The sequence below is a fragment of the Elgaria multicarinata genome, chromosome 20 (assembly GCF_023053635.1).
Source record: "Elgaria multicarinata webbii isolate HBS135686 ecotype San Diego chromosome 20, rElgMul1.1.pri, whole genome shotgun sequence".
Classification (NCBI taxonomy): Eukaryota; Metazoa; Chordata; class Lepidosauria; order Squamata; family Anguidae; genus Elgaria; species Elgaria multicarinata.
The window spans coordinates 4,935,407-4,996,354 of record NC_086190.1 but is presented as its reverse complement, the minus strand read 5'-3'; the positions used below and the strand labels follow the sequence as shown (position 1 = coordinate 4,996,354).

The 60,948-nt window shown below is 48.3% G+C and overlaps 2 protein-coding genes across 2 annotated transcripts; both read right to left on the bottom strand.

The window, feature by feature from the left end:
- Nucleotides 1–23,793: 23,793 nt before the first annotated feature.
- On the bottom strand, nt 23,794–45,396 carry PINK1 (PTEN induced kinase 1). The gene is made up of 8 exons (XM_063145310.1): nt 45,037–45,396; nt 41,996–42,292; nt 41,183–41,286; nt 38,653–38,835; nt 35,654–35,817; nt 30,251–30,378; nt 28,587–28,823; nt 23,794–25,678 (listed from the first exon to the last, which is right to left on the bottom strand). Exons 1-8 carry the CDS (start codon nt 45,379–45,381, stop codon nt 25,424–25,426), a joined length of 1,713 nt encoding a protein of 570 aa, XP_063001380.1. The 5' UTR covers nt 45,382–45,396; the 3' UTR covers nt 23,794–25,423.
- Nucleotides 45,397–50,786: 5,390 nt separating this feature from the next.
- On the bottom strand, nt 50,787–59,189 carry CDA (cytidine deaminase). The gene is made up of 4 exons (XM_063145254.1): nt 58,357–59,189; nt 56,908–57,019; nt 55,900–55,957; nt 50,787–50,965 (listed from the first exon to the last, which is right to left on the bottom strand). Exons 1-4 carry the CDS (start codon nt 58,526–58,528, stop codon nt 50,852–50,854), a joined length of 456 nt encoding a protein of 151 aa, XP_063001324.1. The 5' UTR covers nt 58,529–59,189; the 3' UTR covers nt 50,787–50,851.
- Nucleotides 59,190–60,948: the final 1,759 nt, after the last annotated feature.

The window sequence follows — 60,948 nt, the reverse complement described above, 5'->3', positions numbered from 1 at the left end:
TCTAACGTTCCCCAGAACTGCTGTTTTTAAATGGATGCTGTCGTTTTTTATGTTTCTGATAGTTTTTAAATTTTGTATACTTTTTAAAGATTTACTGTTTTTAACTTTTGGAAACCGCCCAGAGAGCTTCGGCTATGGGGTGTTTTATAAATGTAATAAATGAATAAGGATATAAATAGAGGACTAGAAGCCATGTTTGGTGTTTTGGCAGTCAAGCTGGGTGGGAAGGAGGGCTTTCCCTCGGAGCGCTAGCCAGAGATGCAGGGCGGCCACCCTTCTCAAGGGCCAAGCGCTGACCCCCGGATGCTCGTGCCACCAGCTACATGCCAGCCGCGGAGATCTCTGGTGGCCGAAGCTCAGTGCACGGTATAGCGTGAGACAGACCTGCACAGGCCCGTTTCTCACTTCCCCCCGTCTCTCTCTCAGGCTGAGGAAGCTGCGAGCCTGGTTCCGGCCAGGCAAGGTCCATCCCGCCGTTAGCAAGGCGAGCAGCAACCCCGGGGGCTCTGCAAAGCCTGCATCCCCCGCAAGGCCCTTCTGGTGGCCCTGCTGCTGCTGCTGCTGCCCGAAGAGCGGAGTCCATCCGCTGGGGCCGAAACCTTCGGAGCACGGGGGGGCCGTGGACCCGTGCTCCCTGCGCCGGAGGCTGGAGGCCCTGGCGGTGGACAGGAAGGCCGGAGTGGAGGATTCAGGTGAGGTGACGCCCAGGGCTCAGGGGGAGTGCTGGGGGAAGGAGGCGGCGTGCTGGGAGGCCAAAGGCCTCCGAGGAAGCAGCAGCCTGCCTTGGGAAGATGGGAAGACTCGCGGGTTCCTTCTTCTTCCATCACGTTCACAGGCACTTTGGATTCCTCCACCGACTTCCTCCGGGCCCTCATCCCGCTGAGCAGAGTGGTCCGAAAGGGGGCCCTGGGACTCCCCTCCACCAAGGAGACACTGGCCCAGGCCGTCATGGTGAGTGAGATGCAGGACCCAACGTCCCGTGGGGAGATTGCGGGGGGGGGGGGGAATTTCCCTCCTGGGGCTTGAGAGGACTGGGACCCTCACCTTTCCCCTTTTGACCTCCCCCAGGTGGCGATGCAGTCCCATGAAGGAGAAGCTCTCCCACCCTATATTTTGACCTGCACCATGAATGCAGTCTACAATCTCAGGTAACACGGTGGCTTGTGGGAGTTCCGGAGTTGTAGGTCATTTTTCTTGTCTCTACAGGAACAGAACTGGGCCCAAATAGTATCTCTTTTCCCAATGACTTTAGTTGACGTTGGATGAGGTGCTGAGCCCATCCAACCGGCTGGCTGTCCTGAGGGTGGGCCAGGGAGAGAGAAAGAACCCGGCTGGGGGAGGGTGATTTCCCACAGAGGCTCTGGGACCATCCTGAACAACAGCTCCTCCCTCTCTCACCAGAACTGATTCCTTTTCCTTTTCTCCACCCAGCCAAATCGGACCGGCCTTCAGCGAGGAGGTGGAGAACCAGATCCTGCGGTTGGCTCTCCATGAGGTCCTCAGCCAGCCCAAGGACAGAGCAGCCCCTCAGCATCAGGTAAAACCTGGCCCAATGCATCAGTGCTGGGACAAAGGCCGTTTCCTGGGCCTGGGGTGGCTGATCCTTCCTTGCACGGAAGTTGCGGAGATCGGCTTTCGACTCAGGGGAGTAGATGCCTGTTCTGCAGGGCGGGTGGGACACACGCTCCTCGCCTGCAGCTTCTGTCCACGGACGTGTTTCTGGAAGGAGGGTTCCTTCGAGAAAGGGAGTTGTCGGGCACCCGTGGGGGCCACGCTGCTGACCGCTGCTGTAGCCTGTTCAGCACCATGTCTCCTTGGCGGCTCGGGAGGTCCTCTGGTGTCCCCACCCTGCTGTGATGCTGCCTTTCTTTTCAGCGCCTCTTCAAACCGTACGGCTTTGAGATGGCACAGCTGATGCTGCAGGGGCTGCTGACCGGGGAGCCAACCGTGGGCCACCTCCTCTACATCTTGGAGGTGAGTGGGGATTTCGTTTTTGCTCGCAAGACACGTGAGGAAGCCCAGCCGGAAGGTCTGGAGATCAGAGCGGGCAGATCCTGCAAGCGTTTTGAGCTGTTGCTTCCTTCCCCAGCACATCCACTACTGGGTCCAGTCCGGCGATCTGGTGGAGCGCTGGAGGGCCCTAACGGCAGCCACCAACCTCGTCCACTTTGCCCTGGGCCTCCAAGATTTGGACGTGAGTATCCCCACCTGCTGGCATGGCTGGAGCCCTGGACTGGGACCCTAGGAGATTCCAAAGCAGTGGACTCAGCCTGCTCTTGGAGGGGAAAGCGCCATTGCCTCTTCATCATTGGGAGCGGGGAGAAGGGGAGAACCCAAATCAGGGCCACCGGAGGGGGAGGCAATGCATTCCAGCTCTCCCAGGGGCCTGTCATCCTGGCGGATTTATGGGATGGAGACCCATTCAGGCAAAAGGTCCAACTGAGAGGAAAACCCACCTTGTTTTCTTTCCCTCCAGATCTCTGGAGACCACCCGGTCCTCGGCCACCTCATGGCCGAGGTCAGAGGGCTCCTGCGTGACGAGAGGGAGGAGCTCCGGGAGCAAGCCAAGGCGGCGCTCTGCGCCTATAAAAAGCTCCTCCTTCTCCAGAGGGGTAAGTCAGCTGGGAAGAAGGGCCATGCGGGAGGAGGCTCCTTGCTGATTTCCATGGGGGGAGAAAGGAACGGGGGAACCATGGCCTTCCCTGCTCCATCTAGCGCGGCCCCTGCCTTCACGCTGCTCTCCTTTTTCTTCTTTTCCACCCAGATGACTGAGGTTATGACTGAGGAGACCTGGTCATAGAATGAAAGAGCATTTTCCAGGTCCTCCATTCTACGACCCCCAGGCGAAGAGAGCCAAGACCACCGCCAGGCAAGACAGCAAGACCTGGAGAAGGACCATTTCCAGGTCCTCAATTCTACGACCTCTGTTCCTCAAGAAAACCACCACTGCCAGCAGGCAAGAAAGCCAGGAGATTCCAATGGGTCTTCAGGACAAAGGAAAGCGCAGAAGGGGAACTGGAGCGCTGCAGGGCGACGGGAGTGCCCAAAGGTGTTCTGCAGGAGGATGGCGAAGGCGTCGATGAATCCTCAGCCCCCGTTGTGAAATACAGCACCATCAGAACCCTCCTGAGTCTAGCAGCGTCCAGGCAGATGCCGGCAAGGCGTCTGGACACAAACTCAGCTTTTCCACGTGGAGATGGCACAGAAGAACTGCATTTGGAACAACCTCTGGGGTTCCAAACCCCAAGCTGTGTGAAAACTCAAGAAAGAATTGGATGGACTTGAGTGTTGCACTAGGAGTAAATAAGGTTCCAGAGAGCATTACGAAAGATGAACCAGAAGAAGATGTGGGAAAAGGAGAGGAGTGGCTGAAGGAAGAGGAAGACCCTGTTGGGAGGGACTTCTAAGGATCCGTCCCCCTGGATGAGAGAAATGGGTCCACTGAGGATGGAATTCAGAAGACACAGTAAGAGACATGCCACAGACTGGATCACAATGTTGGATAAACTGAAGCGGACTGGGTTAGCATTGATGGATGAAGAGAACGTGGGATGTCTGAGTGGATCCCTGGGAGAGAGATTGACTTCTCTAATCCGTGGGAAGGAGAGGGAGAAAGCCCCGCCCAGGGAGAGGCCCCAGAACCGGCCATGGCGCTGTTTGAACTGAGCTGGCAAAGGACGTCTTGCCAAGGGCTGCCTTTCCCCTAGGAGCAGGAACTGCCACTGCCACCCCGCGACTCATGGCTGCTCCCAGGAGTTCGAAGCAAGCCTGGAAAGTCTGTTGTTTTCCAGATGGTGGGAGCCGTTGGCCTGGGAATGGCAGGAGGTGAAGCAGATGTTGAGGGCCGTGCAGTGAAGAAGGGGATGGAGGCGGAGAGGTCGAGACGGAGGTGCCGGGAGATCCCAGCACCCGCTGTCAGATGCTCATCTCGACCCAATGAACGCGTGCCAGACCAACGCCTTCCTGCCTTGCAAGGTCGGGACCACCCAATGAACCCTTCACTTGGGAGGAGATTAAGGAAATGCATAGGCTGAAGCCGGCAAGGCGTCTGGACACAAACTCAGCTTTTCCACGTGGAGATGGCACAGAAGAACTGCATTTGGAACAACCTCTGGGGTTTCCTTTTTTTATATATATATAATTTTTTTTTTATTTTAAAACACAAAATAAACATCTTACAAAAACAACAACACAACATACTACATACATTTAACTAAATGTTGAATACATATATATTGAGTAAATATTATCTATTACTTATCCTATCATACAATATACCATTCTTAACATATAAGTGCCCCCCCCCCCCCCCACCTCGGGATCTATTCCTGCTTCCAAAATCTCATGCTTTCTTCCGCTGGCAGTTTCCCACTTCCTTTAGAAAACACAAATATTAGGAACTGTTTCCAAATTCCTTCAAAATCATTTGATTTAGCTATACCTCTTCTCCATTTAATATTACTTGTCAATTTATCATTAATAGCTATATCCCATACTTCTTTGTACCATTCTTCAATAGAATATTCCCCTTGAATCTTCCAGTTCCTAGCTACAATCAATCTTGCTGCAGTCAGCAAATTCGTTATCAGTTCCTTAATTTCCTTTTTACATTTAAAATCATCTTCAAATAGTGACAGCAATGCAACTTTTGGTGTTCGTTCTATCTTCATTTCCACAATTTCTTCAATCTCCAAAAACACCATCTTCCACAATTTTTGAACATAGTTACATTCCCACCACATATGCAAATACGTTCCTTTAACCCCACAACCTCTCCAACAATTTTCTGATTGCTGATTGTTTATCTTATTCAATCTAACCGGAGTTAGGTACCACCTCCATACAATTTTAAAATAATTCTCTTTTATTCTTACTGACATATTTCTCAACGCTCTTTGTTTCCATGATCCCTCCCAACCCTGTTGTCCTATTTGTACCTTCAAATCTGTCTCCCAAACCATTTTACCCGAATTATCCTCCATCCCTTTCTCCACCAATATTCTGTATATTTCACTCATCAACCCTTTTAACACTGTTCTTTTCTCCCTTTCATTATCTTTCTTAACTATTAGTTCCTCAAACTTTGTTAATTCTCTACAATCTCCATTATCTCTTACCCACTTTTTAGTCCACTGTTCTAATTGCCTATAATTTAACCAAGTTAATTTTTTATCCTTCAGAACCTCTTCCATGTCCTCTCTTGTGCTCATTCCTCTTAACCATTCCCTTAATTTCATTTTATTTTTTTCTATTAAAACTTTACTGAATCTACTCTTTAATTCCTCCGGGAAATTCTTCAACATTATTACCGGTGACAAAGGAGAGCTGCTTGGAAGCAGCTCCCCTTTATATTTACTCCAAATTTCCCAGTGAGACCTCAAAAGCGGGTTATTTATACTTTCCACCCATTTTTTTTTCCTTCCATAAAAAATACATTTTCCAAATTAGTCTCTATATTACTAGTAATTTTTTCTTCCATCCAATCTAATTCCCCTAATCCTGTAATTGCCTCCACTATATATCTTAATCTATTAGCTACATAGTATAATTTAATATTCGGGAGACCCAATCCTCCCTTTTTTTGGCTCAAATACCATTTACTTTTATTTACCCTCGCTTTCTTATCACCATTACAATAATTATTTATAATCCTTTGCCGACTTTTTAGCTCTAATTCTGAAATTTTTATTGGTAGCATCCTAAACACAAAATTAATCTTTGCTAAAATCTTCATTTTTATTAATGCTATTCTTCCAAACCAAGATAAATTTAACCTTTTATATTTTTCCAATTTTGTTAAAATCTCTTTTTTAACACATTTAAATTCTCTTTCTCTAAACTCTCTAGCTTCTGCGTAATTTTTATTCCCAAATATCTAATCTGATTCTTAACTCTCATTTCTCTTCCCTTTTCTTCCCAATCCTTCTCTTCCTTTTTAGTATAATTAAACAACATCATTTCTGATTTAGACCAATTTATTCTTAACCCCGTGATATCCTCAAATTCTCTCAGTTGCTGTTTAATTCTCCCCATCTTCTCTATTGGATTTTTTATCGTCAACAACGTGTCATCTGCAAACATTTTCAATTTAATTTCTTTCCTACTACCTATTCCTTCAATCTCCTCATCTTCTCGTATGGCATTCGCCAATCATTCCATTACCATTACAAATAGGACTGGTGAGAGCGGACATCCTTGCCTTGTCCCTCTGGCTAGTCGTATCTTATCTGTCACACCATCATTCACTACCACTACGGCTGTATTTTGAGAGTATAACTGTTCTATTATCGCTTTAAATTTATTTCCAAACCCCATTTTATTTAAAACTATCTTTAAAGCCTGCCAGCTCAAACAATCAAAAGCCTTAAAAATATCCAATGCCAGAATTCCCGCTTTAACCCTAAACTTATTTATCACCTGTATTACATTTAATACTCTTCCCACTCAATTAGACATCTGTCTACCTGCCACAAATCCACATTTGTCCTCCCCTATATATTCCTCTATAAATTGATTCAACCGCCTTGCTAAAATAGTTGAAAAAATCTTAGCATCTTGGTTTATTAATGAAATAGGTCTATATGAATCCGGGACAGTCAAATCTTTATCTGGTTTTGGTATTAAAATTATTAATGAATGTTCCCATGATTCTGGCGTTCTATCCCCTTCCAATATGGAATTATACAAATTCAATAATTTTGGTACTAAAATTCCTTTAAAAACCTTATAATATTCTGGACCTAAACCATCTACCCCCGGTGATTTACCCGGCTTCAAGTTCTCAATTACTTCTTCTACTTCTCCTTGAGTTATTACCTTTTCCATTAACTCTTTATGCTCTATTTTTATTCTCTTCTTTATATACTTTTCTATATAAGCTTCCAACTTTTGTTTTTGAATATCCTTTCCCTTATACAATTCTTGATAAAACTCCTGAAAAATCTTTACTTTATCCTTCATTGTATGACAATACTTCCCTTGTTTATCCTTCAAAATCCCTATCCCATTCCTGGCATTTTCTTTTTGTGTGAGTCTGGCAAGCAATCTAGAATTCCTATTACTGTTTTCAATATACTCCCTTTTCATATATATTAATTTTTTTTGAACCTCCTCTAAATTTAAATTTTCTAATTGTTTTTTCTTTGCTTGTATTTCTATTAATTTATATTTATTTTTAAATTGCCAATAATCTTTCTCCATTTTCTTAATCTCTTCCTCCAATTGTTCCTGCTCTGCTACTTGTTGCCTCCTTAAATTACACATTTCTCTAATACATATCCCTCTTGATACTGCCTTCATGGTATCCCAAACTACTGCCCTTGACGTTCCTCCCTTCTCATTAATTTCCCAAGACTCTGTCAATTCTCTTTGCATTTTTTCTACCACCTTATTATACTTCAAAAGTTTTGTGTTTAGTTTCCACCTAAACGCTTCCTTATAATTCTTTTTAACTGTAAACTCTAAACTTAACAATGCATGGTCTGTTACCTTTATTACCCCCATTTCCATTTTACATACCTTACTTGCAAACTCTTTTGAAACCATTATATAATCTATTCTAGAGTAGGTCTGATGAACTGAGGAGTAGTAAGAAAATCCCGAATTCGATCCATTCAATAAACGCCAACAATCTACATAATCTTTTTCTTTTACTAGTTTATTCAGTATAGTAATATTATTTCTTTTTTCCACATTTGTGGGGTTTGGACACAAACTCAGCTTTTCCACGTGGAGATGGCACAGAAGAACTGCATTTGGAACAACCTCTGGGGTTCCAAACCCCAAGCTGTGTGAAAACTCAAGAAAGAATTGGATGGACTTGAGTGTTGCACTAGGAGTAAATAAGGTTCCAGAGAGCATTACGAAAGATGAACCAGAAGAAGATGTGGGAAAAGGAGAGAAGTGGCTGAAGGAAGAGGAAGACCCTGTTGGGAGGGACTTCTAAGGACCCATCCACCTGGATGAGAGAAATAGGTCCACTGAGGATGGAATTCAGAAGACACAGTAAGAGACATGCCACAGACTGGATCACAATGTTGGATAAACTGAAGCGGACTGGGTTAGCATTGATGGATGAAGAGAACGTGGGATGTCTGAGTGGATCCCTGGGAGAGAGATCGACTTCTCTAATCCGTGGGAAGGAGAGAGAGAAAGCCCCGCCCAGGGAGAGGCCCCAGAACCGGCCATGGCGCTGTTTGAACTGAGCTGGCAAAGGACGTCTTGCAAAGGGTTGCCTTTCCCCTAGGAGCAGGAACTGCCACTGCCACCCCGCGACTCATGGCTGCTCCCAGGAGTTCAAAGCAAGCCTGGAAAGTCTGTTGTTTTCCAGATGGTGGGAGCCGTTGGCCTGGGAATGGCAGGAGGTGAAGCAGATGTTGAGGGCCGTGCAGTGAAGAAGGGGATGGAGGCGGAGAGGTCGAGACGGAGGTGCCGGGAGATCCTGCGACAGCGGATGAGATCCCAGCACCCGCTGTCAGATGCTCATCTCGACCCAATGAACGCGTGCCAGACCAACGCCTTCCTGCCTTGCAAGGTCGGGACCACCCAATGAACCCTTCACTTGGGAGGAGATTAAGGAAATGCATAGGCTGAAGCCGGCCGGTGGAGGGAAGCAGCCCGAAAGGAAAGCGAGGCCCTGTACAAGAGCGAGGCGGCCCTCCTAACTCCTGCACAAGCAAGAAAGCCAGGAGTCCCTCATTTGAAGGAGCCCTCCTCTGTAGCGGCCCCCACCCTCTGGAAAACCCTCCCTCGTGTGGTTCGTGGGGGAGGCGGAAATGTCATCGCTTTTAAACGCCTCCTGAAAACATACCTTTTCACTCTGGATTTTAACTTAGTTGGTTTTATAGTGCCCTTTTAAACTTCAAAGTTTTTAAATGTATCTATACTTGTTGTGTTTTATGGTTTTAATGGTTTTAATCATGCACTGCCTGGAGAGCCTCTGCTGATGGGCAGTATGCAAATGTAATAAATAAAATAAAATAAAACAAACATGGAGCATTAATTTTTTTAAAATAAAAGATAAATTGGTGAAAAACTGGTGCCCTGCTTCAAGTCTCTGCTTGCCCACACCCCCAGCAACAGTTTTCCAGGGTGACCCACAGGCCTCCACGTTTTTTGCACCCTATCGCTTTAAAAGCAAAATTGACGATATGGGGAAACCAAGGCAGGATCTACACTACTGCTTATAGCGGTGTATAAGGGTTATGGTAACTGTTCAGGCCCAGGACCCATTACTTACACCGTTTTAAAAGTGTTCTATCCTGCTTGGTGTAGATTGGCCCCCAGATTGAAGAGTTGGAAGGAAAGCATTTCTGTGGAGGACATGGATGGAGAAGATGTTTTTTACTTTGGATCCATGAATAGGCGACAGTTTTTGTCCTTTTCAGACTTGTGTGTTAAATATAATTTCCCTGCTGCTGCTCAATGGCAGTTCTTGCAATTGCAACACCTGCTGGAATCGAGGTTTGGCCCAGATGCTTTGATCGTTCCGGAGCCTCCAGCACTGTGAGAAACACTTTTAGCAGCTGAACTGACACATCAATGTAGAACCCAAAGTTTAAGACTAGATTGGAATAGAGAATTGGAGTGCTCTATCTTGCCTAACCAATGGACGGTTGCTCTAGCATTTGTATCTGAAGCTTCTATGGATCGCAGGTTACGTCTTATTCAGCAAAAAAAAAAAAAAAAAAAAAATTGTTTCGGGTCCATTGGACTCCACAAGTTGCCCCTTTTTGGGAGGAGTAGGGTGACCATATGAAAAGACTGAGGGGGAGGAGTTCACGATCATAATTCCCCTCCACTCCCCTGGTCTAATTGGTCTTTTTAAAAATGCAGGGTGGGTGAGGACCGACGGGGATTGCAGGAGCAGGGACGGGGAGCCCAAGATGTGGGCCGTGACTGCTCCATCAAAGTGCCATTTCAAGGACCATGGCCAGGATCGTGATTGGAGTGGGGACGGGGGTTCTGCTGCCAGGTCACCGGGAGCCGCACAGAGGACCGAGATGGTGGGGAGGGGAAAACAACCAACACACGGTGGGTTGTGTGCCTGTCCATCTGTCTGGCACATCAACCATGCACTTGGGGCTGTTCGCAAAACCACACCCAATGTGTGGTTCGTTACCCATCTTGGGTCAGCATGCCGCGTGAACGTGCCCCATAACTGCACAATGTTTTTGGGTTGGTAGCATCCAAAAGCATCCACCATTTATAGTGGACTGTCCCATTTCCGATTACAAGGACTTCAGCTTGCAGCAATTTGGGGGTGAGGGAAAAGAGTGAATGATGAATTACAGTAGGCAAAGAGCGAGTTCTTCTGCTATGTTCAAGTGGAAGACATATTTGTACAGGACATCTACCTGAGGATAATCACGCAGAAATTACAGTTATGCCATGAATGTTTCACAACCTATCCCAGACAACTTCTATATTCACTTTGGTCTTCAGCTGGCAGGCCAGAACCTATAAATGGGTTGTTGCATCCTGCCTTTAAGCAGGCCATGCCAATGGTGCCCCCACCATTTAAAGTCGGTTCAGAGCAAAGAGAACCCCCACCCCACCCCCCCAAAAAAATGTGAGAAAGGGAATGAGGAGAACATATGTAGTACATTAAAAGTGGGTCCTAGCTTCAGGTTAAAGGAACGACTTGGCTCTGAAAATGTGGAGTATGACTGTTCTGAAAAACATACACTTATCAAAAAATGAACTTTGTCATAGAACCTCCAAACCAGTGCCAAAGTTTTGTGCCAAAGTTTTGTGCCGTAAACCCCGAGTTTTGTGCCGCCCCAAGAATCTGGGAAACAATATACCCTTAGGTGTAGTCTGGTGGATGAGAAAAAATTCACATTCTCAGATCCACTCCCAACCGGTGCCAAAAATTAGTGCTAGTTTTGTGCCATTTTGTGCCACAAACCCCGAGTTTTGTGTCGCATCCTAAAGTGTGAAAACGACATGCCCTTAGGTGTGGTCTGGTGGATGAGAAAAATTTCTCATTCTCAGATCCACTCCAAACTGGTGCCAAAGTTTTGTGCTAGTTTTGTGCCACAAACCCCGAGTTTGTGCCGCCACCAACAGCTGTGTATTGACACTTCAAGCGGGGGTTCGTACTTCACACACCAAAAAATGAACTTTATTTATTTATTTATTTATTTTATTACATTTATATACCGCCCCACAGCCAAAGCTCTCTGTGCGGTTTACAACAATTTAAAATAGTAAGCATTAAAAGTATACAAAAATTTAAAAAAACATAAAAACAGTATAAAAACAACAGTATAGAACCTCCAAACTGGTCATAGAACCTCCAAACCGGTGCCAAAGTTTGGTGCTAGTTTTGTGCTGTTTTGTGCCAGAAACCCTGAGTTTTGTGCGGCCCCAGGAAGTTGTCCAAAGATGTTCTGTGCATTCTTGCCAGCACTGCAGTGGAGGAAAAAAGGGCAAGCAGAAGGACACATGGCCAACTTCTCTGTGATGTATGGGCTTTCACAGTTTATCAAAGGCAGTGGTGGGGAAGAGAGAGAGAGAGAGAACAGGAAAGAGCCTCAGAAGAGGGGGGAAAGTCAATTTTGGAGCCCTCCAAATTGGTGTCCGTTGTATGGTAGCAACTTCCATAGTTCCATTATGTGCAGTGTGATGAAGTATGTCATGTTATGTGCCCTGAATCTCCCAACAAACAATTTCATGGGATAACCCCACTGGGTTCTAGAATTATGAGAGCGGGAGAGAAAACTTCCTTTCTACTTTCTCCACACATGTATCATTTAGAAGACTTCTGTCACGTCTGCCCTTACTCAGGGCTCCATCACACCAGCTATTTACCGCACACTCCCCCTTCCTGGTATGCAGTTTTGCAGCCCAGTACCCACATGAGGTCTTCCATGCCCTGCACTCATTTTGGCTATTATCCTCTATGATTCATTTCTTTTTGGAGCACAGAAAGTCTGGATTAATCTAGACACAATGACGACATTATTTCCCTGTTAAGTCCCTTGGTTCCCATGCTGAAAGGGCTCTCCGTGAGTATGTAAATGGACTCTCCAGAATATGCCCATACAGTAATGGATGCTAATGAGCTTGCTAATTCACGCCCTTCCTTTGCGTGACCTATGATTGGAACCAGTCACAAGGGGGCTTGTGTGCATACATCCCCCAAAAGTACAAACTGTCCGGACTGGAGTTAAGGCTGTAGGAAGTAACACAGGAGAAATGTAGCCCCTGCTTCCGCAAGAAGATTTGTGGAAGACCACAACACAGTGATGGAGTAAGAACACGGGCTGCCACTGTGACAAGGACACATCTCTGTGCTGAAACTGTTCAACCAAAAGGAAAGAAAATGTGCTTCAATTAAAAAAAAACACATATATTGTAAAGATGGGAAAATACCAACCCAAGTCCATGTGGGTGAGGTGAAGTATACACTTCGACGAGCTGTTCATTTTTGGGGTGGCCCATCTCTCAGTGGGAATGCCATAGGACATTAGGTGGCACACTGCCTTAGGGATGATGGAACATGGGAAGAGTACAAGGATCTTACAAACAAGAAATCATTATCAGACAAAAGCAAAGAAATAATTAGTCACCTCCTGATGACAAAGGCAGAGGTTGCCAAAGCTTTCCTAAAAGCCTGACGTGATGGAGGGGCATGGAGGAGCCCCAGATGGCAACTTATGATACCCATAGTTTAAGACTGGATTGGAATAGAGAATTGGAGTGCTCTGTCTTGCCTAATCAGTGGACGGTTGCCCTAGCATCTGTATCTGAAGCTTCTGTGGATCTCCGGTCACGGCTTATTCAACAAAACAGTTTGTTTCGGGTTTATTGGACTCCACGACACTTTTTCAATGAGGCTTTGTCTAATTTGCACAATCGTTGGAGATTTAATGCATCTAATGCTTCTATAACTCCTATGGGTTGGAAATGCCCCATACTTGCCCCTTTTGGGGAGGAGGTTATAATAAGGATGAACTTTGTACTGAAACACTCTATATTACGGAACAAGGTGCAGGTCCTCCTAAATTACCTACTGGCTTCTCGGAAGCTAACACACGGTCAGCGCAGGTGGATCCTCAGAGCCAAAAGACTAATCCCATTGGAAGGACAAATCCACACCTCCCATCATGCAATGGATCAAGGACCTATGAACTCTCCATTTTTGAAGGGGTGTTAAATAGACGCAACTTGCAAGTGGATAAATACACGGATATCTGGTCTGCTTTTCTTGAAACCTTTGCGTAACTCCCCATCCCCTTTTTGAATGAATGGTACACATGATGGGAAATGTTGATAATCCTCTATACATAATGAATGGGTGTCCGCCTCCCCCCCCCCAATGTTCATGATGTATTTTGTTCTGTTTTGTTGATATTCACACACAAAAGAGGGGGGAATTCCAGAGATGTGGGGCCACTGCAGAGCAGGCCTCCCAGTTCTGCTCAAGTACTCGCACAGGTGAGCCAAGGAGAAGGCCTCCCTTGCTAATCATAACAGGTGAGCGGGTGGATACGGGTGAAGGCAGTCTTTCAAGTAACCTCCCAAGCAGGGCATGGGTACCAGCACTACAGACAACATGTACTATGAAGCAAGTTAATACACGGAAGGAATCTTTTGTCCTTCAGGGAAAAGTATTATTTATTTGGGGTTTTCCAAAGTGCTAGATGGCAGCTTGGAAAGACTGAAAGAAACTGGGAGGCAGGAGTGTGAAGACAGAGCCTTGCTGCAGCTGATACTGTTAAGAAGTTCTGAACCTCAGACCTCTAAGGAAGAGGTTGTCAAATTCATCCCCAAAGAGTCAGGTGAGTCCCAAAAGCCACATGACCACCTGCCCTGCAAGGAAGGCACCCAGCCAGCTCCATGGCTGGTTGGAGGGTTTCACTTGGGGAAGCTCCCTCTGAGCAGACAATATGTCCAGTAGTCCACATCGCCCCAAAACAGGCCTGGCTAAAGAGGCCAGCCAAATATTGTGCACCTTTGTGAAATCATCACACAAACACCCCAAAAAAGAGAGTTGGAGTGTTATTTGTTAGTTATAGAGTTAGTCAGTTTAGTTAAAAAGTTATACAACAGTTTTAGAGTTAGGGGTTGGAAGAAAAGTTGCATCCTTCAAGATGTAAGTATGGCTTTTATATTCTGCTTCTCAGCCTAACCGGACTTTCCCTCCTCTCTCATGGCCAGGCTAAGATCTAGACTTTTACAGTATAAATGTGTGTGTATATATTTATGTATATATCTATATATCTATATCTAGAATTATAAAGGCTTGAGGTCAAAGTGCTGCCCCCCCCCGGGCTCTGTTTCAGAACTCCTGCATCTGACCCAGGGAGGGGCTGGAAGGTTTTTTTTAAAAAAATCCTACCTTAGAGCCCCGGGTACCCACTGTCAGCCAGCCGTCCTTGCGTGCTCAAGCCATATAGCCATATAAATCTTGAAAACTGCTGGTGTCCGCCAAATGTTTTGGACTTCAACTCCCATCAGACCCTGCCAGCACGGCCAATACCCAGGGTTCAGTAGTTATGGGCAACAGGATGGGGAAGGTTATTGAAAACTACAATAATAACGAAGAAAAGCAACAAAAAATAGTATCATTGCTAACCGATGGATAAACTTCCAACTTTCCGAAAGAGTATGAAATGGTCCTTTTTAGCCCAACCAATAGCAGTTCTCTGCTCTCCTGAGCGCTGCAGTCTTCCAATGATGCCTGTGGCCATGTTTTTTGAAACCCAGTTTTGGAAGGTAAAGCGCTGCAGAGCTGCCTGGCTGTCGTGATGGCTCTCTCTCTCGTTTTGTAGACTGGAGGCATTAGATCTCTGGACAGCAGGAGCTGGGCAACGGCAGCGGGAGGGTGCTGTGGGTCCCATGTGCTTCCCTTACTTAGGAGATGGCTGAGGAGTGTCCTGTCTTTCATGGTGGAATCCTCTCTCTGACAGCCTGTAGCCTCCCTGGCTTCCCACATTTCCCACCCAGGGGAAGTGATTCCTCTCCCAGGGCTTTCTAGATCAGGAAATGCAGGCAGGGATAGAAAAAAAAATATCTCCAGATCTTTCGGCTTCAACTCACAGCTTTCTTGACCATTAGCCATGCTGGCAGGGGCTTCTGGTAGCTGACATCCATATAAATAAATAAGGAAATAAATATAGGACTAGAAGCCATGTTTAGTGTTTTGGCAGTCAAGCTGGGTGGGAAGGAGGACTTTCCCTCGGAGCGCTAGCCAGAGATGCAGGGCGGCCACCCTTCTCAAGGGCCAAGCGCTGACCCCCGGATGATCGTGCCACCAGCTACATGCCAGCCGCGGAGATCTCTGGTGGCCTAAGCTCAGTGCACAGTATAGCGTGACACAGACCTGCACAGGCCCGTTTCTCACTTCCCCCCTTCTCTCTCTCAGGCTGAGGAAGCTGCGAGCCTGGTTCCGGCCAGGCAAGGTCCATCCCGCCGTTAGCAAGGCGAGCAGCTCCCCCGGGGGCTCTGCAAAGCCTGCATCCCCCGCAAAGCCCTTCTGGTGGCCCAGCTGCTGCTGCTGCTGCCCGAAGAGCGGGGTCCATCCGCTGGGGCCGAAACCTTCGGAGCACGGGGGGGCCGTGGACCCGTGCTCCCTGCGCCGGAGGCTGGAGGCCCTGGCGGTGGACAGGAAGGCCGGAGTGGAGGATTCAGGTGAGGTGACGCCCAGGGCTCAGGGGGAGTGCTGGGGGAAGGAGGCGGCGTGCTGGGAGGCCAAAGGCCTCCGAGGAAGCAGCAGCCTGCCTTGGGAAGATGGGAAGACTCGCGGGTTCCTTCTTCTTCCATCACGTTCACAGGCACTTTGGATTCCTCCACCGACTTCCTCCGGGCCTTCATCCCGCTGAGCAAAGTGGTCCGAAAGGGGGCCCTGGGACTCCCCTCCACCAAGGAGACACTGGCCCAGGCCGTCGTGGTGAGTGAGATGCAGGACCCACCGTCCCGTGGGGAGATTGCGGGGGGGGGGGGATTTCCCTCCTGGGGCTTGAGAGGACTGGGACCCTCACCTTTCCCCTTTTGACCTCCCCCAGGTGGCGATGCAGTCCCATGAAGGAGAAGCTCTCCCGCCCTATGTTTTGACCTGCACCATGAATGCCATCTATAATCTCAGGTAACACGGTGGCTTGTGGGATCGGCGCCTGCTCACAAAGTGGTCTCCTCAAGCTCAATCAGGCTTTCTTTTGGGAAGGGGGGAGGGGAGATTTTGACCAGAGAGCTTCCGGAGTTGTAGGTCATTTCTTCTTGTCTCAACAGGAACAGAACTGGGCCCAAATAGTATCTCTTTTCCCAATGACTTTAGTTGACGTTGGATGAGGCGCTGAGCCCGTCCACCTGGCTGGCTGTCCTGAGGGTGGGCCAGGGAGAGAGAAAGACCCCGGCTAGGGGAGGGTGATTTCCCACAGAGGCTCTGGGACCATCCTGAACAACAGCTCCTCCCTCTCTCACCAGAACTGATTCCTTTTCCTTTTCTCCACCCAGCCAAATCGGACCGGCCTTCAGCCAGGAGGTGGAGACCCAGATCCTGCGGTTGGCTCTCCACAAGGTCCTCAGCCAGCCCAAGGACGGAGCAGCCCCTCAGCATCAGGTAAAACCTGGCCCAATGCATCAGTGCTGGGACAAAGGCCGTTTCCTGGGCCTGGGGTGGCTGATCCTTCCTTGCACGCAAGTTGCGGAGATCGGCTTTCGACTCAGGGGAGCAGATGCCTGTTCTGCAGGGCGGGTGGGACACACGCTCCTCGCCTGCAGCTTCTGTCCACGGACGTGTTTCTGGAAGGAGGGTTCCTTCGAGAAAGGGAGTTGTCGGGCACCCGTGGGGGCCACACTGCTGACCGCTGCTGTAGCCTGTTCAGCACCATGTCTCCTTGGCGGCTCAGGAGGTCCTTGGGTGTCCCCACCCTGCTGTGATGCTGCCTTTCTTTTCAGCGCCTCTTCAAACCGTACGGCTTTGAGATGGCACAGCTGATGCTGCAGGGGCTGCTGACCGGGGAGCCAACCGTGGGCCACCTCCTCTACATCTTGGAGGTGAGTGGGGATTTCGTTTTTGCTCGCAAGACACGTGAGGAAGCCCAGCCGGAAGGTCTGAAGGTCAGTGCGGGCAGATCCTGCAAGCGTTTTGAGCTGTTGCTTCCTTCCCCAGCACATCCACTACTGGATCCAGTCCGGCGATCTGGTGGAGCGCTGGAGGGCCCTAACTGCAGCCACCAACCTCGTCCACTTTGCCCTGGGCCTCCAAGATTTGGACGTGAGTATCCCCACCTGCTGGCATGGCTGGAGCCCTGGACTGGGACCCTAGGAGATTCCAAAGCAGTGGACTCAGCCTGCTCTTGGAGGGGAAAGCGCCATTGCCTCTTCATCATTGGGAGCGGGGAGAAGGGGAGAACCCAAATCAGGGCCACCGGAGGGGGAGGCAATGCATTCCAGCTCTCCCAGGGGCCTGTCATCCTGGCGGATTTATGGGATGGAGCCCCATTCAGGCAAAAGGTCCAACTGAGAGGAAAACCCACCTTGTTTTCTTTCCCTCCAGATCTCTGGAGACCACCCGGTCCTCGGCTACCTCATGGCCGAGGTCAGAGGGCTCCTGCGTGACGAGAGGGAGGAGCTCCGGGAGCAAGCCAAGGCGGCGCTCTGCGCCTATAAAAAGCTCCTCCTTCTCCAGGGGGGTAAGTCAGCTGGGAAGAAGGGCCATGCGGGAGGAGGCTCCTTGCTGATTTCCATGGGGGAGAAAGGAACGGGGGAACCATGGCCTTCCCTGCTCCATCTAGAGCGGCCCCTGCCTTCATGCTGCTCTCCTTTTTCTTCTTTTCCACCCAGGTGCCGTTACGATTGAGGACCTGTAAGGTTTTGACTGAGGAGACCTGGTCATAGAATGAAAGAGCATTTTCCAGGTCCTCCATTCTACGACCCCCAGGCAAAGAGAGCCAAGACCACCGCCAGGCCGTCCACCCAGGGAGAGGCCCCAGAACCGTCCATGGCGCTGTTTGAACTGAGCTGGCAAAGGACGTCTTGCAAAGGGCTGCCTTTCCCCTAGGAGCAGGAACTGCCACTGCCACCCCTCGACTCATGGCTGCTCCCAGGAGTTCGAAGCAAGCCTGGAAAGTCTGTTGTTTTCCAGATGGTGGGAGCCGTTGGCCTGGGAATGGCAGGAGGTGAAGCAGATGTTGAGGGCCGTGCAGTGAAGAAGGGGATGGAGGCGGAGAGGTCGAGACGGAGGTGCCGGGAGATCCTGCGACAGCGGATGAGATCCCAGCACCCGCTGTCAGATGCTCATCTCGACCCAATGAACGCGTGCCAGACCAACGCCTTCCTGCCTTGCAAGGTCGGGACCACCCAATGAACCCTTCACTTGGGAGGAGATTAAGGAAATGCATAGGCTGAAGCCGGCCAGTGGAGGGAAGCAGCCCGAAAGGAAAGCGAGGCCCTGTACAAGAGCGAGGCGGCCCTCCTAACTCCTGCACAAGCAAGAAAGCCAGGAGATTCAAATGGGTCTCCGAGAGGAAGGAAAGTGCAGAAGGTGAAATGGAGCAATACAGGGCAATGCGAGTGGATCCCTGGGAGAGAGAGCGACCAAATGTTTTTTGGCAGAAGGATGGCAAAGACTTGGATGAAACCTTCAGAATATTCCAGAGTCTTCCAGCGTCCATCACGATGCAAGGAAGGCAGCTCGGCATATGGACTGCTTCTCTATGTGGAGCAGTAACAGGAGAACTGTGCATGGAACGACCTCCAGGTTCTACCAAGTCGAAGCAAGCCAATCTCACGTACAACTTCCAGCAAGGACTTTTTGGACTTAAACAAGCGGCAAGAGCCTGGAATGAGAAATCAATCAAAATAGTGAGTGGCCACTCAGGAGCCTGCTTTAAGTCCCTCATTTGAAGGAGCCCTCCTCTGTAGCGGCCCCACCCTCTGGAAAACCCTCCCTCGTGTGGTTCGTGGGGGAGGCGGAAATGTCATCGCTTTGAAACGACACCTGAAAACATACCTTTTCACTCTGGATTTTAACTTAGTTGTTTTTATAGTGCCCTTTTAAACTTCAAAATTTTTAAATGTATCTATACTTGTTGTGTTTTATGGTTTTAATGGTTTTAATCATGCACTGCCTGGAGAGCCTCTGCTGATGGGCAGTATACAAATGTAATAAATAAAATAAAATAAAATAAACATGCAGCAATTTTTTTTTTTAAAAAAAGATAAATTGGTGAAAAACTGGTGCCCTGCTTCAAGTCTCCGCTTGCCCACACCCCCAGCAACAGTTTTCCAGGGTGACCCACAGGCCTCCACATTTTTTGCACCCTATCGCTTTAAAAGCAAAATTGACGATATGGGGAAACCAAGGCAGGATCTACACTACTGCTTATAGCGGTGTATAAGGGTTATGGTAACTGTTCAGGCCCAGGACCCATTACTTATACCGTTTTAAAAGTGTTCTATCCTGCTTGGTGTAGATTGGCCCCCAGATTGAAGAGTTGTAAGGAAAGCATTTCTGTGGAGGACATGGATGGAGAAGATGTTTTTTACTTTGGATTAATGAATAGGCAACAGTTTTTGTCCTTTTCAGACTTGTGTGTTAAATATAATTTCCCTGCTGCTGCTCAATGGCAGTTCTTGCAATTGCAACACCTGCTGGAATCGAGGTTTGGCCCAGCTGCTTTGATCGTTCCGGAGCCTCCAGCACTGTGAGAAACACTTTTAGCAGCTGAACTGACACGTCAATGTAGAACCCAAAGTTTAAGACTAGATTGGAATAGAGAATTGGAGTGCTCTATCTTGCCTAACCAATGGACGGTTGCTCTAGCATTTGTATCTGAAGTTTCTATGGATCTCAGGTTACGTCTTATTCAGCAAAAAAAAAAAAAAATTGTTTCGGGTCCATTGGACTCCACAAGTTGCCCCTTTTTGGGAGGAGTAGGGTGACCATATGAAAAGACTGAGGGGGAGGAGTTCACGATCATTGGACTCCACAATGCCTTTTCAATAAGGGTTTGTCTAACTTGCACAATTGCTGGAGATATAACACATCTAACGCTTCTTTAACTCATATGTTTTGGCAATGCCCTTTAGTTGCCCCTTTTTGGGAGGAGTAGGGTGACCATATGAAAAGACTGAGGGGGAGGAGTTCACGATCATAATTCCCCTCCACTCCCCTGGTCTAATTGGGGTTTTTAAAAATGCAGGGTGGGTGAGGCCCGACTGGGATTGCAGGAGCAGGGACGGGGAGCCCAAGATGTGCCCCATAACTGCACAATGTTTTTGGATTGGTAGCATCCAAAAGCATCCACCATTTATAGTGGACTGTACCATTTCAGATTACAGCACAAAACTAGCACTAATTTTTGGCACTGGTTTGGAGTTTGTCTGAGAATATGAAATTTTCCTCATCCACCAGACCACACCTAGGGGCATGTCTTTTTCACACTTCAGGATGTGGCACAAAGCTTGAGGTTTGTGGCACAAAATGGCACAAAACTAGCACAAAACGTTGGCACTGGTTTGGAGGTTCTATGACAAGGTTCATTTTTTGGTGTGTTAACTACGCCCCTCTTGAAGTATCAATACACAGCTGTTGGTGGCGGCACAAAACTCGGGGGTTACGCACAAAACTAGCACAAAACTTTGGCATATGTTTGGAAAAGATTCTAGGTTGGGGGGGTTCCAAGTTAACATAGCCTGGAAAATCCACAATTAGCCTGGGAGGATGGTTTTACCCCTAGCTTTTTATGTTCAGGGTTCTTTTTCAATTAGCTGCTGCTGCTGCTGCCGCTATTATCATTGTAATAATAACAATTATCACCATCTGTATTTTTAAAAAATATTCTAACAAGCTCCCATCCTGCACCACTACCTGAAGTCTCAAGTGGTACAGCCCCAGCAAGGGACTGTTCCGTATGCAATACCTGCATGTCCTGTAGGGAATTTGGGAGTTTTTGAACACGACATTCAGACGTTCAGTTTGGCATTGCCGCTATGGGGGCTCAAGCGATGCACTTGTATTTGGGAAGCGTTTTGGCAGTGGACCGGTTTTCCCAATCCACTTTCCACACCATTTGTTGTTTTGCAACCTTCATTGAAATCACTTCCAAGGCTGTTCCCGTCTTCCTGAGCTAATGCCCCAGTGGCAGCAGTGTGTGTTGGTTGCTAGCCTGGCTGGATGTCTTGCCACGTTGTCTTAGAATCATAGAATAGCGGAGCTGGAAGGGGCCTATAAGGCCATCGAGACCAACCTCCTGCTCAATGCAGGAATCCACCCTAAAGCATCCCTGACAGGTGGTTGTCCAGCTGCCTCTTGAAGGCCTCTAGTGTGGGAGAGCCCACAACCTCCCTAGGTGACTGGTTCCATTCTTGTACTGCTCTAACAGTCAGGAAGCTTTTCCTGATGTCCAGCTGGAATCTGGCTTCCTGTCACTTGAGCCCGTAATTCTGTGTCCTGCACTCTGAGAGGATCAAGAAGAGATCCTGGCCCTCCTCTGTGTGACAACCTTTCAAGTCCTTGAAGAGTGTTATCATGTCTCCCCTCAGTCTTCTCTTCTCCAGGCTAAACATGCCCAGTTCTTTCAGTCTCTCCTCAGAGGGCTTTGTTTCCAGACCCCTGATCATCCTGGTTGCCTTCCTCTGAACACGCTCCAGCTTGTCTGCGTCCTTCTTGAATTGTGGAGCCCAGAACTGGATGCAGTCCTCGAGATGAGGCCTAACCAGGGTCTTCTCCCAACGCATCACAGCCAAGGCTGTTGCAAAAGGCCCCAACGGCAGGAGTGCCTGGGGAGGCAGGCTGGGCAATGCATCGGCTGCGGAGCATGTGTTGCTGTGCTTGTGATGCACGCTGGTGTTATCACAGCCAATGCAATGGAGCATGTTTGAGCAGCGGATGCCAGGCAGAATCAGTGAGCGGCAGCAGGGTGTTGGGGGACGCAGCTGCATGTGAGAACAAGAGCCTTGCTTCCTCCCTTATGTACCTGCCCGGACCCTAAGGTCCTCCTCAGGGGTCCTTTTCCGTGAACCCCTGCCAAAGGAAGTGAGGAGCAGGGTCTTCTCTGCTGTGGCACCCCAGCTGTGGAATGAGCTCCCTGAGGTTCGCCTGGCACCTATTCTATATTCTTTTAGACGCCAGGTGAAGACCTTTTCATTCTCCCAGTATTTTAACAGTCTATAAATTAATTTTAACTTTGCTGCTTTCAATTTGTATTTCTGCGCTGCTTTTATCCTGGTGGTACTTTTATATTGTATTTTATATCATGTTTTTATACGGTTTTATACTTTGAATGGATTTGGCTTTTGTGAACCGCCCAGGGAGGTTCGGCTGTTGGGCGGTATAAAAATGCAATAAATAAATAAATAAATAAATAAAATCTGAAATGGGCTCCTATTGGCCTGCCACCATTCCTACCCTGCGCAAGAGATTTGGAAAGAGAGAGTATCTATGAACCTGGAAGAGCTGATGCCCCTTTTCTAGTCAAACCCTCAGCTGCCGGTGGAAAAATTGTCACCCTCTGGTCACCCGCCTCGGAACCTGGGCTGAAGGTTTGTGACACGTGACTCTATCTCAGGGAACTGTGCTCCTCCAGAGGCTGTTTGAAGTACAGATCCCATCACCCCTGACCTAGCGCCTCTGCTGGCCGGAACCAGTGGATCCCTTCGCTGGCTCTATCCCGGCCCAAGTCGCCTGACTCTGGTCGCATCACCACCGTTTCTAGTTCCTCACTAGGTGGTGGTGGCGGCTCGGCTCTTCTCAAGCACCACTCTCAGTCGATGGATGCATCATGGGGCTTTTTTGGGGACAAACAGAAGAGGAAACCCCCCCCTGCTTGCCTGGTAAAACAGCAACCCGCCCTCACGCAGAGTCAGCCAAGGCCATGTATATTCATTGACACTTGAGAAAATAAATAAGAAAATCTGAATTCTGCAATCCGTGTGACTAATGTAACTTAGGGCACGTTGCAATGCAGGTTTAGACAGGGGGGGAAAGTCCTAGAACTCCCAGCATGGCTGGCTGGGGCTTGCTGAAAGTTCTAGGACTTTTTTCTGTCTAAACCAGCCTAAGACTGAGCCTTTCAGCACGATTCATGGGGCCTGGGAGACCATGCATAGCTAGTATTTTAGGTTTCAATGTAATCACTGAAATTAACCTTGTGACGTTGGCATGTATGTTACTGTCACGATAGCAAAGGGTGGGTGCTACAGATAAATGAAACACCCCTAGAGTGACCCACTGACTGACTCCTTGGTTGAGCAAGGATTGTACCTTGAATATTTTGAATATTTCAAATATTGTGTGTTGCTATATGTGAGCAATTCTGTATTTTGTAATGGTCTTTGTGCTACAATTTATTTATTTATTTATTTATTAGATTTTTATACCGCCCAATAGCCGAAGCTACAAACAAATAAACTATTCATTTCAATATCCTATTATTACTTGTGGGTCAGGGTGGGAACAGAGATCAACCCAGGGCACTGAAGGTCCACATCAAACCATCAGAAGTCTTGCACTCACCCCTCTTAACTTCTGAGATCTCGGCAGCCATTGTCCACACACTTTAAAAACAACACCCCTTCTCAGCCTTAAGGGCTAGAAATTTGTCTCTCCTTCGAAAAGAAAAGTTAGATTCTAAGGAGGCTGGAGTCCTGCACCCAGAACATATGCAGCAATGCAATTAAGTGCCTGAATTAATGCACCCAGACTCTTAGAGACACCCAACCCACACCCACACCCTCCACATTCGAATTGTGTGGCCACCTGGACGTGTGAGTCTGTCTGAGACTTCTCAGAATCAGAGTCCCAGGTTCAGAATGAGAAGAGACTGAGCAAATGCTCTACAGTTTTAGGGGAACAACACATTTTATTGCACCAAAAGGTGGAAATAATTAACTTTCCCAACCACTAGCAATAGACACCTCGCTGCTCACAGCTACAAAGTCTAACTGGAGTAATTAGGAATGCTCCAAATCAACGTCAACACTTCTTTATGCTCTAAAATGAGAGATGGCCTCCCTGAGCCTGGCGTGATGATATAGTTTAGCAGAATGTTCTCTGTTGAGATCTCTCGCTCCCTCTCTCTCGTTTCTTCAGCAGCAGCATCTTGAAGTGGAAATGATCCACTGCCTTCCAGTTGCAACGTTCCTGGGATGCGACTCAACTAAACCATCCCATAATGCGTTCCAGCCTTACGACGCGCCCCGAATAGCAGACTGCTTCTCAGAAATCAATTGCGTGGAGCCGTTCGGAATCCCTTCTGTGCCTCTAACTTCCTTGTTTTCACGGATTTCTTTTTTTTAAAGACCCCTGGCACTCAGTCCACAGTAAAAAAAAAAAATGAATTCCAAAACGGAATTAAAACTATTAAGTGTGTGTGTGTGTGTGTGTGTGTGTGTGTGTGCACCAAGCAGATCTTTTCGGAGAAGAGAAGCCATCGTCCCTCGGAGGTCCCAGAATGTTCCGGCGCTGTGGTGGGTGTAATTCCCACGCAGAACAGGCAGCAGCAGGAGTCATGAATTAACGGCCCAGTCTGCGAGAAGGCAGGCTGGATACCTTACTCATGGGTAGATTAGCCATCAAGAAGTGCTCCAGTGTTGATTCTAAATGGAATCCGCCCCAGCTAGTTGTGGGGGCTCCAGCGTTCTACTTAAAATGCAGCGCTTTTTGGCCCGTGGTTCTGCTTCAGCAGATGAGCGGGGCTGAGAAAGGCCCCGTTTCAGCAGCGGAGGCAGGGGCCTTCCCAAGCCAATGGATCTATACAGGAATGGGATGACCACTCACAAGATGGGCTGGCTAGGAATCCGTCCCAGCCAGCACGCACGAGGTCTGTTTAGGGGTCATGTTTAGGAAATGAGGCTCCAACTTTTTATTTAAAAAGAAAGAAAGAAGAATCGAACCCAGCAGAAGAGTACTGGGTACCAAGGGCACCATATTCCCACAGAGGCATTGCAGAAATAATGCCGGCACGGATGTCAAAGCAGAAAAGAAAAGAAAAAAAGACTCAATTCCATCACTTTTGTTGGGTTTTTTTTTTGCGAGGGTGGGAGGGCAGGAAGCACAACAGGCAGGAACCCGTAACGTTTTATTTTATCATCATCACTCTGTCCCTACCCAACAAGGTCTCTTTAAGCATTCAAGATGGAGAAGAATCTCTTGGAAAGGAAGGAAGGAAGGAAGGAAGGAAGGAAGGAAGGAAGGAAGGAAGAGTTACGCTGTGCTCTAAAGGCAACACCATGCAACAAAATCAACCCAAGTTTCTTTGGAGGCTGAACGCAGCAACCACACCAAGGATGTTTCTCCCAGCCAAACCTAACCCAAACACCTTCGCACCTACAACGCCCCACATTTTGTAAAGTGCTTCTTACCTAAAGTGCTTTTTTAGGCCTGCAAAAACAAAAACAAAATGGAGGCTTAGCAGGTGAAGTGCTTTTAGTGAGGAAACTGCAGCAACGGCCGCGTGCGGATCTGGGCCTGCTACGGTGCTGCACTGCCCCAAGCGCGGAGCAAGGCAGCCGCCTCGCAGAGCTCTTCGTACTCCAGGTTGGCCAAGAAGCACCTCTTCAGCCTCGTTTCGACTCCGCCTCCGAGTCGGTCCGCCAACAAGGCGGCGGCGGATTGGTGAAGAAGCCAGCCAACCACCTTGTCAACTCTCAGGTCCTTTGAGCCGAGGAGGGTTCCGCCCCAGAGGCTCAGGTGGAGAACGTTGGCTGCAACTCGGGCCGAGAGCCGCTGAAAGAAAAGAGGAGGTGGAAAAGTCAGGTGGGCACCGCTGGCCTGTGTTTCTCGCGTCTCTGCTCACAAACGCTTTCCAATCTGGACGGAGCATGTTCGCTTGTTAGAATTCTGGAAAGCACCCAAGCTAGGGTTAAGGCGCTTGAGCTGGCTTACTCACATCACCACCAGAGGCCTTCTCTGTGCCATCGGCCCACGCATGACAGGGCCTTCTCAGTGATTGGCCCCAGGCTTTGGAACTGTCCCTTTACTCTCTCTTCGAGCCTACCAGAAGCACTTTGAAAAACGGTAATCTACAATGCAACCCCAGGCATGTCAACCTGGATGTAGGGGCCTCCTGATTTCAAAGGGTCTTATGCCTAGTTAAGTGGGTGTAGCTTTGCCGCTGTATGTATTGTCGAGGAAATGTGTGAATGGGCTGTTTTGTCTGTGCCCACCCTGTTTGGATGTTAGCCCTTTCTATTAGAAATTAAGTTCTATAGCAATTTGATGCAAACTGTAGCTGAAAATATATTGAGCAACACTTGCTCAACCAACAAGAAGTGTTGACACATTAGTCAGAGTGTGAACCTCCCGGCAAGGACAGGGAAAGTAGTAACCACAAAGGAACAGCTGTTCCAGGATTGCAATACCCATCTACGTATTGTTTTTCTAGTCTTAGAATTATCTGCACTTTGCACATGCATAAATGCCTTGTCTATCATTGGTTACTGTATTGCAAAACTGTATTATGATTTGTTCATTATATGAGGAAGTTCTGTTGTGCTTCTGAGGATGTTACCCTATAAGTATCTTAGTGGGCAGTCCTTCAGATCCTCTAGGGCAGCCTTCCTCAACATAGGGCGCTCCAGATGTGTTGGACTACAACTCCCAGAATGCCTCTGCTGGCTGGGGCATTCTGGGAGATGCAGTCCAACACATCTGGAGCGCCCCAGGTTGAGGAAGGCTGCTCTGGGGTTTGCCACCTTGCAGCACTGCAGGCTGCTCGTAATAAAACTTTTCCAAGATGAGAGGAATTGTGTCTTGAGAGTCTTTGACCGCCACTCAGCGAACCAAGGGAACCTGCCCTTTTGGGTTCCTCCACAGTATGTATTACTGCTATTTAGTCATCTCGCTTTTTAATATCAATGAATGATGTTTGTACAATACATCTGACAGGGTTTTGCTCATTTCGTGGCTATTGTGAGCTGCCTTTGGTATTCCGTGATGGAGGGGGGAGGAGAAAGGAAGAGATCCCCGTTCCAGTGTTTGGCCCTGGAAGTGATAACCTGTGTGTGCGCACGGCCCAACACAGATCTGACATCACAGACAGTACTTCTGCATGACCTCAAATGCAGAGCTAGTCAGCTGCCAATCACCCAATTTACACTATAGGGCAGCCTCTCCCAACCTGCGGGCCTTCTGATGTGCTGGACTGCAAGTCCCATCAATCCAAGCTAGCCTGGCCTCTAACACATCTGGAAGCCCACAGGTTAGGAGAGGAGAGGCTGGTGTAGGAAAACGATGTGCTTGGAATTTTGTTTATGTAGGGTGACCCTGTGAAAAGGAGGACAGGGCTCCTGTATCTTTAACAGTTGTATTGAAAGGGGAATTTCAGCAGGTGTCATTTGTATATATGGGGAACCTGGTGAAATTTCCTCTTCATCACACCTGTTAAAGCTGACCTCTTTTAAATCTGGTCACTCTAGTATAGCTCCTGCAGCTTTCACTGTGGTGATGAAGAGGGAATTTATTTATTTATTTATTTATTACATTTCTATACCGCCCAATAGCCGGAGCTCTCTGAGTGGTTCACAAAAATTAAAACCATTCAAAGTATAAAACAACAGTATAAAACCATAATATAAAATACAATATAAAAGCTCAACCGGATAAAATTCTCTGTATATACGAAGGACACCTGCTGAAATTCCCTTTTCTATGCAACTGTTAAAGATACAGGAGCCCTGTCCTCCTTTTCATAGGGTCACCCTAGTTTATGTTCAATTTGTTTTTCATACCTTATACAGTCTTAGGCCAGTCAGAGCGGAATACTCCATGCTAGATAGAACCAAATGCCTGACCTGGTCAAAGGCATCTTCCGGGAGGGCGGGGGGTGAGTGCATGTAGAACAAGAACTAACACAGCACGGATTGACAAGGGGAAGAAGTTTTGTCCTCGGGTGTCACCTCTCTATCACGGAGGATGAGCCGAGAATCGATCCTGCTTGATGAAGAGCCATAAACCTGCATCTCTATTTATGTAAAAGTGTTTGTTTGAATGTCCGCAATGGACTCAAAAACTATCTGGGATGGTTATAGACGTAGTGAACATGTTTAAGAAAAGGGGGTAATGTAGAAGGAGCTGGAATTAGATACAGACAGATACAGCAGGGGTCGGGACAAGGGAGTGAGGTGCACAGATAACAGAAGATTCATGTTGGCAGCTGATGTTGTAGGGAGGGGGAGAGAAATGTCATGGCTGAGAGAGGGAAGCTCAAGACAGTCTTCAAGAGATGAACAAAACAGACCCTTCCCTCAGAGGGCTTGCGGGGGTCACCATGGCGTGGGCTGTACTTGAGGGCAAGGGCAGGCATAATGTGTCGAACTCTGGCAGCTGCATAACTTTGCTCGAAGGTTTCTCTGCAGCCAACTCTGACCGATGTGCAAGGCTTTGTATCAAACTAAGGGCTTTTCCTGACCCCTGTGAAGCCGGGACCATTTGCTAGCTCTTCGATCAGCCCAAGTTGGCCCAGTGAAAACAATTGCCAGGTTTATTTTAACAAGGAGGGGAAGTTAAGCTCCACTGCCCGAGCCGTTAGTGGGGGTCGGAGTGCTTTAATGAGCGACTCGCTTCTGGGTTGGAGTGCCCATTGCTGAGGAAGGCGACACCTGGAAGCCCATGCAGAGACAAGAGCAATTCTCACCTTGGCGGGGTCCCTCCGAAGCAGCCTGCCAACCAGGCTTTTCAGTTCCGGGGGCACCGTCTCCGGCAAGGGCGGCAGCTCCTTGTCTCGGTAGTTCCTGCTTTCCAGAGCTGCTCCCCCTTTGCTGTAGAAAGGGTTGCAGACACCAAGGATCTCGTACGCAATGGCTCCAACCGCCCACGTGTCTGCCTTGGTGTAATCTATCACCACACCTGGGCCGGGGGTCACGGACACCACCTGCGGAGAGGAAGGCCAGGAAAAGAATACAAAAGGGCCCTCAAACAGGCAACCCAGGGGGCCAAACTATAGCAATGGGCAGGTCCCTTTAAATGCAAACTGAGTCAGTTGGGGATGGAGGGTGACACCATGTACATTGATGGTGCTATATAAATAAATAATAATAATAATACTGAGATCAGAGCAGGCAAAGAGCTTGACTGAGCCTGGCTACAGTGAGCCCAGCCCATGACTCCCTTGTTACCACAGCTTGGCTGTTTTCAAGTAGAATTCAAAGTGCTGTGTTTGAGCATTTACGGCTTGGGACCAGGCTACCGGAAAGATCACGTTCTCCCATATGAGCCCGCCTGTTTCTTAAGAACTTCTTGAGAGGTTCTTCTTTCGCGACCGCATCCTTCAGGGGCGCATTTGGTGGCGACATGAGAGAAGGCCCTTCTCGGTGGCTGCTCTGGGCCTGTGGAACTCCCCGCTGAGGGAAGCCACGTTCGTTAACTCTTTGCTATCCTTCCACTGCTGGGCAAAGGTAGGGTGACCATATTAAAAGGAGGACAGGGCTCCTGTATCTTTAACAGCTGTATTTCAGCAGGTGTCATTTGTATATATGGAGAACCTGGTGAAATTTCCTATTCATCACAATAAAGCTGCAGGAGCCCTGCCCTCTTTTAAATCTGGTCACTCTAGTAAGGCTCCTGCAGCTTTAACTGTGGTGCTGAAGAGGGAATTTCACCAGGTTCTCCATATACACAGATGACCCCTGCTGAAATTCGCTTTTCTATGCAACTGCTAAAGATACAGGAGCCCGGTCCTCCTTTTCATAGGGTCACCCTAGGCAAAGGTCCACTTTTTCCAAATGGACCTTTGATGTGCAAATGGGTCTGTTGGCCTGGAAATTGTTTTGACTCTGTTACTGTTGTGTTTTTGTGTTTAACGTATTTATTCCATGTTTTTTAAATCAAGTTTTATCAGTGAATGTAATCCTCCTTAAGTGCCATTTTGGGTGGGAAGCCGGTGTGCAAGTAAAAAAAACCACAGAGGGGATTTAACCCTTTCCTCTCCTGCTGCGGTCCTGAGGAAAGTCCTTCTTCTGAAGATGTTATTTGTTTTGGGGGGGAAACCCGCACTGGCACAACAAGGGAAGAAACAGTCAAAACACCTCTCTATGACACTAAACACAAGATGTTCAAGAGACACAACAGGGGAGAGATTTTATAACCGGCTTGCTTGCTTCCCAGAAGCATTAGGCTGGTCTCTATGGGATGCAGGAGGCTGGATGAGATGGACCTTTGGTGCAATCCGGGGAGGGTGGGGGGTGCTTATTCTTATGCACTTGTAACCAGATCAAACCCAGTCCCGTTTCTAGAAGCCTGTGCATGACCACAGAGTGCAGAAGCGCCGTCACTTTGGAAAGAGCGCAAGGAGCACCTTACCTCTGGCGCCATGAGGCAGCTGTTGCCTCCGCGATCCACGTACCAACTGGTGAAAGGCAGTTTCAGGCCAACCTTCTCGTCGGCCAAACAGCAGCCAAAATCGGTGATGACCAGCCCGGGACATCCAGCTGCAAAGGATGGGAAGAGAACCGAGGCAAAGAGATTTCAAAGAGAGGCGCACACAGCTGGGAGCACAGGCTGGACAGCGGAAGGGAGTCACTGCAGGTGTTTGTGCAGGAAAGGCCTTCCTAGAAGACAGAGGCCAGAGCCTGCCTGCCTGTCTCTTTATTTATTAAATGTATGCCTCTCATAGAATCATAGAATAGCAGAGTTGGAAGGGACCTACAAGGCCATCGAGTCCAACCCCCTGCTCAATGCAGGAATCCACCCTAAAGCATCCCTGACAGAGGGTTGTCCAGCTGCCTCTTGAAGGCCTCTAGTGTGGGGGAGCCCACAACCTCCCTATGTTACAGATTCCATTGTCATACTGCTCTAACAGTCAAGAAGTTTTTCCTGATGTCCAGCTGGAATCTGGCTTCCTGTAACTTGAGCCCGTTATTCCATGTCCTGCACTCTGGGAGGATCGAGAAGAGATCCTGGCCCTCCTCTGTGTGATAACCTTTTAAAATATTTGCAATCCTTTCCACTGAAATCAGTTCCCAAGACAGCTAAAATACTAGCTGTCTAGTATTTTAGAGTACTAAAATACAAAGTCATCATCAAAACACAACCGTTTAAAGAAATGAACGGCACCGACCAGCAAAAACCAACCTGGGGCGCTCAAGATGTGTTGGACTACGACTCCCATCATCCCTCCACCAGCTATGCTTTCCCCTCCTTTCCGTGTGGGAGATCCAAATCGCCATCCTTTTTGGTTTCACCTACTTTGGTTCTGAGTGTGTTTGGGGATTTGCTGTCTGCTGCTAAGGTCGGCATCCTGGGAACGGCCTTCTCAGTGGCTGCTCCCGGACTGTGGAACTCCCTGCCTCAGGAGGCCTGACTAGCTCCATCTTCACTGCTATGCTGCTGGTGGTGGTGTGTTATGGGAGTTGTAGTCCAACACATCTGAGCACCCTAGGTTGGGGGAGGCTGTTATGTAAGTACTTTTATGTTGCCTCCAGCAGGTGAGGGTGGAATCTTAATTGGGGAAAATGGCACAGAACGGGGAGGGAAGGTTGCCGTCCCCCCACTGCAGAGTCACAGTCTCAATCTGCCTCCCCACCCTGCTTTGCATCTCTTAACTCTTTAAAAACAATAGGAGATCTGCCATCTTGGGTCTACTCGTGCCTGTTAACCTTCGTCCAAATCTTCCCTTTCCAGCGCCTGCCTTGCCCCCCCATCCACACAGCCCTTCTCCGAGCCTCCGCGGCCAAGGCTTCAACCCCCGCCAACTTTCCGCAGCAGGATTAATCACTCGTCCCTGGCTCCTTCTTTCATCTCCTGCCCATGCGAGACGGGGCCGGGTTGAAAGATCGCTCCAGTAATTAACATTCTCCCTTGCCAGAGGGTGACAGCCAAGAACGGCATGGCCAAAGGACTTCGGGATTGAACCGAGCATTTCCTTGTCCTGGAATCGCCTAACGCTTAATGACCCCGAAGCATTGAGTTATTAGCCTGTTCAGGCTGTGGGACTTGGGAAATCGTCGCTGTGCAGCCAGGCAAGCTGGCAGGAAAGTCAGAGAAAATCCATTGATCAGTTAAAAAGCTGGGGGGAGGCTGAAGTCGGAGGGCAGCTGATCGTTTGGAGTGTCCTTGTTATCACTCTGTACTTCATCTGTATCATCTTAAGGCTGAAAGGAACTCTCAAGGCCTCCGGTCTACCCTGCTTCTCTTTGAGGCAGCTCTAGTCATCCTCCACAGCTCCAGGATAACAAATCCTCCCCATCTTCAGACCCCCAAACGATCTCATGTTCGTAAGGCAGAGATGGGACACAGCCTGTGGGGGCTCCCCCTCCGGGCCGGCAGCTTCGCCCCACAGCCGCCCTTCTGCCGCGAAGGGAAAGGCTTTCATCTCTGATCGAGCAGCTGATCGTAAAGAAGTTCTTTCCCCTGCTTAAGCTCTGAAAAGGGCTCCCTTTCCCAGTGCTTGGCTGGGGAGAGCACTGGTCTCTGATCAGCTGCTGATCGGAGTGAAGACCTTTTTTTTTTTTGCTGTGGGCCCAGAAGAAGAATCACAGAATCATAGAATAGCAGAGATGGAAGGGGCCTACAAGGCCATCAAGTCCAACACCCTTCTCAATGCAGGAATCCACCCTAAAGCATCCCTGACAGATGGTTGTCCAGCTGCCTCTTGAATGACTCTAGTGTGGGAGAGCCCACGACCTCCCTAGGTAACTGATTCCATTGTCGTACTGCTCTAACAGTCAGGAAGTTTTTCCTGATGTCCAGCCGGAATCTGGCTTCCTTTAACTTGAGCCCATTATTCCGTGTCCTGCACTCTGGGAGGATCGAGAAGAGATCCTGGCCCTCCTCTGTATGACAACCTTTTAAGTATTTGAAGAGTGCTCTCATGTCTCCCCTCAATCTTCTCTTCTCCAGGCTAAACATGCTCAGTTCTTTCAGTCTCTCTCCATAGGGCTTTGTTTCCAGACCCCTGATCATCCTGGTTGCCCTCCTCTGAACACGCTCCAGCTTGTCTGCGTCCTTCTTGAATTGTGGAGCCCAGAACTGGACGCAACACTCTAGATGAGGCCTAACCAGGGCCGAATAGAGAGGAACCAGTACCTCACGCGATTTGGAAGCTATACTTCTATTCAAGCAGCCCAAAATAGCATTTGCCTTTCTTGCAGCCATATCTCACTTTTGGCTCCTATTCAGCTTGTGATCTACAACAATTCCAAGATCCTTCTCGTTTGTAGTATTGCTGAGCCAAGTATCCCCCATCTTGTAACTGTGCCTTTGGTGTCTATTTCCTAAATGTAGAACTTGGCATTTATCACTATTAAATGTCATTCTGTTGTTTTCAGCCCAGCACTCCAGCCTATCAAGATCACTTTGAAGTTTGTTTCTGTCTTCCAGGGTATTTGCTATCCCACCCTATTTGGTGTCATCTGCAAATCTGATAAGCATTCCCTGCACCTCCTCATCCAAATCATTAACTTGCTGAGTGATTCAGGGCACAATCCTGTGCAGCTGTAGACAGGACTCCTACGACTCCCAGCGTTTGCCAGCCGAAAATCCACACAAATAACCCATTAAGATTTCTTTAAACTGCCTGATAGCGACGCCTGCTGTTGGGTCTCCAGTCCAAGCACAGGAGGAAGAGGACAGGGAGCGGCACTGAATATTGGTCAGCGGAGCTCTGCAACCATCTTTGAGAACTTCTGCTCACTACGCATCAAAGCCTGGAAGAGCCTCTAAACATTTCCCCTTCTACTTTAATGGCGGCCACCATAATTATTTCTATTTATTCACGGGGTAGAAGTAGTGAGTAGGGATGTGCACGGAACCCCCGATCCTCTTCGCGCCCAATCCACAAATTGCGGATTGGGCCCGCTCCGCCCTGCCTCGATCCGCCTAGGGGCCGCTCCGCTGCGGAGCTCCGGCTCCGAATTGGAGCTCTGCAGTAGCAGGGAGTGGCGCCAGGTAAGCCCCCCCTCCCTCCTCCCCCTTACCTGTGTCCGTCCCGGCCCATCCCAGCTTGACTGGAGCCCGCGGATCAAACAGGAACTGTAGGCTTCAATTGCGGCCTACACTTCCTGGTTGAGCCGCGGGCTCTAGTCAAGCTGGGATGGGCCGGGACAGACGCAGGTAAGACCCCCCTCCCTCCTCCCCCTTACCTGCATCCGTCCACGGTCCAGCAGCTGTTTCAACTGAGCCTGAGGACTCAACCAGGAAGACTAGGCTGCAGTTGCGGCCTAGTCTTTCTGTTTGAGTCCTCGGGCTCAGTTGAAGCAGCCGCGGGACCGCGGAAGGATGCAGGTAAGACCCCCTCCCCCTTGCCCCCTTACCTGGCTCTGCCGCCGTCACGGCATGGGCGGCAGCGACAGCGGCAGGGCCAAGTAAACCCCCCTTACCTTTTTTGCGGAGCTCCGGATCAAGGCGAAGGATCCGCCTTCACCTCGATCCGCTCCGCAATGCTCTGTGGCTCCCCCGATCCTCTTCGCCTCCGCTTTAAGGGGAGGTGAAGCCCCCCGATCCACTCCTGCTTCTCCGGTCCGAGGAGAAGCAGAGCACATCCCTAGTATTGAGGGCTGATGTGCAGGAGACCTGTGCACCTGCGTTTTTTTACTTTGGGATGATGATGATAATGGACATATAATCCTCAATGTATACAGTGCCATCTATTTACACCAGTGTTCCCCAACCTGAGGCTGTGCAGATGTGTTGGACTACAACTCCCATCACCCTCTGGCAATGGCCATGCTGGCTGAGAATCATGGAAGCTGCAGTCCAATACATCTAGAAGGCACCAGGTTGGGGGAAGCAGATGTCCACGGTGCTGTGCAAAGAACAGGCGTGACAGGTCCCAACCCCAAGGGGGGCATGCAGTACAAAACAGACGAGGAGAAACAGTGGAAGAAGAAGGGGGCGAGAGAGGTGTGGGGAAGGCAGGGGAAGAAGGTGTGATTATTTCAATTACGCACTCGGATGTGTGCTTCACCCCCCCATGCCTATATGGGCCCGAAATGGCCTCTGAGCACTTGCGTTAAGAGACGCTTCCGGCCCCAATGGGCAAGGGAGAGGGGAAAGGCACAGGAAAGTGCACTTTCTGGGCCTCTGGAAAGTACGCAGATTCCCCCAACTACGCTTTCCCACCCCCGCTCCCATCGGTGCCTGATAGGGCCTCTTAACACTTGGGTTAAGAGGCCCTTTCCAGCCCTGGTAGGCGGGGAAGGAGAATGATTTTTCCTTCCGACTCTAATGGCAGCCACCGAAACCTTCCACTCCAATGGCAGCCAGTCTGGTGTAGTGGCTAAGGTGTTGGACTGGGAGTCGGGAGATCCGGGTTCTAGTCCCCACTTGGCCATGGGGGACTTTGGGCCAGTCACAGACTCTCTACCTCACAGGGTTGTTGTTCTGAGGATAAAGTGGAGAGGTGGAGGCTGATGTATGTTGCCTTGAGTTCCTTGGAGGAAAAAAGGTGGGATATAAATGCAATAATAAATAAATAGAAATAATAATGGCGGCCGCCGTTAAAGTAGAAGGGAATGTGTTAAGAGGCTCTTCCAGGCTTTGAAGCGTGCAAGGGGGCTGGGAAAGACTTAGGGCAGCCTTCCTCAACCTGGGGCGCTCCAGATGTGTTGGACTGCATCTCCCAGAATGCCCCAGCCAGCTGGCTGGGGCATTCTGGGAGTTGTAGTCCAACACATCTGGAGCGCCCCAGGTTGAGGAAGGCTGCCTTAGGGCCTTTAAGACACACACACACACGTCGGGGTGGGGAGACCATTGTCTGCTACGTACCAGAATCAAATTCCACGAGGATGTTGTCGGACTTCAAATCCCGGTGAGCCACTCCGTGCCGAATGAGATGGTCCACCCCTTCCAGCAACTGCAGGATCATCATGGTGCCCAGATGAGGACCGGGGCTCTTCTCGGAGAGATACTGACGCAGCGTGCATGGGTAGCTGGACACAACAAGAAAGAAGGTGGCCGCTTGGGTCAACACCGAAATGGGGGTCCCTCCAGTCTCCTGTACCTTGCCCCCCCAACACCACAAGATCAGGAATAAACACAGGGAATTGTGTCTCCCCATTCAAAACCCTTTGTGACATGACCCAGACTAGAATCATAGAATTGTAGAGTTGGAAGGGTCCTACAAGGCCATCGAGTCCAACCCCCTGCTCAATGCAGGAATCCACCCTAAAGCATCCCTGACAGAGGGTTGTCCAGCTGCCTCTTGAAGGCCTCTAGGGTGGGAGAGCCCACCACCTCCCTAGGTAACTGATTCCATTGTCGCACTGCTCTAACAGTCAAGAAGTTTTTCCTGCTGTCCAGCCGGATCTGGCTTCCTTTAACTTGAGCCTGTTATTCCGTGTCCTGCACTCTGGGAGGATCAAGAAGAGATCCTGGCCCATCTCTGTGTGACAACCTTTTAAGTATTTCAAGAGTGCTATCATGTCTCGCCTCAATCTTCTCTTCTCCAGGCTAAACATGCCCAATTCTTTCCGTCTCTCTTCATAGGGCTTTGTTTCCAGACCCCTGATCATCCTGGTTGCCCTCCTCTGGACACGCTCCAGCTTGTCTGCATCTTTCTTGAATTGTGGAGCCCAGAACTGGACGCAATACTCTAGATGAGGCCTAACCAGGGCCGAATAGAGAGGACCCAGTACCTCACATGATTTGGAAGCTCTACTTCTATTAATGCAGCCCAAAATAGCAGTGGATGCTAGCACAGAGGGAGAGGATTCACATGAACCAGTAGCACCACTCAAAGCACCAGTTCTGGTCTCTGCTGAGTCCAAGCTCAGCAAACAGGGGCCATCGGAATCCATGACCACCCCTAGTCAGGACCGCTGAGGAACATGCACCCTTTGCCCTCTGGTCCGTCACATGAACCTCTTCACCGTGACAAGCAATTTTCCTAGTGAGAAATGATGGAGAGGATACAGAATGGCTGGCTTGAGATAAAAGGACCGGCCCTTTAAGTCTCTGTGGGAGAGAGAATCAGGACCTGGGACTATATAAGGCAGCCTTCCTGAACCTGATGGCCTCCAGATGTTTTGGAATACAACTCCCATCACCTTCAGTTTGTGTTTCCAGGTTGGGGCAGGCTGACAGAAGGGCCCGCTTAGCAAGGGGAGCTGGCCTGGAAGTGTCTCCCGGCTGTCAGAAAAGTTACAGACAAAATAATTCAGCCCAGCGCTATTTTTGCATCCAGCCGTTTCTTACAGCAAAGTTACCCTCCTCCCCAGGACCTGTCCAGGGTCCTGAAGATCTCAGCTCTGATCACTCTTGCTTTCTGCTTCCTCACTTTGGAGTGGGAGTCCACACATTCGCTGCTTTGCACCACTGCCTGACCGGCTTCCTCCAGCCCCCACTATGGGCCCAATCCTCACTGGGATCTGTGTAACTGATCCTTGAGCTGTTCCCCATTGTCTTTTCTGTATCCCATTCTCCCTCCCTCCTTCTCTTTTAAAACAAGTTTCTAATTCTCATGGTTTAAACCAGCCTTCCTCAACCTGGGGCGCTCCAGATGTGTTGGACTGCAACTCCCAGAATGCCCCAGCTGGGGCATTCTGGGAGTTGCAGTCCAACACATCTGGAGCGCCCCAGATTGAGGAAGGCTGGTTTAAAAAAAACATAAAGGCATTAACTGTCACAAACTCTAGTTGATGGAGGTGAGCTGGGGTGTCTCTTTTATACTCTATCTAGCTTCCAATCCCAATTTTATCTCCTGCAGTCGCATTTAGTATGGTCAGGTGCAAAAGGGGTCTGGGGTATGTGTGTGCTGCACTTTAAAGAATGGTGTAAAAGAAAGGACATTTCAGCAGGTCTCGCTCTTCTGCGCAACTGTTAAAAGGTGCAAGAGCCCTGACCTCTTTTGCATCTGGCCACCTGGGTCACAATTCCCTATCCTCATGTCCCAACTACTGCTCAATCATTTCTTGGGCCATTCCGCCGCCCCCCACCCCACCCCCCATACGAATTTCTGCAAAAGGGCAGCTCTTAAGAAAACAAAAATCTGTAAAATAAAATAAAAAACCCATTAGTTATTAGAGCTAATTTTGGTCAATGGAACAGATCTGTCTGCACTTTATTGACTTATAGCAAAACGCTGTGCTGCCTACTCAGAAATACACCCCACGTAACTAGAGAGGGCTTACTCAAAGCGGGGGTGGGCAACTTGTGGCCCTCCAGATGTTTTGGCCTACAGATCTCATTGTGTCAATGGTGTAGCCAATGGTGACGGATGATGGCATTCTAGGCCAAAAACATCTGGAGAATGTCCACCTCTGCTCCGAAGTAAGTAGAAGTAGGATTGCAGATTTTTAGATACAAAATGTGAGTTCTCTCACTGGTGGGTAACAGTACTGAGCAAATAAAAGGTGGATTGACACATCGTAGTCACTCTGAGACACAGGTTGGTAGTCTGTGTCTCTCAGCTGATCGCCATGCAGCATACCAGAGCACCTGCATTCTTGCTACTTTTCCCCGCTGTCCAGCTGATCAGCCATCACTGGGTTGGTTGAGGGAACCGCTGTTCTAGTACTGCTACGAGCAGAGGGGAGACAGCGATTTGGATCGGAATCATTGGGTGGGCTGAGGGAAGCTTTACCTTCTGCCAAGACCTTGCGCAACCCAGATGAAGCAGAAATCACTGCTTCCCCGCTGATAACAGCATCCACAACGTCGTGTTCTTGGAAGCGGAGGACAAGCTTTTATCCAAAACCATAGGGCTAGAAGCCAGGTATGCTTACAGGCATGTAGACTGTGAACCAGCCAGCATTCTCATGACTTACTTCTTCATCACCAGGAAGAGCGTGCGGCTGTGCCCAATTCCAGAGGGATACAGGGTGGAGGGCAGAACATCTGGATAGTCCACCGTGGCGCCAGGGAGCAGCGGGACGTGCGACGTGAATGCACGAATTACCTGGACTATATTTGGGTGAGGTTTCAGCCTCTTCTTCCCAAAGATAGGCTTCCTGTTTCAAGACAATTCATGACCACTACTAGCACACTACGCATTGCAACTGCAGTTTTAATTTGCAAAGTGCCCAGACTGTTCTCATGGTGTTTGTTCTTATAACAACCCTGTGCTCGTTACGTTCCCTGTTTTAAGAAGGGAAATGGAGGCAGAGAGTTTGAGTTTGTCAGGGCCATGAACTGGCTCTGATGTCAAGGCAGAGGTGAACATCAGAAGTGCCCTGCTGGATCAGATCAAGGGTCATAGAATCATAGAATAGTAGAGTTGGAAGGGGCCTATAAGGCCATCGAGTCCAACCCCCTGCTCAATGCAGGAATCCACCCTAAAGCGTCCCTGACAGAGGGTTGCCCAGCTGCCTCTTGAAGGCCTCTAGTGTGGGAGAGCCTGCAACCTCCCCAGGTAACTGGTTCCATTGTCGTACTGCTCTAACAGTCAGGAAGTTTTTCCTGATGTTCAGCTGGAATCTGGCTTCCTGTAACTTGAGCCCATTATTCCGTGTCCTGCACTCTGGGATGATCAAAAAGAGATCCTGGCCCTCCTCTATGTGACAACCTTTTAAGTATTCGAAGAGTGCTCTCATGTCTCCCCTCAACCTTCTCTTCTCCAGGCTAAATGTGCCCAGTTGTTTCAGTCTCTCTTCATAGGGCTTTGTTTCCAGACCCCTGATCATCCTGGTTGCCCTCTGTTCACACATCCTGGACCATCTAGTCATAGAATCATAGAATAGCAGAGTTGGAAGGGGCCTACAAGGCCATTGAGTCCAACCCCCTGCTCAATGCAGGAGTCCAGCACTCTGTTCACACAGTGACCAACCAGCTGTCGAGCAGGGACCCACAAACAGGACATGGGTGCAAGAGCACCCTCCCACCCATGTTCCCCAGGCGCCATCGGATTCAGTTCTTCCAGAGCAAAATAAAACTCTTTATTGAAGATCATTGTGCCCTCTGTAACCGTGTCATATTTAGAATTAAGTAAAAAGGCAAAGCATCTCCGGTTCGTGCACTAACCCGCCTCCACCTCACGTACTCTAATTCCGTTACTCACTTTCTGGTTTGGGGTGGGGTGGGAGAAATGCCTCCAAATTTGAAATGGAAAACCGTTCCAAATGGCGGTTTTGCACAAAGAGCTGCTGCATCATGAGGAAATATTTCCAGAAATCTCAGACCTTTATTTAGTATCCTTGGCTCTAACCAGATATAATGGTAAAGTGCAAAAAGGGATGTGGGCTGCCTGGCTAAGGGGTTGGAATTATGCTCTTGAGTAGTAGAATTGACTTCATTTATAGTTGCAAACAATGGACTGGATCCAGATTTAGAGTAGACCCACTGAAATCAAGGGGACTCAAGTCATAACCAACAAATCCCAAGTCAGGATCCAACCCAATATGTTTTCACTGTTACTGCAACAAATTAATATGCACATCTGCTTGGATGCAGGAGGCTTCTTGGGCCTTCTATGCCAGTGGGATCATTTGCCAAAGTTGGAAACATGACTTAATGTTTTTGATGATTTAAGTTAATCACTGCTGCTGTGAAGTAATGGTAACGATGATAATGATGTTTCTATTATTGGTGCATTATCATCATTATTATAGGGACATCACTATACAAGCTGCCTTGCAGATTTACAAATGTAATTTAGACAGGCCCCTGCCCCAAGACGCTTACAGTCTAAATGCACTTCATGTTTGATTACAGCGGAGCATGAACACTGCATTGTCAGGTGGTCCTCCGTGATTAGCCCTTCCGTTTCGCAAGGATGGAATGAGTGACAGGCCTTTCTACCGCCGGTGAAACTCCAACCATAAGCTAAACAATCTGTTGCTTCCTACTAGGCCAGCCTTCCTCAACCTGGGGCGCTCCAGATGTGTTGGAGCGCAGAGTTGGAGCGCTCCAGTTCTGCTGGCTGGGGCATTCTGGGAGATGCAGTCCAACACATCTGGAGTGCCCCAGGTTGAGGAAGGCTGTACTAGGCAAAATAAAGTAAGTAGCAGAAGGCCAACATTCCACATCTATTGCTTTCTCCGCGTGAAGCATATTCACTAAGGGCCAAGAACCGCCTTCCTCTTCTACTGGATTCCCCCCGAGACGTTCACGAACGACTGCTTGAATGGTTGCACAAATGACCGATTGTTCGGTTTCATTTTACTGGAATATTATGGAGGTTTTAGGGCAAGGGGTTCAGAATTACAGACCCGTGGGCCAAACTGAGCCCAGCTGGGGTCCCAATCCGGCATTCTGGAGTTCCCCATGATGCAGCCAGGCCCCCCTTTCCCCGGCTGCCAATCGTCTGGTGTTTTCCTGGGGTCTACGTACGTCAAGTTCACCAGAGTTAGAAGATCATACCTAGGGCAAGCGATCGCTCCAAATTCTCCAGAGAAGGCAGAGCCACTGGCTGGAACAAGCTCTTGAGACATATTGCTGAGGATGCCTTCGCTTGAAGAACCGGCCTGCAAGAGCCGTGACAAAGAAAATTGTTTATTTTCCTTGGGATCAAATAAAAAGCCGCTCTGAGCAAAACACGGAGAAGGGATGGAGGAGGGAGACGCAGGCAGGCTCAAAGCGGCTGATTCACAAGGCTTTTGCTGCTAGTGGTGATGATTACGGTTAGTGCCGGATTACTCAGGCAGCACTGCTGTTTTGTTTCCAGTCAGGCTGTTCCTTACATTTTTATTCTCCCCACACCTTTCAGAAAAACAATGGCAACCGCTGAACATTGGTTTGACATTTTGACTCCCCTGGGGTAAATTTCAGACTGACATTAATTATCCCTCGACTGCTCATTAACGATTTGAGCTTTTCCAACGCAGTTTCTTTCAGCGTCTTAAATATACTAAACATTTTACTCCAGTTTCCTGAGAAACAAGGCATGGGTGACTTGGCACACGCCAGATGTTTTCCACAAACACAAGAAGCTGCTTTAAACTGAGTCAGGCTATGGGTCCATCTAGCCTAGTATTATCCAGGCTAACTGGCAGAGGCCCTACCTGGAGATGAACCCGGGACCTTCTGCATGCAAACCACTCAGCTACAGCTCCTCCTGACTCCAACTCCCATAAGCCCCATACAGTGTGGCCAATGGCCAGGGGTTCCGGAAGTTCTAGCTCAAAACATCTGGAGGACAACCCGTGAGAAACAAACTGAAGCCTGGATCCTCACCGAAATGTTCCACATCATCTTGATAGCCAGTGGGAAGCCAGCTCCCCAGCGATTGGCCTGGCAAGACTCCACCACCGGCGCTTGGATATCCGAACTGCCACCCTGATCAGGACGCCCCGTTTGGGGCTCCAAGCTTGTCTCGCCTCGGGCGGCGAAAGGAGCGGCCGCTTCGTACACCGCGGCGCTGCAGCCTTTGCCGATTGGCTGGCCAATGAAGTACTCTTCCAGTTTGAAGCCGCGTTGGCGGAGTAAGCCCAGGGGATCTTGCTGAGGCTTGTTCCTCTGGACAAATATCGTCTGGAGGTGGGGAGTGAGAAAATACATCACAGAGTATTAAAGTCATTTTTGGAGGGTAATGTCGTCTGGTTGTAGCAAAGGGAGAAGCGACACAGCAGGGCCTGCTAGACTAAGAGGCTGAGTTCGGACGACACACTAGGGGTGGTGGTGGTAACAGGAACAGAGCAGGAAACAACCATGGATTAGATACAGCGTTCCTCAACCTGGGGCGCTCCAGATGTGTTGGACTACAACTCCCAGAATGCCCCAGCCAGCTCTGCTGGCTGGGGCATTCTGGGAGATGCAGTCCAACACATCTGGAGCGCCCCAGGTTGAGGAAGGCTGGATTAGAATGTCGGCCAAACTCAGCCAGAGACTAGCTTTAATCAGGGTCCCTCTCCTTCAATTTTCATCCATGAGCAACCGTTCCACCAGGCTACAACAGAGAAAGGTAAGATCACCTGGGATGAGAGACCAGTTCCATTTGGTTCCTCCTGTCCCTCAAGCGTTTCCATTCAAGCACGACGCTATAAGTCCTTGGTAACTGGTGCCTCGTTTTCCCCTTTCCCTCATCTTTTTTTTTTTTTTTACTTTTGTTTCGTATCTTTCAGATTGTAAGCCAGAAGTCAGGGGCTGTCTTGTTGTTACTGAGCAGGATAAAAATGCTTAAAATAAGGAGTGCGTACTTGAAGAGCGAAACCTGTCAAAAAACTTGAACTTCCTTGGCTGTTTGCTATGCCCTACAGACAGGTTACTCAATGCAGAAAACTTTGGGGGATGATCTAAGAACGTAAGAGTCAGTGAATTCATTAGGAGTGCAGTCCTGTTTGGACAGAAAAAAATCCTACAACTTCCAGCATTCTGTAGTTTAGTGGATTAAGTAAGTACTTTCTCTTGGGCCACAGCTAGACTTAAGGTTTATCCCTGGATCGTCCAGGGGTCAAACCTGTTCATCTAGGTGACACACAGGGGATCCAGTGCTCAGGCAGGGGCGAACCCTGGATGATCCCAGGATAAACCTTAGGTCTAGCTGTGGCCTTGGTTTTAAAACAGACTCCACAGAATCGCTCATAGCTTTCAACAGGCTTGTCTTCCATGACTCTTATCAAAACCTTTGTAGGAATCATCTATGGTACTGAGCATCACATCTGGTGGCAGTGAGTTCCCCATGTTTAATTGTGCCATGTGCGGAGAAATCCCCACTTTCCCCTCTAAAACTACTGCCAACTTCATTAGGTGACATTACCTTCAAATGCTATAAAAGCAAAAGAACACATTCTGTTTTTCTCTTCACACCATCCATAATTTTATGACATTTTTATCGTATCCCTTCTTAGACGTCTTTCCCCTTCATCTCCAAACTAAACAAAAAACTAAAGCCCATTTTTTTAAACAGAAGTCCCATTGCATTCAATAGGACTTACTTCAAGGTAAATTGTGCATAGCATTGAAGCTTCAAGGTACAATTCTATACAAGTTTAGACAGAAAAAAATCCTACAGTTTCCAGCATTCTCCCTACCAGCCTAGCTGGCTGGGAAATGCTGGGAGTTTTAAGGGATTATTTTTTTCTGTTTAAACATGTATAGGAATATGCTCTCAACAGTTTCCTTTCCTCATATGGAAGGTGCTTTGGTTAACATCCGAAAGGGGAGGAAAGCAGTTAGAAGCATCAACTACACCTGCAGCAACTTAGGTAGTAGACTCCTGATGGAATAAAGCAGGGCTGTATCATTCTGTCTGCAGGCAGAGAATGCCATTTTGTAATCTTCCCTTCTGTAAAAACAACCACCCGTAAATAACAATTTCCCTGCAAGTAGAAAACTAGCATCACCAGGAGGTGGCTGAACTAGGACTTTTCCCTCCGATGTGTTACATTTCTACTAGCAGGGGCTTAAATGTTTTTTTAAAAATGTTTTGTATGGAAGGGGTGTCATTCAAAAATGGCACCATTTCTAGCTGCAGCCTTTAACTGGCACAGTCAACCGTGTATTAAGGTGACCACGTGAAAAGAAGGCCAAGGTTCCTGTATCTTTAGCAATTTTATAGAAAAGTGAATTTCAGCAGCTGTCCTTTGTAAGCATGCAGCACCTGGTGAAATTCCCTCTTCATCGCAACAGTTAAAGCTGCAGGAGCCCTGCCCCCCACTGTAGAATGACCAGATACAAAAGAGGGCAGGGCTCTTGCAGCTTTAACTGTCGTGAAGAAGAGGGCATTTCACCAGGTGCTGCATGCTTACAAATGTTATACTTATACTGTTTTTATGGGTTTTTTTTTAAAAAAATTGTATACTTTTAATGTTTACTATTTTTAATGTTGTAAACCGCCCAGAGAGCTTCGGCTGTGGGGCGGTATATAAATGTAATAAAATAAATAATAAATAAAGGACACCTGCTGAAATTCCCTTTTTTATGCAACTGTTAAAGATACAGGAGCCCGGTCCTCCTTTCCATAGGGTCACTCCACCCTTTATACCACCTCAGGATGCTGTTATGTGCAGAGCAGGCCTAACAATCCCTCACTTCGGAGGGCCCAACAAACCAGCTGTCCCCCAACCTCCAGAAGTGTTGGGACTAGAATCCCCATGATCCCCAGCCAGCATGGGGGTAGCCCAACACATCTGGAGGGCCCACAGGCTGGGGCAGGTGGCAAACCCTCCCCGACAGATGCTGAAAGGGAGCCCTCTCCCGTCGCCATGGCAACGCGGCCTTGTCCGCCCCATCACCTCCTCCCGTCGCCACGGCAACGCGGCCTTGTCCGCCCGCACCTGGATGTCCTTGCAAGCCTCGGCCGCCTGCCTCTGCTCGGCTAACGCCGGCTCCAGCAGCGCCAGCCCCAGGCTGAAGGCCAAGCCGAGGCGGCGGGGGCCGAGGGGGACGCGGGGAACCAACTGCCGGAACAGCAGCAGGCCCGGCGACGGCGGCCCTCTCGTTAGGCCTAGCCGGGCCGCGGCGTCGCGTAGGAAGCCTGAGCGGGTTGGCTGCGGCGGAGGCGGCGGCCGGAGCAGGAAGGCGGCCGGCGGCGCAGGAGCGGGAGGCGCCCCCCCGAGCCAGCGCCACAGCAGGCCCCGGCCCAGCCGCCCGGCCCGGCCCAGCGCCTGTCGCAGCGCCATCCTCTCCCCAGGCCCAAGCGGGGGACTCTCGGCCTCGGCGGCTGCGGGCTGTTGTTATTGTCGTGGCGGGCTCGTGACGCCGCAGAGGCGGGGCTCCCACGAGGCCGGCCCGCCTCCGCCTCCTCCGCCTCCGCCTCCTGGCGCCGGGTGATCCCTAGGCCGCGCTGCAGGAGAGACGACAGCGCCCTCGAGCATGTGTAGAGTGTAACCTAGCTGCGTGTTTTTTATAGGTATTGCAGCCCCTTTCCTACGCAACTGTTAAAGATACAGGAGCCCTGCCCTCCTTTCCATACGGTCACCCCACCCTTTATACCACCTTATATTTAATATTTATCTGCTTTAAATGTTAAAGCTATTAAAGTATTTTAAGTTTTTTTTGTTTTTTTAGATACCTTGTTGGCTTGTTCTGTTTTTAAATGGCTGGTAGCTGTGCTGTTTGCTTTTAAAACTCAGCTAAAAACTTTTCTTTTCCCTATAGCCTTCAAATATTGAGTTTGTTCTGACTCTATACTGTTAGCTTCTCCCTACCCGGTGCCTGTTTGCATTCTCCTTCCCTCTTTATTGTTTACTACAACTTATTAGATTGTAAGCCTATGCGGCAGGGTCCTGCTATTTACTGTGTTATCTGTACAGCACCATGTACACTGATGGTGCTATATAAATAAATAAATAATAATAATAATAATTTGCCTTTTTATGGTTTGTGCTTGTATTGGTAAATGGCCCCAATGACTAATTTGGGGTATGTGGCAGTGTATACACACACCAAATTAGATTTCAGGGTGGTTTACCAACTATAAAATATAAAGGAATACAACAAGAGTGCAATCCTATGTTTATTATTAGTATTAATTTAATTTCTATACTGCCCCATAGCCGAAGCTCTGGATAGTTCACAACAATTCATATTGGGGAATGCTACTGTTGTAAGACTTTTTTTTACCTATGTCTAAATGTGTATAGGATTGAGACCTAAACAATATAAAAACAACAATAACCAGTAGATTGAAAATGGAAGTCAACAAAGTTTTTGTTTTTAAACTGCTTTAAAAGCCTGGGGGAATAAAGAGTTCTTTGTAGTGTTTGTTTGTTTGTTTTGCTTTGCACCCGAAACAAAACAATGTTGGTGAATGGTGACAGGTGAGTGTCCCAAGGAATATCCCCCATATTGCAGATGGGAAGGTTAAGGCTGACAGATTCTCACCTCTGCCATGAACTTACTGCTTCAGCAACCCCTGCCCCCCATTATCTGGCAATATGGGGATAATGATCCTGATCTACCTTACAGGGTTGCTGTACAGATAATTATTTTTTTAAAAAAAAAAAAGCTTGTGAATCGCTTTGAATGTACAGAAAAGCTATATAAATGTGAAGTATTACATTTTAGAATGTAAGCCATATGGCAGGGTGTTTTGTATTTTGTTTTATTTTGTTCTGTGCAGCACCATGAAAATTGATGGTGCTATATAAATAAATATTAATATTAATAATAATAAGTATGAAGATTCCCCCAACTGCAGTGTGGAAGGTCTTCACAAACTGAGGCTAGACATCCATCTATTGGGAGTGCTAGATCGAGCAAGGGTACATAGTCTGCAGGGCCTCATCCAACTTCGTGATTCTAATAGCAGTGCCCTTTCTTACAGAGATGCCTGAAGTTTGCATTTCTATGCATTTGTACGTAAGGGAGTAAGTCTCATTGAAACCAGTGGCATTTCAGTGATCTGCTTCCACCATGGCCTGGCTGGAAATGAGAATTGCAGTGCAACATGTCTTTAGGGCACCAGGTTCTGTCTAGTTCAGCATTCTGCCAAATGATTCTAGAGGGGATTGAGGGGAGATTGAGGAATTGAGGGGAGACATGAGAGCACTCTTCAAATACTGAAAAGGTCACACAGAGGAGGGCCAGGATCTCTTCTCGATCCTCCCAGAGTGCAGGACACGGAATAACGGGCTCAAGTGACAGGAAGCCAGATTCCAGCTGGACATCAGGAAAAGCTTCCTGACTGTTAGAGCAGTACAAGAATGGAACCAGTCACCTAGGGAGGTTGTGGGCTCTCCCACACTAGAAGCCTTCAAGAGGCAGCTGGACAACCCTCTGTCAGGGATGCTTTAGGGTGGATTCCTGCATTGAGCAGGGGGTTGGACTCGATGGCCTTGTAGGCCCCTTCCAACTCTGCTATTCTATGATTCTATGAGAGCAGGGACCCAAGACCACACCCTTCATGTGTTTCTTGTCCTTCACCAGTAACTGGTATTCTGATGTATGCTGCATCAGTTGCTGATAGCCACTGAATAAATTTGGTGAAGCCTTTTGAAAGACACCTGTGGGCCAAACTAGATTTGACATCAGAGACCCGTGATTGGATCTCCTTAGCTGTTTTCAAAGCTTAAGAGCAGCCACAGAGACTCATTGCAATCCAGGTTGCAGCTCTGAAGTTTTTCTTTCCACCTATGCACACTTCCTTCGACTGAAATCCCCCCATCCATCTGCTATTTGCCCTACTGATGCACATAGGTGCATTGATAAAACACCGCAAGAAAGCCATCTCGATGTGATTGCGTGTAAAGTTGCACTGGGATTCTTCCCGCATGATTTTTGGCTGATGCGCACATGTGCTCCTGTGCACTGGTGAAACATCACAGTTGCACACGCACATACAAATCTTGATGCAACTGTGCATGTGATCACTCAAAAGCTGCTTTTCAGTAATGTTTTATCAATGCCTGTGTATGCAAACTGTCAAGAAATACTTTTGTAAGCCGCCATGAGAGCCTTTTTTGGCTGAATGGCGGCATAAAAATACTTAAATAAATAAATAAAATAAATAATAATAATACAGAGGGGAGAAGAGATATCCATGAATGGCAGGAATTAAATGATATGGTAAATTGCATCACCAGTGCTTTGTACAAAATTTGAAAATTAAAAACAAATGATGGTAGAATTGCATTGGTTTTACTTTGAAAATCATTCCAAATACATGGAGAAATCTGGATGAGAAAAACTGCAGTAATTCATAATCAGAATGGCTTACGATGAATTTCTCTGGTCTAAATTATGTTGCCCTCGTGTGCTGCATAACCGGAACAAAACACAGTAATTTGTGTTCCGTTTTGATTGGAATGGAACAATGGAATTAATGTTGGAGGAAGGTGTTTTGTTCTGTTGCGAAATTTATAGCAACATGTAACTAACAAGTCTTTAATTATTTTGAAATTAAACTCATTATGTTGTCCTTTGTAGAGTCAAACGGAACAATCATAAAAGGAACATTGCCCTTGGGACAAATTATACCACACTTTTTTGCTTCCTGCCTGTTAGAAATGAAAGCAGAACAAATTAGAACGAGGGTTCCAAAGGAAAAAAAAAACAGCATTCAGAGATGGCCCAAAACTCAGGAATAAGGTATAATTGTATAGAGGATTTCTCGGGTTCTGTTCTATGGGAGAACTCCTCAGGTTCTATGGGTTTGCAGTCCTAGCTTTCCCTGCCTAATGAATTCTGGTTTAAATAGTTTCTAAAATTAATTCTGGAGTTGGAGTATGTACAGTTTGCTAAGTGTTTTGTGACTGGCCAAGCCCATTCAAAATTCCAAATGTGCCCCCCCTCCCCAAGCCAAAAAAGGCTAGGCACCCCGATCTAATTAGAGAAAACTTTATTTGATATTGTTTTTCTCCTCCCCCTTACATGCCTCTCAAAGTTTTTTACACATCTCCTGTGATTTTTTTCTCCCCTTCTCTTTGATATAACTTGTACCCTGACCCAAACGGCCAGTTTTTCATCCCCCTGCTGTTTACGTTCACTTCCTCCAGCCACTCCTTGGCTGATGATTTAACAAACTGTTTTTAGAGATATGTTGCCCTGTTTGCTATCCGTTTATATGGTTTTTATGTAGATTTTTTTTGTACTTTGTATAATGTATTTTAATGGTTTTTAATTTTCATGAATCGCCCACAGCGCTTCAGCTATGGGGTGGTATAGAAATATAAGAAATGAAAGCGAGAAGATTGCCCGTCCTCTGCCCTTCCTTCGAAACGTGACATTCTACGTGCCATGTGCTTCCTGTCCGTTGTTATAGGTGCATTTGCTGGCTGTTGCAAATAGAAATAGGAGCTCCATCACACCTGCTTTTTTTTCTTGATATGCATCCGTGATTTCCATCTCTGTTTCATTAGCGCGTCAAGCGCCGGGCACTTTCACGTGTGTGCATTGTTGTGCTATTTCGCCTTGTTTACCTTTTCACCTGCGCCAGCTCACGCTTCCTGGTATCGCCACCCCGCCCCGCCCCACCCCGCCCCCTCTCCTCCCCCCTCCAGTTCATTGGTTCTTGTGGTTGATGGACATTCTGATGGATGTGGGTGCCTCCCCCTCCCCCCCCCCCGCTCTGGTTTTGTTTTCTAAAGTTTAGCAGTTTAGCATTTCATCAGCTGGGCACCTCGTACAGTGGGCCAAAAAAAGAGAGAAGTTGAAATGGGTGGATGACAGAGCAATGAGTGGGGTTGGAGCAGCAAAAGTCTGTTCGACCAACTCGGTGCACTGGAGGAGAACTGACCCCGCCCTCCTCTTTTGTCAGCAAGACCATCCTTCAACACACACGCCCCCAAGAAGGGACGTTCTGCGACATAGCACGAGGACGGCAATACACGGGGACAGAACGGTGGTTTCATTCTGCATGGAGAAAAGATACCGCACTTTCCCGACCTAGAAAAACACGGAAAATGGAGGGCAAGAGGTGAAGATTGCAGGGCAAAATTGTAAACAAGGCAGGACAACAGTGCAATAAAACGCTGGTGTGATGGAGCCCTGGATCATGCTGGACAGCTGGGCCCTATTGGACACAATGGTTTGGGTGTTTGCTGGGTTTTTGTTTTAAGGAACCTCTTTGGGGCAAAAAAAATTAAAAATGGTCTCTGCCATCTCCCAGCTCTGCTAGAATCCTATTCACAAAGGATTTTAAAATCTAGCTCTGGAAATGTTCCTCCTCCATCTTCCACCTTCTAGGAAAAAGCCACAGCTCAGTGGTGGAGTACCTCCTTGTCATCCAGAAGGTCCTACGTTCAATCCCTGGCACATCTAGATAGGGCTGGCAAAGACTCCTGCCTTGAAACCCTGGAGAACCACTGCCAGTCACTGTCGATATTACTGGGCTAGGTGCACCTATGGTCTGACTCAATAGAAGGCGGCTCCTTATGCTCCTGTGCAAATGCCAGAATGAACAAAACCATCTCTTCTTTGAGGGGAGGTCTGAAGGGAAACCTGCAAAAAGATCTTTCCATTTATATCGCCGTCAGCTGAAAGCGGGATGCTGAGCAGCAAAAGGATTTCCGTCTATATCGTGGTTAGTCGCGTGATTTTCAAGGTAGCACCTGGATTGTGTGGTTTGAAAGAAATAATTTTGAAATCAATGAATGAAATCTCTTATTGGGGATAAGGCATAAGGTCACTGCAGGCTCTGTCTCGCCCTCTTCAAAACGTCTTCAGGTCTTCTGGTCCGAAGGAGAGGGGAAGAAGCTCTTCTAAAGTCTTTTGTATGTACGTCCCATCTGCCTTGGTCAAATAGATGTCCCAGTGTTTACCGAACTAGAAAAGAGTAAAAAGAATCCCGCGAGTGTCTTAAAATCACACAGAAAATCTCAAATACACAAAAAAGGGCCTCATTGGATGAGCCCTTCCACATGTCCTATTTTTTCCCTGAGTTCAAAACTGAAAAACTGAGCCAGTGTGGTGTAGTGGCTAAAGTGTCGGACTGGGAATTGGGAGATCCGGGATCTAATCCCCACTCGGCCATGGAAACCCATTGGGTGACTTTGGGCCAGTCACAGACTCTCAGACCAACCAACCCCACAGGATTGCTGTGGGGATAAAATAGGGAAGAAGATTATCTATGCCTCCTTGGAGGAAAAAAGGTGGGATATAATAAAGAGCTCCGGCTATTGGGTGGTATAGAAATGTAATAGATAGATAGATAGATAGATAGATAGATGATAGATAGATAGATAGATAGATCTCTTTCTAACCAAAGGCAACAGCAGGACGTCATCCTTAAGGAACTGATAGTGAAGAATGTAATGGTCATATCCAGTAATGCTGTATTTCATTTCCCTCTTAACATCACTGCTTACAATCTCCCCACCCGCTCTGGTTCCCAAAGTGGGCGGTAGCGCCCCCTTGGGGGTGGTGGGATTGCATAGGGGGGCGCTAAGAGGCAAAGGGGCGGCAGGGGGCGCTCGAGGTGGTCTTTTCCGAGAAGCGCCTCTCCAGAAGGTCTTAAAACCCAGGGACATTTTAATGGGAGAAGGTAGTTTGGTCCCGAGCCATATAGGGGAAGAATCCACACATATTATTATTATTATTATTATTATTATTATTATTATTATTATTTAATTAATTAATTTATATAGCACCATCAAGAGTCTTTTTAACGGTGAATTGAAATGATTCAAAAGCACCAAAACGCTAATGAAGAGACATACCCTGCTTGGTGTGCCCCGCCACGCTGGCTGCAAAACAGAGGTGTTCGCTCTCTTTTCCCTCCCTCCCTTGGCAAGCCTGCAGCGGGTGCTTTGGATTTTGAATAAATATTCAATTAACTGTTACTAGTTTGAATTTTATCGTTATTATCTTCCTTAGTGGGTCGTTGAAAACCGCTATTCTGAATAATGATTTTTATAGGGTTGGGTAGTGGGTAGCGGGCATGAGTTTGTGGAACCAAGGGGGCGGTTACCTGAAAAAGTTTGGGAACCACTGTTCTAGGGTGAGAATACTTCATGCCTCTGCTGAAGTGGATTCCAGTTCACAGAAGCTTACGCCACAGTAAACGGGTTAGTTTTTGAAAGTGCCGCAAGACGCTTTGTCATTTTGGTGCCAAATTATTAGAATCATAGAATCATAGAATAGCAGAGTTGGAAGGGGCCTACAAGGCCATCGAGTCCAACCCCTTTGCTCGTGGCCACGAGTCCTCCAAGGGCAGTTGGATTGGACAGCGTTTCAAATACACAAGTCTGGTTTAAATTCCAGAGAGCTTCGGCTATTGGGCGGGATAGAAATGCACTAAATCATAAATAAATAAAGATAAAGGACACTCAGGAGAAAGAAAAAGGGACTTGAAGTTGTCCATCAACACCTGGAGAGGAGACTGCGCAGACAAGCAAGTCACCTGGACATTGTTTTATCCACTGTGGTGAGATGTAGTCCTGTTTCAAATGTAGTCATTATTTCTAAATGTGCACCTAAACATATAAAATAGCTCAAGCAAATCTTATACAAACATGTCTCCTTTTTGTCCTCTTTGGGGAAGTGTTTCCTCTTCTTTTGGCAAAGCATGATTGCCCAACCTTCAACTAGCTGGAGAGCGTCGTCTTCCGAAACATTGATGGGTAGTATATATTGCAAAGGCGGCTATCAAGGAACACCCTGTAGGGAATGTTAGCTTAGCTGCTGAGTAACTATAGCCAACCCAGAACACATCTGGGATTAGGGCTGCAATTCTGTGCACGCTTCCTGGGACGTAAGCCCCATGAAACATAGTGGGACTTACTTCTGAGTAAACATGCATAGGCTTTGGCTGTGAAAGCTGTAAAATGGCCACAGCTTGAATCCTTCGCTTTTTGCTTTGAAATGGCAAAATAATAATGTATATGTATGAATATATCTAATCTACACACACACACACACCACTGTATGCCATCAAAATTCACCCATATGCAGGTATAAAGACTAGCATCAGAAGCATTACTTTTTACATATAGTACTTATGAAACTTAGCTACGCAGGACGTCTGCCAGCAGTTAAACAGTAATCAGTTGGGTAATACTGAAAGTCGACAGTGATGAAAGTTTTACAACCTTTGTGCCTTAGGTAGGAATGTAAGAAGACACCTGCTAAATCAGAGCAAGTTAGCTGAGTCCTGGGGGGGATCTACACTACTGCTTTTAAAACGCTTTAAAGCACTTTGAAAACGTTTTGAAACCTGTATATGCAGTGTGTCCTGGGCCCCAACAGTTGTAAAAATTGTTATAAAGCGCTTTAAAGTAGTAGTGTAGATCCCCCCGTTTCCTGCAGTGGACAACCAGATGGCTCCAGGAACCCCCCTCCCTCAAATAGGGTACGGAGGCAATAGACCTTCCTTTATTGCCCCAACCCCACCGTATGGGGTATCCAGTAGCATTTTGCCTTGGGACATAAAGGCTCCATTTAGATGCCATGGCTAATAGCAGTTGGTAGGCCTAAATGTCCTGAACGTGTCTTAACTCCTTTTAAAAATCATCAGGGGTCTGGAAACAAAGCCCTACAAGGAGATACTGAGAACTGGGCATGTTTAACCCTGAGAAGACTGAGGGGAGACATGATAGCACTCTTCAAGGACTTGGAACGTTGCCACACAGAGGAGGACCAGGATCTCTTCTCGATGCTCCCAGAGTGCAGGACACGGAATAATGGGCTCAAGTGACAGGAAGCCACATTCCGGCTGGATATCAGGAAGAACTTCCTGACTGTTAGAGCAGTACGACAATGGAACCAGTTACCTGGGGAGGTCATGTGCTCTCCCACCCTAGAGGCCTTCAAGAGGCAGCTGGGCAGCCATCTGTCAGGGATGCTTTGAGGTGGATTCCTGCATGGAGCAGGGGGTTGGACTCAATGGCCTTAGAGGCCCCTCCCAATGTATTATTATTCCATGATCTGAGCTGATGGCCAGCCTCTTGCAGCAGTGAGATCCGTGGGTTAATTATGTGCTGTGCCAAAAAGCACGCTTTCCTTTGTCCGTGCCGAATCTTCTGCCACTCAACTTCACCGAGGATGCTTCCAGATGGATGGCTCGTAGCACTGTCCATTAGAAGCCACAGTGCAGCTGTTACATCTTTGAGTGACCATGAGGACAGACCAAGAAAAAAAATTCTCCCTCTTGTTTTAGCCCAGCCTTCTCCAACCTGGTGCCCCCATATGTTGGACTACAACTCCCCTTAGCTGGGGATGATGCAAGTTGTTATCCAACACCAGGTTCAGGGAAGGCCGTCCTAGTCTCTCCACAGCCTGCGTACTGTTCACAGTCCGTCATAGCCTGCTTGTCTTTGAAGAAGTCCCAAGCTAGTTACATAGAAACCTCTCTTATTGCAGGTCAGGTTATGTGTCCATTAGGGATGTGCTCCGCTTCTAATCGGACCGGCGAATTAGAAGCGGAGCGGGGTGCTTCGCCTCCCCTTAAGGTGGAGGCGAAGAGGATTGGGGGGCCGGTGGAGCGTGGCGAAGAGGATCGAGGTGAAGGCGGATCCTTCGCCTCGATCCGGAGCTCTGCCGGAAAGGTAAGTGGGGTTTACTGGGCCAGGTAAACCCCCCCTCCTCTCCCTTACCTGCCTCCATCTGCGGTCCCTCGGTTTCTTCAATTGAGCCCGCGGTTGAACCGCGGGCTCAATTGAAGAAGCCGACGGACCGCGGACGGAGGCAGGTAAAGCCCCCCTCCCCCTTGGTCCCTTACCAGGCTCTGCCGCCATCGCCGCACGTAAACACCCCCGCCCTCCTCTCCCGGTAAACACCCCCGCCCTCCTCTCCCGGCCTTACCTGGCACCACACCCCTCCACTGCGGAGCTCCGATTCGGAGCCGGAGCTCCGCGGCGAAGAGGAGCGGAGTATGGGCGGAGCGGCGCGGAGTGGAGCGGGCCAATCCGAAATTTTCGGATCGGCCCGCGGGGCTGAGCGGGGGGTCTGTGCACACCCCTAGTGTCCATCATCTCACCCAATATTCTCTACACTGACTGGCAGCAACAGTTCGGCAGAGGTATTCGCCTATTGCTGGCTACTTCATCCCTGGCCATGAACCTGGAATCTTCTGCCGGTTCATTCCATCCCTTCAGTTAATTGTTTGTTTAAAGCAATTAAAGCAACTAAAAAATCTCCCGGAGTGGCTTACATACAACCAATAGGAACAAGACTGCCCCTGCCTGCAGACTTACAATTTAACAGACACAAAAGGAAAAAGGCGATGGGAGGGCAGAGGAAAACAAGGCAACGATTCTTTCCCAACTCCTCTCCCTCTGCGGCAGTCTGCTGGTGACAGTTGAGGGGAAAAGCCCAGTACTAGTACCCATATATGAGAAAAACAGCTCTTTATTCTAACTTACTCTATGGTTAAATAAACGCTTTAACCTCTTTCATGGGGCTCTGTGGAGCTAGGCCGAAAATCTTCAACCCTTATTGGAACCTATTATCAACTATGGCAGGTGTCAACATCAGGTCCGTTAACCAATGCCTTTCCTTTAGAACAGGGTCGGGGAGCCCGTGGCTCTCCAGGTGTTGTTGGATTCCAACTCCCATCAGCCCCAGCCAGCCAATGTAATGGGCAGGGATGATGGGAGCTGTAGTACCCAGACGGCAACACATTGGGGAAGGCTGCTGGAAGACTTCACCTGGGTGCAGAAGTCTGCATTTCTAGCCTAAAAGAAAACGAGGCCACGGATTGGGAATGAAAAGCGACGCCGTGGCTCGTTCCTTTGTGAGGACGAAGCGTGCAAGCTGTTTACCTCTCTGAGCACTTGTCGGCAAGCCCCACAGGGCACGGCGTACGATTCCCGGCTGTTGCTGTTGGAACAGAACAACAAGGCAGAGTTCAGGGGTCTTGCGTGTAATGCAGGCAGCTGCCTGGAAAAGAGGCTAATGCAATTATGAAAGATGAAAGCAAAACAAAAAAGTCACAGCAGGACAAACAGTACTTCCTGAATCACAGAGCCCCCTGGTCTTACCCTTGGGTGACTTCTGATGTTCAGCTGAAATCTTAAGCCCATTATCTCTAGCCCTGCTATTCAAAAAGCAGTAAAAAGTATGGCTTCCCCTTCATGAACCAAGCTTGCTGGCTAGATGCTAGTATGGGTTGGATCCAGATTTACGCTGGATCAACTGCGCTGTCAGAAGTGGACATCTCTGCCTGTTCCTCCCATGATGGCCTCTCCAGACCCCTGAAGATGCAACACAGAGACCGGGTTCACACAACACACGAACCCATACTCAATGGTTGAGTGCAGGTTGTTTGTTGAACCGTGGGTTAGCATGTAGTCCGAATCCAGGGCATTTTCCACAGGTGGGCTTGTTAACCATGCAACATGGGTTATTTTTCTCAAACAAGCCATCTTGAGAACTGATGGTTTGTCATCGGGCTGTTCAGGGTGGTTAACAAGCCACCCTGCGAAAAATGTCCAGACAACATGCTAAGCCATGGTTCAAAAAGGAACTTACGGTTCAACAGACAACCCACATTCAACCACTGAGCGTGGATTCGTATGTTGTGTGAACAGCCCCAGAGAATCAGGAGACCCTGCTGAATGGGCTGATCTGTGGTGTGGAGAGGGAAGACCCTCCCCCCCCCTAAATTGAGTGGAGGCAAATTCTGCAAGCAGAACCCTTCCTCTTGTGGAAGGCAGATCCTGGACCCAACCTCTTATCACCGGATCTTATACTCTGAGTTTTTACAGAGGCCAAAGAATCTATAAAAGCGGCACCTATTGTATGTAGGAAATGAAATAGCTTATACCCACCAACTAATGGCCATGGCTCGAAATTTCGTATGCCCTTCCGATACTGCCTTCTGGATAGCTGTGCGCTCAGCGCACACGCCCAGCGGGTAGCATGCGTTTTCAACGTTGCAACCTGAAGAGAGGACAGAGCAGGTTAAGATCTCGCCTGGCAAAACCTGAGCATCTGTATCTCCTGACCACTGTGGCAGCAAAGGCCTCCAACACAAGGCAGGCTGAGCTGTTGGAACGTTCAGTCGGTTAGGGAACTACAGAGTTTGCAGTCCAGATATTGTGAGGGAATGGACAATTGTTAGTTTGGCTGGGATTAAAACTTCACATAGGGGTATGGTGAGGACTGGGGAACCAAGGAAACAGTTCCAGATGTATTTTTACATCATTGTTTTTCTAAATTGTTGTTTCAACAGATCTATCCTTGAATGATATCAGTTCTGCTTTATCAGTCGTGCGCTAGCTATAGATACATTTTGTTATTCGAGTATATCCTCCAAAAATAAACAAATAAATAAATAAATAGCAGTTCTGGCTTAACACGCATGATGATAAATCAGTATCTTATCATATTAAGTACTTTTATATGTGGTTGTTTCCCACTTCCCTCCTCACTTTTGTTGAGAACTCACAAGTGAGGCAACTGCCTCTGCCTCTGCCTCTGCCTCTGCCTCAGCCCTTCCATCTGTAAGATGGGGATAAAATGGGGACTGAAAGAACTGGGCATCTTTAGCCTAGAGAAGAGAAGATTGAGGGGAGACAGGATAGTGCTCTTCAAATACTTGAAAGGTTGTCACACAGAGGAGGGCCAGGATCTCTTCTCGATCCTCCCAGAGTGCAGGACATGGAATAACGGGCTCAAGTGACAGGAAGCCAGATTCCAGCTGGACATCAGGAAAAACTTCCTGACTGTTAGAGCAGTATGACAATGGAATCAGTTACCTAGGGTGGTTGTGGGCTCTCCCACCCTAGAGGCCTTCAAGAGGCAGCTGGACAACCATCTGTCAGGGATGCTTTAGGGTGGATTCCTGCATTGAGCAGGGGGTTGGACTCGATGGCCTTGTAGGCCCCTTCCAACTCTGCTATTCTATGATTCTATGATTTATTTATTTATTTATTTATTTATTACATTTATATACTGCCCCCATAGCTAGAAATTAATTTTGAGAAAAATTAAAAGCCAGCATCAGTAGCCGTGGGCCCACATTTGCCCCACCCTACTGGATGCTGATGCAAACCCTGGTTGGGTACCCACCATTTATGGAAGGAATGGGTTGTTCTTCCCTGATTACCTGCACCTCGGTCTCTTACACCTGGAGTTAGGGAACCCAAACCCCAGGTCTGAGAAATGAAGTTCTAGCAAACACGCACCTCTGCGGCACACCTGAGAAGAGTAATTTGTCGTTGAATGGAGCTGGGGGGTGTTGGAGAGATGTGGAGGAAGAGGAGTTCCTCACTTACCTGAGTAGACCTTCCCATCGGTGGTCAGGAGAGCAGCCCCCACGGGGTACTTGCTGTAGGGGCAGTACGCAAACTCCTTGGCCTCCCTACACGCGGCCAAAAGCAGCTCGACCTGCTCAGGTCCAATCCCAGGGCTGCGAAGCCGCGAAGCACCGTGCCGCTCATGTGCCATCGTCACGCCACGGACGGGTCCGACAGAATCTCAGCAAAGGCTACACCCCCCAGGGGAGAGACACTTGTACGTAGACACTACCTCCTCTTCAGTTCGCACATGCGCCAGCACACCTGACAAGAGGGCGCTTCTGTGGCATGCGCGGGGCGTTCCTCCTTAAAAAGTGCCATAGGACATGTGCCGACAGGCGCCTGTTCAAGGCTGAGTCCAGGCCCAACCGGACTCTCTCTGGCAATGCGAGATGGCTCTCCCGGAGCGAAGAGATTGGATCTTTGATCTTGAGCCGCCTGACCCGTCTGCCCTCCCTTGGCAACTGGTCCCACAGGGAATAAATTCACAAACTTTTCACCGTTGCCAAGGCCAATGGGCGGCTTATGCCACTGTCCTCATTTGCTCCACCGCTTCCCTCTGGGGCCTCTTTGTTCTTCTTTGCGCCGAAGTTCATGACACTGCAAGAGAGTAGAATCATGGTGAGGTGCGGCAGTTGCTGGGCCGATCAGGTCTGGAACTCTGGCTTGAGCATGCTTCTTCTTCAGCTCTCCATTAATCCAGTGACTCAGCCTGTGGCTCTTTTGACAATTCAGTTGTTGCCTTGTTTCAGAGATACAGCCAACAGCGCACCGCCGAAGGCTCCCGTCTGCCCTGCGAGCCAAAAGAGAGTTTGCAGATCCATTGAGTCGGGGAACTTGTGCACAGACCTGTTATTATGAGGGTCACGTGCCAAGCTGTAGAAAACCATGGCAGCAAACCAGATGGGCGTGGAGATTGGAGCTGAAGGGAGAGTGGAAAGAATAAAGAGGGAGGGAGGGAAGGAAAGATCTCCAGCGGAATGAGCTGTTCGGACAACCGAAAACTGGATAGAATCAGGAAACAGGTGGAGGGAAGCTAGATTCAAGGATCAAGATTCAAAAGGGACTAGAAGGAATGGAACACTGGCCTGAAAGTAACAAGACAAATGTGAAGTCTTGCATTTCGGTATCAGAAACAAATCAAAGACAAGTATAAGGGGCAACCTGGCTTGGCAGCTGTGCATGTAAAAAGGACTCAGGGGTCTTAGTGGGTCGCAAGATGAATATGAGTGTGAGCTTTATCACACCAGCATTATACTGTGCAGTCACTGCGAATTGCATACAAAGAACTCAGAAGTTTAATACCATATAATCTGCTTTGATTGTGAAGTACTCCCAGGCATGCTGCCTTAATTGTGTAATAAAGCCAAAAGATTCGCTCTATTTAGCCCCTACTTTTTGAGCGTATCTTCCGAGCCGCCGCTGGGGCACAGGAGCAGGATTTTAAAGAAATGCTTACATCTGCGTAAGCTTTAAAGATAAAGACACCAAAATTGGCACAGTAATAGATATTAGGGAGAGCTTTAAGCTTACCAAATTTGAATTGAATTGGGTCATCCGTTGATTTTTTAATGATTTTTTACATTTCCCCCCTTGAACTCAATTCCTGGTATGCAAAGGATCGCTGTCGCCCGGTAGCAAAAACAACAACCGCGAAAGCTTAGCGCTATGGGGATAATCCGAGGGAAGCAGGGACGGGGGATGAAGCTTTGTGATGCAGCTGCTAAAAAAAGCGAATGCAGTCTTGGGGTGTGTTAATAGAAGCATCGCGTCCTGGGACGTAATAGCTCCGCTCTATGCTCCGCTGCATTTGGAGTAATGTATCCAGTTGCAAGTGGAGAAGGAAGTATAGAATAAAGACATAAGATACCAGATCTTGGGAATAAAGGAGGGCCTCTTTAGGTAACAATAAGGTAGATTCACCCCTCCCTGGATCTGCATCTGAAAGCGTGGGAATCAATGTCCTTATCTCAGGCCACTTGCCTGGGCTCAACATTTTAAGAAGGACATTGACAAACCAGAGCGCAGTGACCAGGATAAGGGGTCTGGAACCAACAGACTATGAGGAATGGTTGAAAGAACCGCAAATCTTTGTAAGAGAAGATTCAGGGGAGATGTGATAGCAGTCTTCAGATATCTGAAAGGCTACACAATGTGCACAGCAGCCTCTGCTCCTAAAACCCACCCATAGATTGAACATCATGCACAAAGCCTGTACCATATACAATGGGGCAAGGTCCTGAGATAAATAGAGCACTGGGCCAGGAGTGCCTTTGACGCCCTGCACCTTGGTCGGCTTTGCACGGCCAACCAAAGGGGGCAGGTGTGATGTTGGGGTCCCTGCTGGCATTGCTCCCCTACAAGGACCCGTGCTGGTGTGTACAAAGCTGGGTGGGGTGGGGTGTCACATGCAAGAATTCTTGCATGCACGAACTACATCTGAGAATTCTCACCTGCAGCTCCCCCGTGCCCTGGGACCAAGCAGAATGATAAATGCTCCTTGTGTCTCACGTCTTTTTAGATTGTAAGTCTAAAGAATCTCGGTACCATGCAACATCAGGATATGTAGAT

What these genes read in the sequence shown, in the direction of transcription:
- PINK1 (XM_063145310.1), bottom strand. Translation starts at nt 45,381, where the DNA reads ATGGCGCTGCGACAGGCGCTGGGCCGGGCCGGGCGGCTGGGCCGGGGC. An exon ending in AGATGATGTGGAACATTTCG is followed by an intron (nt 41,287 to 41,995) that starts GTGAGGATCCAG and finishes CGGCTCTTGCAG; the next exon opens with GCCGGTTCTTCAAGCGAAGG. An exon ending in TTCGGAGGGACCCCGCCAAG is followed by an intron (nt 25,679 to 28,586) that starts GTGAGAATTGCT and finishes CTTTTCTTTCAG; the next exon opens with CGGCTCTCGGCCCGAGTTGC.
- CDA (XM_063145254.1), bottom strand. Translation starts at nt 58,528, where the DNA reads ATGGCACATGAGCGGCACGGTGCTTCGCGGCTTCGCAGCCCTGGGATT. An exon ending in CGAGCCATGGCCATTAGTTG is followed by an intron (nt 55,958 to 56,907) that starts GTGGGTATAAGC and finishes CTGTTCCAACAG; the next exon opens with CAACAGCCGGGAATCGTACG. An exon ending in GCCGACAAGTGCTCAGAGAG is followed by an intron (nt 50,966 to 55,899) that starts GTAAACAGCTTG and finishes ACTCTTTTCTAG; the next exon opens with TTCGGTAAACACTGGGACAT.